The sequence below is a fragment of the Juglans microcarpa x Juglans regia genome, chromosome 7D (assembly GCF_004785595.1).
Source record: "Juglans microcarpa x Juglans regia isolate MS1-56 chromosome 7D, Jm3101_v1.0, whole genome shotgun sequence".
Lineage (NCBI taxonomy): Eukaryota > Viridiplantae > Streptophyta > Magnoliopsida > Fagales > Juglandaceae > Juglans > Juglans microcarpa x Juglans regia.
Window position 1 is genome coordinate 8,964,699 of NC_054606.1, and position 54,919 is coordinate 9,019,617.

At 36.2% G+C, this 54,919-nt stretch overlaps 3 protein-coding genes, 1 long non-coding RNA gene and 1 pseudogene across 4 annotated transcripts; 2 read left to right on the forward strand and 3 right to left on the reverse strand.

Annotated features, from left to right (window-relative positions):
• Nucleotides 1-4,786: 4,786 nt before the first annotated feature.
• Nucleotides 4,787-7,812, reverse strand: LOC121239268 (annotated as a pseudogene).
• Nucleotides 7,813-18,542: 10,730 nt separating this feature from the next.
• LOC121239184 lies at nucleotides 18,543-42,274 on the reverse strand. The gene is made up of 3 exons (XR_005935255.1): nucleotides 42,263-42,274; nucleotides 41,963-41,970; nucleotides 18,543-18,749 (listed from the first exon to the last, which is right to left on the reverse strand). It is a non-coding gene; the product is annotated as an uncharacterized LOC121239184 (long non-coding RNA).
• LOC121239183 (54S ribosomal protein L19, mitochondrial) lies at nucleotides 31,841-32,747 on the forward strand. Its single transcript, XM_041136340.1, has one exon. It carries the CDS (start codon nucleotides 32,029-32,031, stop codon nucleotides 32,494-32,496), a length of 468 nt encoding a protein of 155 aa, XP_040992274.1. The 5' UTR covers nucleotides 31,841-32,028; the 3' UTR covers nucleotides 32,497-32,747.
• LOC121239182 (inner membrane protein PPF-1, chloroplastic-like) lies at nucleotides 39,385-46,401 on the forward strand. Its single transcript, XM_041136339.1, has 11 exons — nucleotides 39,385-39,818; nucleotides 39,959-40,069; nucleotides 40,181-40,255; nucleotides 40,397-40,457; nucleotides 40,691-40,764; nucleotides 40,877-40,981; nucleotides 41,637-41,744; nucleotides 41,840-41,943; nucleotides 44,942-45,091; nucleotides 45,172-45,298; nucleotides 46,202-46,401. The coding sequence occupies exons 1-11, from the start codon at nucleotides 39,492-39,494 to the stop codon at nucleotides 46,307-46,309; spliced, it is 1,350 nt and encodes a 449-aa protein (XP_040992273.1). The 5' UTR covers nucleotides 39,385-39,491; the 3' UTR covers nucleotides 46,310-46,401.
• A 689-nt stretch (nucleotides 46,402-47,090) lies between these two features.
• Nucleotides 47,091-47,951, reverse strand: LOC121239774. Its single transcript, XM_041137096.1, has 3 exons — nucleotides 47,733-47,951; nucleotides 47,488-47,555; nucleotides 47,091-47,393 (listed from the first exon to the last, which is right to left on the reverse strand). The coding sequence occupies exons 1-3, from the start codon at nucleotides 47,908-47,910 to the stop codon at nucleotides 47,295-47,297; spliced, it is 345 nt and encodes a 114-aa protein (XP_040993030.1). The 5' UTR covers nucleotides 47,911-47,951; the 3' UTR covers nucleotides 47,091-47,294.
• Nucleotides 47,952-54,919: the final 6,968 nt, after the last annotated feature.

Genomic DNA, 54,919 nt, shown 5'->3' on the forward strand with positions numbered 1-54,919 from the left:
TACTTTGAGTCCTTAGCATATGCGAGAGATGCCATGTTATCGCAGAATATCGTCACTGGATCTGAAGTATCCGTGCCAATGTCTAAATGCTTGAGGAACCTCCGTAACCAAACAACTTCTTGAACAAAAGGGAGAAATTGGATGGGGAGAACTACGACATTTGGCATCGCAAGATCCAATATGTCTTAGATGAGCAAGAGGTCTTGGAGGCCTTATCTCACTCCCTTACTGCGCCCGGGGAAAGGATCTCGGAACAACACAAAATAGATCAACTAGCCTATTCTCAATGGGCTAAGAAAAGTCGGTGTGCGCGCATAATAATGTTAAGCAGCATGCACAATGATCTAATGTGTGAGTTCGAGATCTATGACACTGCCCAAAGCATGTGGGAGGCTTTGAAGTTGAAGTTTGGTGGAACTTCAACCACTAGGTTGCGTGGGTTAACCATGAGGTTTGACTCCTATAAGATGCGCTCTGACCACACGATGAAGCAGCATCTTAGGGCTATGTCAACCATGATCCGCGAACTTAAGTCGGCAGGAAACAACCTGACTGATGAACAGCAAGTCCAGGCAGTGATTAGATCACTGCCGAATTCTTGGGAGAATATGAGCCAGAACCTGACGCATAACGAGAATATCAAAGACTTTGATGATGTCTCGCGTCACTTGGAATTGGAGGCTGAGCGCCTAGAATTCTCGCATTATTTTTATAACTAGCCATGTGATGGTTGTTCACTCCTATCCTGTGTGGACCGTTGATTCAGGAGCAACCGAACACATAGTGCGAGATAGAGTCAGATTTGTGGAGTATCGTCGGATTCCAGCTGGGAGCCGTGATATCAAGGTGGGGAATGGAGCTAGCGTGGAGGTACTGGGACTTGGTACCTACAAGCTGGACTTGCGGGGTGGCCGCACTCTTTTCCTTCACAATGTGCTATACGCTCCCGAGATCCGACGAAACTTACTTTCTGTAGTCACTCTATTAAGACTTGGTTTTCGTATTGTATTTGAAAACAATTATGTTTCCTTTTATTTGGGCCATGTGTTTTATGGTAATGCTTTTCTATAAGACGGTTTTATGATATTGAATTTAGATTATTCAAATATAAATGAGTCTATTGTTTTTCTTTCTACATCTAATAATTTGGATTCATATAAATGGCATGCTAGGCTTGGCCATATAGGGTAAGATAGAATGACTAGGTTAGCTAGAGAATGCCTTATAGGCAATCTCGCTAAGGTTATCTTACCCACATGTGAATATTGTCTAATGGGAAAAGCTAAGAGAAAACCGTTTGGAAAAGCCACTAGGGCATCTTTTCCACTGCAATTAGTCCACTCTGACATCTGTGGTCCAATGAGTGTGAGGGCAGGACACGGAGGTGTCTACTTCATCACATTTATAGATGATTTTTCACGTTACGGTCATGTCTACTTAATCTCCCACAAGTCTGAAGTATTGGAATGCTTTAGGCGATATTTAAGAATGGTTGAGAATCAGTTAGACAAGAGTTTAAAAACTCTAAGAACTGACCGAGGACGAGAATATCTCTCTGAGCAATTTAAAAGGCTCTGTGATGAAAAAGGAATCAAAAGACAGTTGGCAATGCCAAGTATGCTGCAGCAAAATGGCGTGGCGGAAAGGAGAAATCGAACACTGCTTGAGATGGTCAGGTCAATGATAGCGCAAGCAAACCTACCAATTTCTTTTTGGGGGGATGCACTTTTGACTGCTGCCTACATTCTTAACCGAGTTCCTTCCAAATCAGTAACTTCTACCCCATATGAACTATAGACCGGCGAGAAACTCAATTTGAGTAACTTGCGGCCATGGGGTTCAAAAGGTTTTGTTCACGATCTTTCTCATAAGTATGAGAAGTTAGGCCCTAGAGGGAAGAAATGTATCTTTACAAGGCACTCAGAACACTCTAAAGGGTATGTGTTAATAGGTGAACAATCTGATGGGTGTGTGACTGAGATTGAGTCATGAGATGTGGATTTCATTGAAGATGAATTTCTAAGTAGAGGTGAGGTTGATAGGAGTTTAGAACTTTATGAGATTGTGGAACAAGCGGAAAGTGCTCCAAGGAATTTAGTTGAGAATGAGGAAGAAATTTTTCAAGCTCCTACAAATTATAAAAAGGATTTGAATCTTAGTGGGAGCACATCACTTGTCAATCAATCACAACAACCTCAGCCGCGTAGAAGTACACGTGAAAGGATTCCCCGTCGTCGTTTTGAGATTGAAGGGGAAGCTTTTATGGTAGTTCCGCATGATGATGATGAGCCTAGGACGATTCATGAAGCTCTCTCATATTCTACTAAAGATGAGTGGATGAAAGCTCTTAATGATGAGATTGAGTCTATGAAGACAAACTAGGTCTAGGATCTGGTTGATCTACCGACAGGGCGTAAGACTATTGGGAACAAATGGGTTCTTAAGGTCAAATGTAAGTCGGATGGATCAATAGATAAATACAAAGCTCGTTTAGTGGCGAAAGGATATACCCAACATGAGGGTATAGACTATGAGAAAACTTTTTCACCAGTGGTGAGGTTTGCCTCAATTCGCCTGATTCCAGCTATAGTAGCAAATATGGATTTGGAACTCTACCAAATAGACATTAAGACAACATTTCTCAATGGAAAACTAGATGAGGAGATCTATATGGATCAACCAAGGGGTTTTGTGGTCAAAGGTCAAGAGTGCAAAGTGTGCAAGCTCAAACGATCTATATATGGCCTAAAGCAATCATCTAGACAATGGTACCTCAGATTTCATCGAGTCATTCTCTCGAATGGGTTTACAATGATCACAGAGGACCATTGTGTCTATGTCAAAAGGTCCAAGAAGAGTTTTATTATGTTGTCATTGTATGTTGATGTCATACTACTAGCTGGAAATGATAAAGGGATGATAGTCGCCACAAAAGAGTGGTTATCTTTCAATTTTGAGATGAAGGATATAGGTGAGGCAGAATACATTCTGGGAGTTAAAATCTATAGAGATTGCTCAAAGAGACTTTTGTGTTTGTCACAACAGACTTACATAAAGAAAGTCCTCGAGCGCTTCCTAATGAATGAATGTAAACCCATTGACACCCTTGTTGCAAGAAGCGAGAACTTGTCTAAAGTGTTGTGTCCTAAGACACAAAAAAAAAGGAAAAGATGACTCGTGTCCCTTATGCTAATGCTGTGGGTAGTCTGATGTACGCAATGATGTGTACTCGGCCTGACATATGCTATGTAGTTGGCTTAGTGAGTAGATTTCAATCGAACCCCGGACTGGCTCACTGGAAAGCGGTCAAAATGATTATGTGATATCTCAAGGGAACTGCAGACTATGTGTTGTGCTATCAGGGTTCAGATTTGCATCTAAGAGGTTACAGTGATGCCGATTGGGGCAGTGACCTAGATGAGCGCAAATCAACCACTGGATATGTCTTTCTGCTCAATAAAGGCGCCATTACATGGAGCAGTAAGAAACAACCCTGTATAGCTTTATCCACTATGGAGGCAGAATATATAGCTTGTTCTGCAGCAGTTCAAAAAGCTGTTTGGTTACGGAGGTTCCTCAGCACCAATGCAATGGTGCTGGCACTGCAGCAGTGCGCGCAGCACCACTGCTTTGGTGAGCGCAGCACCTTGCGGTGGTGCGCGCAGCACCACTGCTACGCTGCACCTCCTAGTGCGCGTTGTTCCAGGTGCGCACAGCACCTTGCGGTGGTGCTGGCACTGCAGCGCTGCCCCTTTTTTTTTTTTTTTTTGAATCCCAAAGGATAAAAAAAAAGGACAAATCTCAAGCATACGCGAGAAAAAAAAAACTATAAACTGGAAGCAATTTAAAAAATGCTCTGATACCAATGTTAGAAAGCACAGCGGAAAAAATACCTCAAGCTCAGCTTATAAAATTGCTCCACAAGTTTTTCCAGATTGACAAATCACAAGCTTTTCCTCTTAGTGGCGAAGTGTACTACGTAGTATAAAACTAGAGTAACACTTAACAAATCTACAGCCTAAATATCTTATCAAGAGAGAACCAAAAAGGGAGTTTTTTGTGTATTTCCAATTATTACAAAAAAAAAAATTGAATAGTCCTCCTCCACACGACTGACCTTAAAGGCCAGCCTTCAATTGCCGTAACGCATGGCTTTAAGCCATGCGTTATAAGCCATGTAAAGCTATGCATTACACTATGTTTTAAGGAGGGGGTCAGCCCCACATGGGCGCCCCTCCATCTTACAGTATATATGACTACTTCACTGAAGGAAGATTGGGAAAAAAGAAAAAAAAAAAAAAAAAGGAAAACAGGGAGACGATGAGAATCCAAGGCTGCTGAAACTTGAAAGTATATAAATTAAAAAAATAATAATAATTTTTTTAACCATTTTAAAAAATCTTATGATTCTAAAAAAACAATTACGGTCCTTTTGCTTTATAGTCAGAGTGTTTGAAAGTGAAACTAATTTTGGTAAGTTTTTTTTTTTTTTTTTTTTGGAGCAATTTTTAGAGGAATTGGCTATATATTTCTAATTGAAATCTGATTTCTATCATTTTTCCAACATCACAGCACAACATATAGTTTAAACATCCCAAGAACACCCAATATACAACTGAGTTACAATGCTAATATATAAGTGCAAATATAAGTGCAAATATAAGTGCAAGAAAAGTAACTAAAGCCTCAACCTTCAAGCTTCTACAGCTTTCAATTACTCACAAACAAAGATCAGATTACAGTACAAAGAAATCTATATATATATATATATATATATATATATATATTTATCACCACCAGCTTCTTAGTTCATTTTGGCAATGAACGGGTGACAGATGCCCTCCAGCTCCTTCATCTTATTCTCAAACTCCCCTGCCTCGGCATTCTGGTTCTTATCAAGCCAAAGGATAGTCTGCTCAATTGCATCTTCGGTAATTGTCAAAGCATTCTTGACAACTCTGATTTTGTACCTCATGTAGTAAGCACAACTTTCCAAAGCATTTTTTGCCTCAACCTCAAGCACCTTATCTTCGGCCATGCTCTTCTTCTCAACCTTCTTCTTCCTCTTCTCTGTCTCCTTCATCTTATGCTCCTTTTCCTGATCCATATCCTTCTCAGCCTCCTGCATTTTGGTTTTGGTCTCATTATTGGGTTCCTTATGCTTTTGCGAGGCTTCACCAATGTCACCATTAGCAACCTGATAAGTCCTGGCAATGATTGGGTCGCAGATGTTCTTCATTTCCTTCATCCTGACCTTATATTCATCTGCCTCGGCATTGTGGTTCCCTTCGAGCCAATGGATAGTCTGCTCAATTACATCTTTGATCCTCTTTTTGTCAACTGCAGGGTCCTTAGCTGAAATCTTTTCATCTTTTAAAGTGTTCATCATATTGTAAGCGTAGTTCACCAGTGCATTCTTTGTCTCGACCTTGATATTACACTCCTTTTGCTGATTAATGCACTTCTCAGACTCCTCTTGCGTGGTTCCACTCATGTCACCTTCAGCACCTTGATCAATGTTGGCAATGAAAGGGTCGCAGATGCTCATCAGCTCGCCCTTCTTGAACTCAAATTCTTCTGCCTCAGCAAGTTGGTTTCGGTCAAGCCAATGGATAGCCTGCTCAATTGCTTCTTCAATCTTCTTCTTGTCTGCAGCAGGGACCTTAGCTGCAATCTTTTCGTCTTTGAATGCGTTCATCATGTTGTAAGCATAGTTCTCGAGTTCATTCTTTGTATCTACTTTCATTTTATGTTCCTCGTCCTCAGCCCTATACTTCTTAGCCTCCTGCACTAACTTCTCAATCTCTTTCTTGGAGAGCCTGCCCTTGTCGGTGATTGTGATGTCAGTCTTCTGTCCAGTGGATTTGTCCTTGGCAGAGGCGCTCAAGATACCATCAGCATCGACATCAAAGGAAACAGTGACTTTTGAAACTCCACCAGGAGCAGCAGGAATACCAGAGAGTTCGAACTTGCCCAGCAAGTTGTTGTCATGAGTGCTGCTACATTCACCCTCATACACCTGAATCAGCACCCCAGTTTGGTTATCTTCCTTGGTTGAGAACTCCTCCTCCTTCTTGACGGGAATGGTGGTGTTTCTTGGTATCAGCACACTCATGACCTCTCCAGCAGTCTCCAATCCAAGGGATAGAGGAGTGACATCTAGGCACAAGATATCCTTCACTTTCCTACCACCCTCACGGTTAAGAATTGCGGCCTGAACAGCAGCACCATAAGCAACAGCCTCATCAGGGTTAATCCTTTTGCAGAGCTCCTTCCCATCAAAGAATTCCTGCAACAATTCCCGGATCTTGGGGATCCTAGTAGACCCTCCAACTAAAACCACGTCATGGACACTGTTCTTATCGATCTTAGCATCCTTCAAACACTTCTTAAGGGGCTCCCTACACTTTCTGAACAAATCCATGTTAAGCTCCTCAAACCTTGCTCGGGTAATGCTTGTGTTGAAGTCAATACCATCAAACAGAGAATCAATCTCAATTGTAGTTCGAGTATTAGACGAGAGGATCCTCTTGGCCTTTTCACAAGCAGTCCACAACTTCCTAAGAGCCCTTCCACCAGCAATCTCCCGCTTATGCCTTTTTCTGAACTCTTGAAGGAAATGGTTCACCATTCTACGGTCAAAATCCTCACCTCCCAAGTGGGTATCACCATCCGTAGCTTTCACTTCAAAAACACCCCCTTCAAAGGCGAGAAGTGAGACATCCAAAGTACCACCACCAAGATCAAAGATGAGCACATTCTTCTCACCAGCATTATTGTCCTTGTCAAGCCCATATGCAATAGCAGCAGCAGTTGGCTCGTTGATTATTCGCATCACATTCAGGCCTGCAATGACACCAGCATCCATTGTTGCTTGACGCTGTGAATGATTGAAACGAGCAGGGACAGAGATAACAGCATTTTTTATCTTCGAACCACAGTAAGCCTCAGCAATCTCCTTCATCTTTATGAGAATCATTGAAGAGATTTCCTCAGGCAAAAACCGCTTTTCCTCGTACTTGTATTCAACCACAATAAGTGGCCTCCCATCAGGGCCAGGAACCACCTTGAATGGCCACAATTTCATGTCATGTTGCACTGAGGCATCGTCGAATTTCCTTCCAATCAAACGTTTAGCGTCTTCATACCACATGCAAGAACATCAACATACAAACAAATCATTACATTAAACATCCTTAGCTTCAGAAATCGAAACCATCAGAAAGCAAAAGAAAAAAACAGGTCAACTTTTTTTATGCAAAGATAGAGATTTCTCTAAAGCCAAACAAAGATCTATCCACAACTCGGACATTTTTCTTTAACATCATCTTAAAGAAAGAAAAAAAATATATTTAAATGAACATAAAAGAACCCAACTTCAACAGAACGCATCTATATATGCGAACGAGAAATAATTAACCACTATTTTGAAAGCAAGACTCTAAAATCTGAACTCGTAAAAGTATCAAAGAACAAGAACATACCAAAAACAGTGTTGGTGGGTCTCATTGAAAGCCACATAAGATGGAGTCTTTCGGTTCCCAAGCTCATTGGGTATGATCTCCACCCGGTTTTGCTTCCAAACTGCCGCACACGAATAGCACGTTCCCAAGTCGATCCCAATTGCCGCACCATTGCCTTTGCCAGCCATAGTTAACTAAACTTAACCGGAAAGGTTATAAAAAAACAAGGAAGAAATATTTAGGACTTTCTGATTCTAAAGAGAAGGATCTGCACTACGTTTTGATGAGTCGAAGAGCGCAGTGTTTAAACACGCAGTACCGGTTTTATAGGAAGATAACAGAAGGCAGACTTATCGAATTGGTTGAATTGAATTAATAAAATATTATTATTATTATTTTAAAATTTAAAAAGGTTATAATAATAAATTAAAATAAATTATAAATCCCAACGAAATCTTAACCTGCAAGTTTCGGGTGGTTTTGCAATTATTTGCTTGCAGAGCTTTTAAGTCTTCGTAGTCGGTCTCGTACGTTGTCCATCATCATCTTTGTCCTTTTCTTTCTTTACCACGGTATTATATTGTCGATGGGATTCAGAAAAAGCATAAAGTATGAATAGCACGAAGAAAGAACCAAAATTAAATATATGAACAAAGCATAAATAATGCTATAAATCTGAAAGTAATATTTTTTTTCTATAGATCTAGGAATTGATTCCGTAGCTATATTTCGATCATGATAAAAGGAAAAATTACAAGTTTTATATTCTTTTGAAATGCCTTTTTAATGACAAAGAGGAAAAGAAAAATAGCTTTTTAAATGCACCTGAAACGATTCGAGTCTGAGTTGAATTTGAATGCTCGATTAACATGTTTGTTGGGTCGAACTCGGTTTAAACTTAAATAAAATTCGGATATTCTTATTTGAACTGGTTCGTTAACTATTAAGATTGTTCGAATTTTACTCTATTATAATTGTTCGAATTTAACTTAAGCTCGGCCAAAAATAAAGAAACGACTCGAGCTCTAGTAACTGGAGCTCAAACTCGATTTTTTATTTTAAAATTTCTTAATCTTATCTTTTGATTACTATTTTTTTTTTAATTTTTATAAAAAAAAAACTCAAATTATTTAACTATTCAACTAAATAATTTTAATTCAGAATTCTTATGGTATAACTTTTTTATAAAAAAAACTTATAGTTATAAATTAAAAAAATAATACACAAGATAAATGTAATAAACTAAACTATTTAATACATATAGATAATATAATAAATTAATAGTTATACTTGTATGATATATTATTATACAAATTATCCTATACACACTTTGGGAACATAACATATATATATATATATATATATATATATATTAAATATGGTAAATTATAAATAAATTAATAATATATAATTAAGTATATAAAATATAACTAACATATATATATAACACACATATATATATAACATATTGCGAGCTTTAAAATGAGTCCAAACGAGTCAAGTCGAGTTTATACGAGTTTTGTTCATGAGTCTAAATCGAGTCGAGTCTAGTTTATAAGAATTTCGCTCGTTTAATATTCAAACATATATAAGTCTTTACGAACATCTCATTTATTAAATGAACAAAATTCAAATTGAGTATATACAATTCGAGCTCGAGTTGTTCACGAGCTATTATGTTCATTTGCAACCCTACACCAGACTCTTTAGTTTTATTTTTATTTTTTTTTACAAAAATTAAAAATTGACCAAATGTTACATGTACTCTATCTAAAACATATATAAAAATGATTTTCAAATGGTTAAAAGAAAGTATATATATAAACATAGGTTACATATTTATACAAATTCATTGGGCATGAGCTACTTTGGCGTGTAAAATTTCCTATATAAAATTTGTGTATAGATCAAATATTTATATTTCACTAAATGGATATAAAATAGAATTATACTACGTGAATTATGTGTGGTGTAAAAATCTTCGAGTAGAACTATTTTATAAAGTATGGAATCAAACTCAACATATAATCTGATTTGGTAACATGGTAAATCAAGACTTATCTAAAAAGTTAAAATAAAATGATTTAACTAACTTTAAATAACCCTACCAAATTGTTTTTTTTTTTTTAATGTAGGTTTCATCTAAATCTTGATGTAATTTTATACTTTTATCTTAGAATTGAATTTTTTTTATTCATTCAGTTTTTAAACTTGCATTTTTCAACCTCCATTTAGATCAAGGTTTTATTGAGTTCTTGAGGATTCTAGATTAAAAAAAGAAATAGATATATAAAATAGATATCATAATTATTATTTAAGAAAGGGATAAAGCTACTCATATTTTAAAACTTTCATACAATTTGATATTAAAATATTAATTTTTTTCATTTTTATTTTATTGCTGTGAATATTTGAACAATATTAAAGACTTATTAAATATTGTGAAATCTATTTTAGATGTATAATAAAGTTGGAACAAAAGACACAATTCCAAAATTATCGTATGGATATAGAAATCATCTCACTCCATCCTATCTCATTTTATTTTATCATTATAACTTTCTCAAATTCTCACATAAAATATAATAAATAATTTAACATTTTCAAATTTCAAAATAATAATAATATTAAAAAATAATATTATAACAATATTTTATTCAACTCATCTAAAATCATTCCATCTCATCTAACTATCCAAACGAACTCAATTTAGAAAATTCAGAAACAATAAAATTAACTTTTCTACTTGCGTTACTTTTATGTATTTAACGAATATTTACATGATAATCGATTAAAAATAAATAAAATATACTATTTTTTTTTCTTCTTCTTCTTTTATCAATCTTGACACACATTACTTTTTTCGAACAATAACGATACACATAACACATTTTTATAATATATTTTATAATAATATTATAAGATGAAAATAATTTTATAAAAAGTTATTACTTTTATAAAATATCTCATTTAACATTTACGAAAAATGTTACGCGTAGATCAATTTCCTTTTCAGAGTGCGAAAGACTTTGACTAAAGTTTTGGACCTTCGTCGTGGTCGGTTAGGTGAGTGTCATCGATCCACCTGCCAACTAGCCTCATCAATCATATGGACTTTTTAGATTATAAATAATTAAAATTGTTCAATAATATATCCATCAGAAATGCTTTGATTTTTCAGATTTAAATCTGAAAAAATTTTCAGATTTAAAAATAAGCGTGATGGTAGTACAATGGCCCAGGACAAAGATAAGGTAGGGACAACGGAATATTGAACGCTTCCGAGGTTACAACTTTCAGAAGACATATCCATGCGGAAAGATTCTATTTATCTCTCTTGTTCCAGCCATCAACATGTTATTTATTATTTTTATTTTTTATCTAAATGAAAAATGAAAAATGAAAAATAAAAAATTATATATTAATGTGTAATATAGAAATAATAAATTCAATTTTCACCTATATGTTTATGATTTTTTTTTAAATATTAGTGGGTGATGTAAGAATGATAAATAATTTTTTTTTAAAAGAAAAGTTTAAGAATATTTTTAAGTTATTTTCTTATGAAATAACGTACATGCAGTGGAATCTGTAAAAGTATGTTTGGATTGATAGTCTTTTTCTAAAAATGCTTGTATTTTAAAATTACGAAAATTGATCTAATGATTAGATGGAATTTATTTTAAAGGGTTAAAAATTGTTAGGGTATGTAAAGATTTTTGAATTTAACTTTGTTTGCATTCAAAACTCATCTCAACTCATCTCATCTAATCATTACAACTTTTTTAAATTTTAACACAAAATATAATAAACAATTCAATTTTTTTAAATCCTAAAATAACTTTATCAAATTCTCACACAAAATATAATAAATAATTTAACTTTTTTTTTACTATTCACAAATCATCTCAACACATCTCAACCTATTTCAACTCATCTATGAATCCAAACCACTCATAAGGTAAGGATTTTTCCAAATAAGCGAGGTTTTTGGAAAATACTATAAAAATATTTGGAAATATTTGAAAACTTTGAAAATTTGTTTGAGATTAGATTTTGGAAAATGAGATAAAGAACTTTGAATAAAAATCTTTTTAAAATAATTATTGTATTGGAGTTTGTAATCGTGGATATATAAAGTTAAAAAATTATTTGATTATAATTTTTTTAAGATGAAAAGGGATATATGATATCTATACTTACAATTTTACTTACATGACCATCCGTGTTGAAGTATCAGCTATTGAAATGGTGAAGATTTTGACACATGAAATTCAAATTAAAAAAGAAAACACTGATAAAATTAGGTGGATACTCAATACATTATTACATATACAGTAATGCTAGACACAGTCTCAAAGTGTGCAAACTCCATGCATTCTATTTAAAAAATAGGGTACACAATTAAAAAAATATTTTTTTTCTTTTGTGTCCCAAATTTATCCACGATTTTAAAAGGGAGTGGCTACCTTACGCATCTTAAAACTGTAAATACAATTTCTCAAACATATAATATTGTGCGTAAGACTATAAGTACATGTAGCACTACTATCTTTTAAAATTATTTTTTGTTTTGAAATTTGTAAAAGTATTTTTTTTTTATTTAATTAATGATTAGATGAAAAGTTGAAATTTTAGGTTAAGATATATTGTTGAAGAATTTTGAGAATTCTAAGATAGCCAAACATGGCCTAAAGTGGTTGGGCATACATTAGACGAGGGCAATTATTCATTCATTTTCTTATGGTGACTTTGATTATGATAGAGCTCAACCTCAAAATTTTAACTTATATAAAATGAAAGTCACAGGGATTTAATGGTGATAGTCTTAAATTTTAAATATGATTAAATTATTGTGTCACGTTTAGATTTATTGCCAAAACTATTTCAGGTGGAATTTCCTTAAATAAATTTCACACACTTGTAAACATGACATCTTAATTAAATATTTAACACACAAATCTTGTCAGGTTTAGTTTTAATATAGATGTAATTAATTAAGGTCAGGTACAATAATGAATCAGTGTTCGAAAACGTTTCAAAATCATATTGATTTCATTTTGGTTTTATTTTCGAGATAAATGTTAGTGATTTAGACACAAGGATGTTGAGGAATCTAAGGATGTAATCGACTAGAGATCTTAGGAGTTTAGCCTCATATATTATGGACGAGATTTCCATAAACAACAGAGAAACAACGGTAGTTATTAAACTGATAAACGCAGGGCCTATATGGGAAGCTAGCGATTGATTATGATATTTCGATCTTTTTTTTTTTTTTTTTTTTTTTTTTGCAATATTAGAATAGAACAAGGAGTACATGTAGTTACACTTTTTTTTTTTTTCCCTCCCAACGATTAATAACTTCATTGATATAAGTTCCTTAGTACATAAGGCTGAAATTGAAAATACATATAGTTAGCTACTGCAATTAGCTGATGGTGGGTCTTTTGCACTATGAAATTCCAAAAGGCATTGCGGGATTTTGAGCAGGGGTATATTTCAATACATAATGTTGGAAGATGTCCATTGAGCAATAGAATGCGTGCATTAGTTCTGCGATTGATGTATCTTTACTGCTTTCCAGCTTTCAAAGCCTTGTAGCAGTATTCTTATATATCTTATAGTGCCTTCAGTGATCCAATTTGAGTTGTGGTATGGTTAGGTCAAAGTTGTTATCACCACTTGGGAGTCTCCCTCTATAATTATCTTCTTGAGGTCCTTTGAGACTGCTTCGGCTTTTTAACAAGGATCAAGTGGGAAGAATGTTGTTAAACACTTTTCCATATGAAAAGTTTGAGATGATCCTGTATATGCAAGGACCACAGTTTCTTCCAGAGTAAGGGAGGATGAGGATTGTCCTGACTATTGAGTTGTGCTATTAGAGCATCATATGCAGATTTGACAGAGAATTTGCTGCTAGAATGTTGAAGCCATTTCAGGTTGTCCCTCGAATTATGAAGATTGTATTGGGCTAGAGGAATTTCTTCGATCTCCTTTACTGTTCTGTGAAAAAAGAGTATGGAGAATAAGAGTATTCCATCTTCTTGGTTCTTCAAGGATTAATTCTGAGACTCTTAATTGAGGATCAATGTTAGTGTCTTGAGATGAGGAAATTGGGAATGGAGGGGACAATATAGGAATCCAATGATCTTTCCAGACACTAGTGCTCGTTCCATTATTATTATGCATACAAAAGCTAGTGGCTAGAAAGCACTTTTATTGGAACATCCAACCACAAAGCACTTTTTAAGTATCTATTATAAATGATTTTTTTCCATAGACAAGTGTTATTATTGAGGAGGGACCATCCTAGTTTACACAAAAGAGCTTTGTTAAAATTAGAGATGAGTCTTAGTCTTAGACCTCCCATTGACTTTGGTTTACAGATTGAGTTCCAAGATTTAAAAGTAAAGTAATGAGATTTTTTTGGGTCGAACCCTTGCCAGAATCTCATAAAAGATTTGTCAATGCTCATCGCAATGGTTTTTTGGAATGAGGATACTAGATATCGTGTATGTCATAATGGAATTGGCTACATATTTGATTAAAGTAGTTCTACCAGTTTGAGAAAGAAGCTTGGCTTTCCATCCTGCCAATTTTTTCTAGATTTTGTCCTTAAACTTCTTCAAAAAAACTACTACTATATCTATCAAAGTTCAAATGGAATCCAAGGTAATCCTAGATGAGGAGAGTTTGAAGTTCATTACTGCTCTAACATCTCTGATAGCTGAAGGGGAGAGTTTTGGCTGAATTGGATAGAGGACTTGCCCTTGTTAATCCTTTAACCAGACCAAGAAGAATAATTTTCAAGGCATTTGAGGAAGGAGTATGCATTCCTAACAGAAGCTGACCCAAAGAGAATAAGGTCGTTAGCAAAGAGGAGGTGGGTGAGAAAAGGACCATTTCGAGTAATTTTAATGGATTTGAGGTTTCCCATATTTTCTTCTCTAATGATCAGTCTAGAGAGAACCTCACTGCCAATGATGAACAGGAAAGGAAAGAGGGGTTCTCCTTGTCTTAGTCTCCTAGAAGGATGAAAATGTCCACAAGGTTCACCATTAATAATCACAGAGAATGAGACTGTTGAGATGCAAGCTTTAATCCAGTTAATACAAGTGGGGTGAAAACCAAGACAGCACAAAACTTTCAACAAAAAGTTTCATTCCATGTAATCAAATGCTTTTTTCATATATATCTTAATTAGGGGTGTAAAAAAAATAGTAAACTGGACCGGACTAGTTTTATTTTCCTTAAAATCGGTCAAAATCAGTCCGGTTCCATTTTTTTTCTAAAACCGAATCGAACTGAACCAAACCGGTTCATATATATTATAATTTTTTATATTGTATATAATATATAATTATATATAAAATAGTTTTGTATTATATGATAAATTACTAATTAATATAATATTAAATTTTAAAATCTTATATCACTATAGTCTATTGTATTAATAGTTCTACTAAAACTATATCACTATATATTATAATATACTATAATATATCACTATATTATATATTATAATATATCACTATAGTCTATATTAATACAATTATAATATATATTATAATATATTACAATATATTATCACTATAGTATTATATACTATAATATACTATTATATATATTATCTAATATATAATATAGTATATTAAAACCGGACCGGAACGGGTAAAACCTGAAGTGTTGGTTTAGGGAGGTAACGGGTACAGAATTGGTTTTTGAAAATGTAAAACCAGTACCGGTTTGGTCCCAAATTTTGTTCAAAATTAGACCAAACCGGACCGGTTACACCCCTAATCTTAATGGCCATGAAACCTTTCCTTCTTCTAGTTTTTTTCATAAAATGGAATATTTCATGGGCAACAGTAGTATTTTCTTGAATTACTTTGCCAATGATGAAAACAGATTAGTGAGGAGATATAAAATTGTTGAAAACAGTCTTAAGTCTGTTGGCCAGAATTTTGGCAATGATTTTATAGCACACATTAGAAAGACTAATTGGTCTGAATTGGTGGACTGCATTGGATGAATCTGTCATGGGGATTAAGACTGTGTATGATTAAACTCTTGCAGAATGTAGCCATTGGTGAAAAATAAATAAAATTTATTGCCATTGTGAGATCCACCTTGATTACCTCCCAATAATGCTTGTAAAAGAAATCAGTAATTCCATCAAGTCTAGGGGATTTAGAGGAAGGAATTTGTCTAATGATTGACATGATTTCTTCATCCGAGGGAATTTTATAGAGACTATCATTTTCTAGATTTGAGATATTCCTGGGAAACAAGTTATCTAGATCCACAGGGAGCTCGAGGGTTAAGGTTTGGTAGATCTTTTTGAAGTGGTCCATAAACATGTTCTTAATGGCTGATGGATCATTGACCCACTTATTAGAGGGGTTTTTCAATAGGAGATATCATTTCTTCTTCTTCTCATCGTAGAATTCATATGAAAGAATTTGGTGTTTAGATCAGTGGTGGTGAGCCACTGCAATCTGAATTTCTGTCTCCACAAAATTTTCTCTCTTTTTAGTTGTTCAGTGAGACAAACTTTAGGTTTTCCTCAATGAAGATAGAAGAATCAGAGGGATCATTAGATTGGATTTGAGTCAGTTGGTAATTCAGATCCTTGATTAACGTTTGAATATGACCAAAACTCTCTCTATTCCAAAATTTGAAGGCTATTTTTACAGCTTTCAATTTTTGGGAAAGAATATGTGTTGGTGACCCTACAAATATTCTTTCCCAAGCATTTTTTACTATAGTAAGATTGACAGGGTCTCTTACCCAAAATTCTTCAAATTTGAAAGAATCAGGAGCCTTTTTTAAACCAGTTATGGTCAGGAGGAGTGGAGCATGGTCGAAGAGTGAATTGACAAGTGCAAGATTTTTTTGTCAGGAAAGAGAAAGGTCCAAGAGGGATTAGCAATCCCTCTCTCCAGTCTTTCACAAATATGATTTTTCCCAAATATGTTGTTGGACCATGTGTATTTTGAACCCTCATAACCTAAATCGCCTAGACCATGTTGGTTCATGAAGAGATTAAGGCCAGTGGGTTGAGAGGAAGAGGATAAAGGTCTGCCTCTTATTTTTTTCAGATTGACAAAGGACATAGTTGAAATCCCACAACCTAATAAAGGTCCTGAAAACTCTAATGCGATAGAGTTAAGCTGAGTCCAAAAAACTTGCTTTTGACTAGCTTGTGCAGGACAGTAAGCTAGGAGAAGTAACCAAGGCATATGTACATGATCAGAATACACCAAAAGAGCCATTACATTGCTAGAAATATAAACAAGTTCGATGTCCATACCTTGACGCCACATACACAAAAAGCCTCCCCATTTCCTCGGGGGAGGAACATGCAAATACAAAGAAAACCCAAGTCTATTCACTACACTAGCAATATTAACATCAGATAAAAGAGTTTCCAAATGAAAAATTAAATCAAGATGGTGAGTCCTGATTTGTGCTCTTAGACTACACATTGCAAGAGGTCGGGCTATACCACTGCAATTCCAACATAGTAGTCTCATTTCTCGATCGGTGGCAGGTTAGGGCCCGCCACCTCAACCACTTCATTGACACGGGATTGATTCTGAAGAGGGTTCTGAGAATGATTATCATCAATGAGATCAGGTGATGAAGCTTCGGCTTCTTCTTTTGCTTTTCCTCCTTGACTAACCTTCAGACACTGCGGGACCTGATGATTGCCACCAAGGTTTGGTCCGCATCCTCAACGTCACCAATTTCTATGGTTTGAGGGTTGGAACATGTTACTAGGGCATGTAGATTTGCTGCTCTCTTGTTTGGTAAGACTGCCTCCTCGGGATGATCTAGACCTCTCTTTTTTATGCTTGTAGAAATTTCCAATGATTTTTTGGGAGGGTTTGGTTCAAGGCTAGATCGATGGCTTGGCTTGGGGAGGGGGGGGGGGAGAGAGAGAGAGAGAGTGCTCTGGGCGATTCTGTCCTAGAGGAAGAAGGGGGCAAGTATGAGATTTTCTCTTGAGGGGGGTTTACTTTTTTTGGGCTGGGTATTTCCTTCGGAATCAGCCCTTTGCTATTTGCTGATAATTCACCACTGCTTTGAGTGTGGTCTACTGAGCTTTGGGTCCTGGGCTTTTGGGTTGCAGTGGGTGGAGAACTATATGTTGGGCCCAAAAGAATTTCAAAATGCTTAAGGATTTGCTTATACACTGATGGGCCTGACGTGTACATAGTGAAATCCTTCTAATTTGATTTTAGTAGACTGAGGGGAACAATATGTGGGCCCTCGACCCCCATGTGTTATTTTTGTGGAGTTCGTGACACCGGGATGATGACCACACGGATCACGCACCCCAACGACCAGTGCTCAAAGTGTGTACAACATGCAAAAAATGTACAAAATAATATTCACAGCGGAGAAAATAAAAGGTCTTTCTTTATTAAGTACTAGAATTGTTCAAAAAGCAGTAAAATAACTTTACAAGAATTTTACAGTCTTCTAACAGATAATGTGACGAAAACAAATAACATAAGGGAAACAAATCTCAAAACGCTGAACAACATATCAGCAACTTAAGCTTCTGGCGAAGCCGGTCCTTCGAGTTCATACTCGGGCTCTGCGTCAAACTCTACGGCATCATAAAACGGAACCGTAGGGTAAAACACCACAATGAGATTTTGACATCTTAGCAAGTAATTAACCAAAACAACATCCAAGAGATTTAAAACACATTTATATATTCACGCGTCCCCATACGGACAAATATTACAGAAAACGAAACCACATTCTTTTTCCCAAAAATACCATTTTTATACTCACACCAAAAATTTCATTTTTGACCCCGATCATAATTATTACAAAATTACGCATGCACCACGGTCTCCCCTATGGACCGTCCGCACACCATGGCTCTCTTCGTCACATCACGAGTAACGTTCGTGCATGAGACTTCGTAATGAGTGATGACCAGTTCCGCGCCCATCGTGTACATGGCCAAGCATCCTCTAACCTCGCCAGCCAAAAGGTCACGGAATCGGTACGAGAGCGTTACCGTCTCGTCCGTTCTCGTTGTCGCCCTGTGACAACTCAGGGGACGTCATGTCAGTCTGTTACGCTCCCAAGTGACCAGAGGAGCTCCACCGTGATAATGTCTCATCTAGGCTTGGAGTCGTGATACACACGCACCCACATATTCAATCACAGTTGCAAACAGATCACGTGACATCACAACACAGTTTTAATAAAACGATAAATATACATTTCAACAATTAATTAGAAAACACATTTAAATAACTCTAAAATGGTCCTCCATTTTACAAGTACACAATTTCACAATTACAAGCAAAAATCCCGCCTCCAATCCGGCCCAAAGCCCAACACCAAATCCATCCATAAACACAAATCAAATATTTTAACGACCCAAGGCCCATTTTCCAACATACCAACAGTTACAATTTACAACAATATAATTAAAACTGAAAAATTACATACACACAAAGTTAGGAAATTCTGAAAGATCACTCGAAATGACGTTACTCAAGGTAGCGGCACAACGGTGGCAACAGTGCCAAAAGGCCTCTCAACTCACGGGTTGAGCCAAAAATACAAGTTGAACACACGGCAAGTCAAAATTTCCCCAAGAAACCAATAGAACTTTTACAAATTTAGAACCAAACAGAGCTCGGCAAAAATTCCCAAGCTCTCGGATTTACCAACAAAAAGAATCAAAACTCAAAACTCCAAAAGATGCAAGCAACTTAAATGAAAGAGAGTGGAAGAGGAACTAAGAGAAATTCATAGTGGAACCCGTGGCCTTTTTATAGGCCAAGCATGGCGGTTGGAGGGGCTGCGTGTCGCACGGGTGGAAGAAGAAAAAACGACAGTGAGCTGTGCGTGGCAGTGAAGGTCGTGAGGTGGAGTGATGGCTTGACAGCAGATGCGGGAAGGCGTTGCCGAAGGACATGGAGGCAAGCTAGGAAGCTCGAGGTGGAAAGGGAGCCGCGTGGAGCGATGGCTGGACAGCAGCTCTTCGAAAATACCCAGTCGAACAACACCGAGTAGAACAATGGAAGGAGGAGGTGGCAATGGCAACAGCTGGTTCATGAAGAAGCTGGAAACTGGTAGAAGAATGAAGAAGAAAAGAAGAAGGAGGAAGAAGAGAGGGTCGGCACAGGGGAAAAGAGATGAAACCCTAAGGGGTTCTATCCCAAAACGGCGCCGTTCGACTAAGGGGAGGGGCTGGGCTAAACCGCACGGGTTGGGCCCTGCTGGGCTGGGCTTACACGGGCTGGGCTAAGCTTCAATCAGGCTGGGTCTAACACAACACACACACCCACGGCCCATAACCAAAAATCACACAACACAAATAAACACACACACCCAGCCCACCAAAAAAAATAAAAACAAAAGCCCAAACTGAAAATACACATATTTAAAATAACATAAATAAAATATCACAAATAAAATAAAATAACAAATAACATAAATAAACAAATAAAATAACACAATTAAATAATCAGAAATAAATAAATACTAGGAAAAATAAAACACATAAAAACTAGGGATCTCACATAATGTTTGATGAGTTTTGGTTGAGATTAAATGAGCAGAGATCCTGTTGTGCACTATGGGTTTTTAGAGGGCTAAATGCATTTAGATTAATTGCAAGTAAAGGGCTCAAGGTTGAATATCCGTTAGAGGAAAGGAGATTGGGGCTGTTGATATTAAATGAGGCGGTAGGTTGTGTCTTGGCCCACTGTTCATCTTTACACGCCCTTGTGTTTTAAGTTGGAGTTTCGACCGCCATTGGTGTTTTGCTTCCAACAATGGTTCTCCATGATTCTGCATAGGGGTGTAAAAAAAATCGTTAAACCGGATCGAATCGGTGGGTTTGGTCCAGTACCGAGTTTGGTTCAGTTCGGTACCGGTTTTATTTTTCTTAAAACGGGTCAAAATCGGTCCAGTTTCGTTTTTCTTTTTCTAAAACCGGATCGGACCGAAATGGACCGGTTCATATATATATTATAATTTTTTATATTGTATATAATTTTATAGATAATATATAATTATATATAAAATAGTTTTGTATTATATGATAAATTACTAATTAATATAATATTAAATTTTAAAATCTTATATCACTATAATCTATAATACAATTATAATATATATTATAATAAACTACAATATATTATCGCTATAGTATTATATATTATAATATACTATTATATATAATATAATTTATAATATAGTATATTAAAACTAGAAAATCAGACCGGAATCGGTAAAACCGGAAGTACCGGTTTAGGGGGGTAACCGATACATAATCGGTACTTGAAAATGCAAAATTGGTACATACAAGTTTGGTCCCAAATTTTGTCTAAAATTAGGCCAAACTGGACCCGTTACACCCCTAATTCTGCACAAGGAATTCCTGTGCAAATGTGGATTGTGTTGCCACTGTTTTTCAGTTTGGAGTAGGAGTTGACTTTATCCGTGAACATCTTCCCTTTTCATTTATTGGGAAAGGATTTTTCTAGTTTTTAGCTGGTGAGCTTCCTTCGCCTGGATCCTTGATGCAAAATGGAGGCAATGTTGCTCTGGGAGCTGGAGGCAGCGTTGCTCTGTGGACTAATATGGTATTAAACACTGCATGTTAATCAGATGGTTGTTGCCTTGGGATGTCTGTGCCTATCCTTCTTAATTTGACTGTGCCTGCATTTCTGTTGGTGCTCAAATGTTGCGCCTATAGTTTAAGTTTTTTGCTCGCATCCATGGCCCATATTGGGATATTTCCTATACAACCGCATAGATTGGACAAGTTTGGGCGATATGCCCTAAGCAACCACAACCATAGAAAAAATCAGAAATCCTCTCATACTTTATCAGGATCTTTTTCGCCGCTCTGCTCGGATGGTTTAAATCAAAACCTTCTGGAATAGGCTTTTCAATGTTAATTTCCACCTTAATTCGAAAAAACCTTCTCAGTGCTACTCCAAAGATTGAAGCTCTGGCCACTTCAATAAGGTTGCCTAGGACTTTCCCTATTCTTTCAACATTTTGGTTGGTGATCATCTCTAGAGGAGCCTGTAAATTTGGACCCAAAAACAGAGGAATTAAGCTTAACTTCGTGAATGCTTATACCTAGAGACCAGTTTTTGAGAACCATGTGAAACCCTCTGAAGTTCCAAGGCTGGTTGGCTAGGACCCTTTCTTTGTCTTGTTGGGATGGAAAGGTAAAGAGAAACATGTTGGTTTCAATGTCTTCTATCATGAGCCCTAACACAAAACTCCACACGGCTTTAATGGTGACATGAAAGGTATTTTTGTTTAGGGGTTTTGATGATACAAGTTTACTTATCAAGGTTCGGTTGGAGAAGTGTTTCGCTAGACCGAGCTCTGGTTCAAGACAAAAATTGTTCCATGATAGGGCCTCTGCTTGGCTAATGAGTTTGTCAATTTCTAATTGGTTGATAGACATTTTAGGTGGAGACGTCTAAGTATGTGCAAGGTGAGAATTAGGGATTGGGAGTAGTAGGAGGTGACGAGATTTTCGGGAAGGGAAGGGAAGGGATGTGAGGGAGTGGAGATGGAAGGAAGATTGTGTTTCTGGAAACTAAAGCAAATGACTACTAAGAGGGGTGTAGCACACTAATGAGATAGGGAGGACTCATCTTACAGAGAGAGTCAAAAAATTCACGTACTTACACTTTTACTTACAAAATTTATTTTATTAGTTTTTATTAAAATTAAAATTTTGAATTTCAGGTTTTATAATTTTCAACGTATCAATAGCCTTCATGTGGAGAATTAAGTTTTTTATAAGTTTTTATTAAGTATATATAGCACTACTCTATATAGGAAACCTGAATTATTTGATACTGATGAGTGCATCTGCTTATATTGTATAAGGAAATGATACTCCAACCTATGATTTCCATCAACATAGTGTACCGAATTTCTCTTTTTTTTTTTAGGATTAGTGTTTGTTTATATTTTAGTATTGTGTTTTTTTTAAAAAAAAGTATAAAAAAATATTTTAAAACAGGAAACAAAAATAAATTTACACACCTCGGTTAGAACTGTTCATCTGAGTTCTGGTTCGGGAACCTGAATACACTTGGACCGAAATTTGGGTTTCAAACTCAGGCTGAAACCCGGAACGGGTGAGCCCGGGTCAGATCAAGTCCAGAACTTAGATGAATCCAGATTTTTAAAAACCCAAATTCCAGATTACAGGTTGAAACTTTTTTTTTCTTAAAACATAAAAGTAGAAAACCTACAATATTCATTTCTATACTTCATATTAATAGTATTATATAATATAATACTGTTATTATTCTATTTGTAGTAATTTATTATTTTGTTTTCTTTTATAGTTCGACCAGTGAAGTTCCTTATTCTAATTATTTATTAAGAGTAATGATATTTACATAATATATTATACAATATATTGTATAATAATATTATAAAATATGATATTTTTATAAAATGATAATAAAAGATGTTCTATAAAAATAATTCATATTTAAAATATAATTATGTAAAATGTTATAAAAAATTTATGTCTAAATCATTTTTCATTTATAAATTCAAAATCAAATAACCCAAAAAATATGGAAGAGAAATTTGTCCTTGTCCACACTGTCGAATGTGACAGTTTTGAAATATTTATTATTATTTATAGGTCGTTTAGAACTATTAGAGATTCCAAAGTTCAACGTTGGTCTGATTTGACTGGATGTTTTGTTTTTTCTTTAATTCCTGTGAAACAAGTTTGGGCTCTGCGCACGATTTCCCTTCTTTTTTGGCTCGATGATTGCGATTATTTTTGTGCGATTTGTATATACAGTTCATTTTAACTTATTTTATTATTATTTATTAATTTTAACTCATAAATTTTATTACTATTTATAACTCATCTCACTACTATTTACAATTTATCTCAACTCATTTCAACCCATCTTCCAACTCAAAAGGATCCAGTATCGGATCGGGTTTCAAACCCGTATCCGATCGGGCAGTACGGGTTTTGACAATTTGAATTTTGGTCCGAATTTGATCTAGATCGAAACTAGGAATCGGAATCCAAAAAATTCGATTTCTCAAATTTCAGATCGAGCTGAAAAAAAATTCAACCCAAATGAATAGACTTAACCTCAGTACCGAATTCGATACCACTATTGGTAGTTCTAACACCACCCTATTATATATACATAATTTGAGCTATAAAAAAAGTTTAAAACAAGTTCTCCAGCAAATCAAAATTTTCAATATCATAGTATGCAAAATATATGACTCACACCGATTTACAGATTGGAGAGGTTGATAGTTTTATTTGCTTTAGGTTGGAAGTTGGAACAGCGTGGCCATTCCCTTTGGGCGGGGAAGAAGTCATGATACACCAGATCAAACAAATTAGAATGAATATATTAATAACATATTGAAATCATGGCGATTATCAGAAGAAATGAAGAGAAAACTATATGATTGTTTATGGCACATCTGCTAACACTCTCCCATACAATGATAGTAATAAAATAAAAATTACAATAAAATTAAAATTCAAACGAAATTAATTTCGACTTGATTTCATCTGAGACACAGATATCTTGCTATCTTTAAGGAGATTTAAGTTCTCTACAAAATATAAAGTTTCAAATAAATCGGTATAACAGGCCTTCTCTTGATTTGTTTCCTTTGAGATACAATAGCCATATAGCTCGAATTAATCTTATACAAGTCGTTGAATCCAAAACTTAAAAAAAAAAAAAAAAAAAACATATCTCTCGTCTGAAGAATTCTCGAAAAATATCTACACACTTTTTCTTTTATTCTCTCTTGTACCTGCAAAATATTAAAATAGGCAACTACGCAACTATTATGTTCAGAAAATTGAGAAGCCTATTAAGAACAGTAAAACATTTACCCAAAAACGTTCAGCCACTAAACATATTGAACAAATGAAACTTTAAAGGCAACCAATTAAGATTGGAACATTAACCAAAAGAAAAGACATAAAAGTCGCAATCCTAATGTCAGTCGTCCAGACCCTAATGGTCAATCATTTTTTTTTATCTACCAAAAGATGTAACACTCGGTAGGAATCAGTAAAGGGTTTTGATTTACGTGATATTTACGGAATGAGTTGAGATGAGATGAGATCTATTGATATAAAAATTATAAATTAAATAAAATATTATTAGAATATTATTTTTTAATATTATTATTATTTTAAAATTTAAAAGAATTAAATTATTTATTATATTTTATGTAAAAATTTAAAAAAATTATAATGATAAGATGAGATGAAACACTTATATCCAAATCCAGCCGAAACCAATAAAATTATTAGGATTTATTTGGAGTTGTGTTAGGAGTCTTAAACAATAATTAAATAGTCTTAAAAGTTCTTTAATTGTAAAATTAGGTTGTTTAGATATTACATATTAAAGTACTTTTTAATCTAAAATAAGTTAAAAAGTATGTTTAAAGAAAAATAGTTCTTCAAAAGACTATGAATGAACGAAAAGACTTATATAATTTTAAAATAATTATAATTTTAAAAATTTAAAGATATGATCATAATTATTAAAAAAAATTAAATAATCACCATTTATATTTTTGTAAATTAACTAGGATACAACGATTGATAAGGAAAATTGCAAAGTGAGGATGGAAGTAATAGTGCGAAATTGGGATGGCAAAATCCTTTCAACTTTGAGGTCAGAGAGAAATTTTTCGAGATGCATGCCTTGGAGAAGCTGTTGCAGGAATTCGTTTAGTTACCTAATTCATATAAAATATATAAAATAAAATAAAATAAGATGAAATGAGATGAGATATTTTATTAAAAATTAAATAAAATATTAATAGAATATAATTTTTATTTTATGATTTGAAAAAAATTAAATTATTTTAAAAAATTTTTAAAATTATAATAATAAAATGATATGATTTATCCAAACCGAAAAAGTCTTCATTACTTTGTACTGAATCGGGTTTAGAGATAATTGTGGGAGGAGATGCTTTGACAATTGTTGATGCAATCAATGGTACTGAAGAATGATGGAGACAGGCAGGATTAAAGATATCAAAAGATATCAAGCAACTCTCGCTCAGGTGGAGCCTTGGTCCTTTTTTTTTTTTTTTCTTTTGAAAATGAGTCTTGGTCCGTTGAACTTTAAGCAATGTATCACATGTGCTTGCCAAGAGTGCTTTGGATCTCTACGAGGAGAGTATTCTTTAAGGGGATTATCCTCCGTTTATTCAATCTTTGCTATAAAGTGAATAAAGAAAGTCTTTTTTATATTATAAATAGATATATATTCTAAATAAATATAATATATTGGAAAATATATTAAACATATAGTTATAAAATAACTTTTTAATAATAAAACTTATTATTTAAGCTATATGGTCTTTTTGGGATTGTGGTATGAGTTTTAAAAAATGTTTAAATACCTGTTGAGGTCGTGTTTCACTGCCTGGGCAACTCCATACCGTTAGGCTCGGTTAGGATCTTGTTGAGATAGAGAATTGGGGGGGCTTGGGACGCCGTGGTACCTCTGTTGCCTAAGTTATTCATAAGGAGAGGGTGACAAAACGAGTGTAGGAGAAAAATGTTTAATCAGAGAGAGCACCCCAGAGGGTGTGTGTGGGTATTTATATACTTGGCCAGTGGATCTTTTGACAAAGAGATTTGAAGAGGTGTCGTCCGTACTTGTCAATTGGATCGTGCGGGTGTCACCCACATCCTCTCCTGCTATGTTCCATGTCAGCCTTTCGTCAGGTGGCAAGGCCCTATGCCTGATCGTGACGACTACTGACACCTCAATCCATGTTATGTTGTGCTTGGCGCCATCTTCCATTTAATACGGCACGGCCATGGTCAGGTGAGTCTATCGTTGGTACTCGAGTGCAAGGGTTGTCTCTAGCATCCTACTCCTGAGTTGTCGGTGCCTTTGTCTGTTGTGATACCCCGTATTTACGTATATTTTGACTAAGTAAATTATTGCATTTACTAAGATTATAGGCTTTTTTGTTTTAAATTTTAGATAATTTACGTGATATTATTTTAAGATTTTTAATTGTTAATTCAATGTGTTTTTTTGTTATTAATTATTATTCATTATTTAAATTGCTATTTATTTTAAATTAGTTTATTATTGAGTTTAATTATTTTATTTTCATTTAATCACTACATTTAAATTATTTTATTTAACTTGATGTTTTGAAATATTTTTCGTTTGATCATTTTTGTGACCTAAGATGTGAGAATTGTATCTCATTTCTTTTCCTCATTTTTTTTTCCTTTTTTCTTTTCCTCTTTTTCTTTTCTTCTTCTTTTCTTTTTCTCCTCATTTCCTTTTTCTCCTCTCTCTCTCTTCTCTCCTGCGCGCGAGTCCTTCTCTCTCTTCCTGTCTGTGCGCTGTCCACCACTGTGCCGCCACTACCACCACGGATTTCAACCACCACCCACACGCCTCCACCCACGGCCAACCACTACCACCATTAGCTTCACGAACATCCCTAAGCTCTTCCCTAGTAATCTCAAGTCTTCGTTTGTTCTCGTTCAAAATCTAGCATTTTGAGACCTACGGCCATAATGCATTTTACACTATTACATTGTTGTGCCGCCACTTCTAGCATCTTTGTGATCCTTCAAAAATTATATTACAACACTGTAAGTATTTTTCTTAAGAGCTTTTGAGATTTAAATGTATTTTTACACTAACTCATTTTTACTGTGAATTAGTTGGTTGTACCGGACTGAGTCCAAGGAGTAAAGCGGTCAATTGGATTGGAGGATGAAATTGTTTGTGTTATTGGACTATGTTGTGATTTGCTGGTTGTTGAATATTTGTGTTGTGTCATATACAATGCATTTACACGGATGTTTATGTTTGTAATTGAAAACTAGGTTTTTGCATAATTGCATACATGTTCATGTGTATACTTAAAATACTGAGTTTTCATGTGAAAAATGATTTTGAATATGTTTGAAATGATTGGATTAACTGGTTTGAAATAAAGGAAAAGAGACTGTAGGGATGGTGGTAAGCATGGATGTTGGTATAGTCCCGCCTGCGATTCTCACCTACGGTGCACGCGGTAAGGATAGTGGTAAGCAGAGATGGTAGTATAGTCCCGCCTGTGATTCCCGCCTACGGTACATGCGGTAGGGATGGGGGTAGAGTCTCGCCTGTGATTCTAGCCTACAGTGCTCTGATAAGTACCTCTTGTGTGAAAATGAACTGTAGGGATAGTGATAAGTAGGCATGGTGGAATAGTCTCGCTTGGGATTCTTGCCTACGGTGCACGCGATATGAATAGTGGTAAGTAGGGATGGTGGTATACTCCCACCTGTGATTCCCGCCTATGGTGCATGCGGTACGGATGGTGGTAGAGTCTTGCATATGATTCCCGCCTACAATGTCCAATAAATGATTATGTTGTCGGTTTATGATTTAATGGTTACGAGCACATTTTCTGATAAAATGACGGATATTATTCATGTCGTGTTTTTGGTCAAATGGGATTTTTGGCGTGCGTTGGAAAATAATCAATTTCAGAGAAAATAAGGTTTTGGGTCACATTTGTGTTTCGTCATGTACTCATGTTTGTTGGCTACATTAATGCATTTTTTATCTCTTGGATTGCTTGGTTGATTACTTGCTGAGATTCATAATCTCACGGTATTCGATACCTTGCGGTACCGTTTTATGGTATCGCAGATTTTGATGTAGATTAGGACGAAGAGCATGAGAATTTGGCTTCGTCGGAGAAGTGATTTGGGATCACTTGCTCGTGTATTGAGATTTGTGTCCCACTTTTTGGCTATGTATTTGGTTTGTATTATATTTATATTAGATAACTGTATAACTTTTTAAAGACAATTTTATTTTGGGATATCTGTATTGAAATTTCTGGTACTTAGTTGACTAACTTTTATTTAACAGTTACGACTTTTGTTGTGCACTTTTTATATGTTGCACACATTTGAGCACTTTTCGTTGAGATGTATGACCCGTGTTGTTACCATCCCAATGTCACAATTCCTGAGTTTCCGTACGTGGGAATTGGGGCGTCACATTTGTGCTGCTTTCATTGCCTGGGTGTCAGGGTCATTCCTGACACCTTGATTTGACCTTGACACTTTAGTTGTGGGTGGTCAGGAGCAAACCATACTTCTGACTAGGCCCCACACAAGGCACATCTACTACCCTTTCCCACTATGGGCCTTATGGGCCAACCTGATCCTTTTCGGCCTAGTCTTGACCCAAGTTACCTAAGCTACTTGGGTTAGACTCGTTTAGTTCAGCCCAGGTCTAGGAGATTACTCCCCTCACAACACCTTTAAAAGCTCTTCAATAGAAGAATTAAGTTGTTTTGACATTACATATTAAGAGTATGTTTGGATGTTGAAGTGAGTTGAGTTGAGATGATAAAATATTGTTAAAATATTATTTTTTAATATTATTATTATTTTGAGATTTGAAAAAGTTGAATTGTTTATTATATTTTGTGTCGGAATTTGAAAAAGTTGTAATGATGAATTGAGATGAGTTGAGAGTAGTTGAAGATCCAAACAAAGCTTAAAACACTTCAATCTCAAATAAGTTAAAAAGTGCATAAACATATTTTTCGGGATAATGCAAATCGTAATTCAAATTTTAAAAAGACCGTCAATGAACGAAAATACCTATATAAATTTAAGATAATTACAACTTTTAAACTTCCAAGAATATGATCATAATATTTAAAAATTCAAATAATCATCATTTCTACCTTAAGATAATTTATTTCTAAACAAACGTAATGTGTTTGAAAGTGTTTTAAATATATGGTTACCAAACAGTAAATAACTTTTTAATAGTAGAACTTATTACTTATTATAAGCTATAAACTTTAAAACTATAAGTTATATTTCCCACCACAATCTCAAATATTCACATAGTTATAAATATTATTTTTGGTTAAGTTACATTTTCCATCACAATTCTAAATATGCACTTAACGATATAAAAATTTAAAAAGTAAAAAAATAAAAACACGTTAATGACTACTCTCAAATTCAAATGCGACCATTATTGCATTTGAAAAAAAAAGGTTAAAAATTATATTATTAAAAAATACCAACACATTATTGTAGGCTGCTAGCTTCTATTAACAAGCTAATCACATATGAAATTACGGCTATTAATTTATGAAAGCCGCTTTGAAGCAGTCCATCTGAAAATAAGGCTTTAACAGCTTTTAATAATATTCTGCCACGTCAGTAATTTCACAAAAATTACAATGGACTCATTACACTGAATAATGAGACATATCTCCCATTTAGAAATCGAAGAACACCATCTTCCCGTCGCCCACCGCCGCACGCCACCATCACCAGTCCGTCGTCACTAGTCCATCGCCCACCAGTAATTTTGAACCCCATTCAAAAATCGAAGAACACCATCTCCTCGTTGCCCATTGCCACATGACACCATCACCAGTCCGTCAACACCATTAACAATAAATAAAGAAAAGAAACATAATTTTGAAAGAGAAAGAAAAAAGCGACTTTCGAATAAGAAACACAGAACATAGAAGGAACCGTGAGTTTCTAGTCGAAGTTCCAGTATCGAAGTTTCACTTCAACCGAACTATTTTCCTCTTCCTCCCTAAATTCGTGATGATCAACCTTGCTGGTCCTGGACATGAAGCTAAGCATCTCATTCCTCTCGCCCACCTCCTTCTCTAGCTCCTCCACCTGTGCCCTATACTTTGCCTCCCTTTTCTCCATCTCTACCACCGTCTCGCTCAGCTCCTCGATCCCCTGAAGAAGCCGCCTTTCCTCCTCTTGCCACGCGTTCTAGTGGCTCGAGACGATCTCCACCACCCAGGCATTGGCCTTGGAGTCCTCCTTTCTCCAGGACTTCATTTGCCTCAGCTGCTCCTCCGCTTGCAGGAGTCATCCATCTCCTCTGTACAAGAATGTTTTGGAGAAGGTGGTCGTAGAGGCCGCGGCGGAGAAGGTAAGCAAATCAGAGTGGAGGGGGTTTTTGACTTGAGGAGATTTCGGTGGAAGAGGGAGACGAGGAAGGGTTTTTTGTTTTGAGATTTTTCACTTATTACCTGTAGATAGGTCCATGGAATGAGAAATGGAGTAGCGACGTGGCAACGTGTCATTGGAGGGTTGTTTTTTGAGCTTGAGCAGACTGACTGCTTTGAAGATTTTTTCTTAATTTATTACATGACTTGCAAACCCGGCACATTAATAAAGTTAGAATTCGTTATAATCGGATTCATGTTAATTCAGATTGGCTCGAATTTGACGAATTTACGGATTAATAATCAGGTCATGTAAGATTGACTCACGATTTACGGATTGACTTGAGACTTGATTAGCCAAAAAAAAAAAAAGTTAGTATGCCGCCCAGTTTTGTCTTTTATTTTGACTGTTCATGTAATTATTTTTTTTTAAAATTATTTTTTATTTAATAATTAATGAAGTGATTTTTAATGTATTGATATATTTTTTATTTTTTAAAAATATTTAAAGATGTTTAAAAAATGTAAAAAGAAAAAAATATAGAATTATACTAACGAATACGCCTAATAATCAAAATTGCACGGTACACTAGATTTACTAAAAAAAAAAAAAAAAAGATTTCTCGAGTCATTGGTCACTTGGATCAAAACATTGACAGTCAGCTTTTCTTTTTTCTTTTTGGTTAGAAATTGAGTTATAGATTGAAAAATATTGCACTTAATCAAATTCTCTTTCTTAAAATTTTATTGTATAGGCTTTGTGACGTTATCTAATAATAGGATGGATAAAATATTTATAAATATTTTTTTCCTCTTTTTTTTTTTCACATTTATACAAGTGAGACACGATCCCCATATCTCGAGATGGATTACAATCTTTTTTAAGTTTCAACGCAAGTCATGGAAAGTGCGATTAGAGAGTGTGATGGGATAAAATAATTTTATATAAAAAATAAAAAATTATTATAATATTATATTATAATATTATTATTATTTTAAAATTAAAAAAAATTAAATTATTTATTATATTTATATGAAAATTTAAAAAAATTATAATGATGAGATAAAATAAAATAAAATAAAATAGATTGAGAATATTTATATATCTAAACGGGCTTAAATTATCAATTTCTCCTTCCAGTTCTTCGTCGTATTCTCATCAGCTCAGCTCGGCTTTTTGGACAATTGAGAACAATTACATTGAAATACCAATAGAGATCTCTAAAGTTCAGCCAGAGCTTAGAGTAGAAGAGAGACGCGTGAGTTGATTCTATAATATTTATGATTGTTGGGTAAATTCATGAGACATTAGGTATTTATAAATTTTTTTTAATCTTTTATTTTAGATCCTAAAATTCTACAATTCAGTCAAAAACTAAAGTCACGAAATCCTTGAAGGACCATCATGGCATCATCACCAATATGAGCTATTAGACTTGGATGCAAGACGCTACCCTCTACCCGAGCGCTAGGTCGTATATATTTCCCCTGGATCCCTCTCTCTTTCACACGCACGCACAAACACGTTGAGGGCATGTCGACACTGAAAGAGATCCTCACCCGGCGGCCCGTGGCCGCGACGATCCGTCTCACGGTGCCCGCCGGAGGGGCTCGCCCAGCACCACCGGTGGGACCTGCTCTGGGACAGTACCGGTTGAACCTGATGGCCTTCTGCAAGGACTTTAATGCCCGCACGCAGAAGTACAAGCCCGACACACCCATGGCCGTTACCATCACCGCTTTCAAGGACAACACCTTCGAGTTCATCGTGAAGTCCCCCTCTGTCACCTGGTACATCAAGAAGGCTGCCGGGGTCGAGTCCGGCAGCAGTCGACCGGGCCACGAGGTCGCCTCCACCATAACTCTCCAGCATGTCTACGAGATTGCCAAGGTGAAACAGTCTGACCCTTATTGCCAGTACATGCCCTTGGAGTCCATTTGCAAGTCCATCATTGGGACCGCCAATACTATGGGGATTAAGGTTGTGAAGGAGTTGGATTAACAACATTCCAAATCCTGTTCTTTTGATTTGGTTGTTAGCCCCTTTTCTCGTTCTTTTCAATTTTTCTAAAAGATGGGCTTAAAATTGTGGTGATGGACTTGTGGGGTGTTGTTATTGTCTTGAATTTGTTTTAGTTTGAATTTTAGTTTGATCGTTAGAGTCTTGCATAATTCCTTGGTGATAAGATATGGAAGTAGTTACTTGGAAATGATACTGGTGAGAAAATGAAAACCTTTGCAATATTTTCTTTATTCCTTAACCTTCATTTACTGACACATATTGATTAGTATTCGACAACGTTGACAGATCATATTGATTTTACTTCATTTTTGTTTTCCTTTGGAACAAATTTCTGTATTTCAGATACATGTTTAGAGATCTTGTTCCATAAAATTTTGTGTTGCTTCTATTGGATAGAGTTGAGGAACTTGGATAGCCTATTCTATTGAACGAGCTGGAGAAATGTAATCAACCAGGTCTTGAGAATTTAGGATCAACTAGCTTCCCAAAATTTAAGAGGAGTCAAGGGGAGAAGTACTGAGCTGATGAATGCATCGCATAGTGTTAGGAATTCACTATTTTATTTCTTGCATTATTGGAACTGCATGTTGGATATATGCAGATATCAGATTGAGTAGCAGTGCGTAGTGATTATTGAACAACCCTGGTCCTGCATTTTCCTGTCTAGTTTACTAAAATTAGTAGATTTTCAATTTTTAAAGACTTGTGAATGCACTGCAATTTGAGCTTTTGGATTATTATAAGAGCTTGGCAGGCCATTTATGGGAGTGAAAGTAGCAAAATTGGGGAGCATGTCCAACAGTAACAGACCTGCTGTGCTTATATTAGCATTTTGTGCTCAGGTTTACTTAGATAAACCAATTTGCATCATGGTTTTTCTGGATGAGGGATTTATAGCCATTTGTCTTTGGAAGCTTGTTTCCAAAAGTGTCTTAGATCTTGGGTTCAGAATCATGGGTTTCGTTGCTTGATTCAGCATTGAAACTCAACCATCCATCTCCTTGATTTACATCTTTATACATATTATAGTATGTTAGAATGGGCACCTTTTTGTCTATATTGTCTTTCAGATGGATTTCTATTCTTCTGTGGCTAGTTCTTAAATTGCTTGTCAAACACTTGGAAACCTTCGCTTCTAATATTCGACAATTATTTTCTTCTTCTCTTTTGTGCCATTATCTAGCAACCATAAATAGGGCTGGGCGGCGGGGCACCCAGACCCAACTTGCCCGCCCAAACCGCCAGCCTGTTGAGTGTTGAGCAACGGGCGGACAACTATTTGTTTTTTTTCAAAGCTGGCGAGCAGGTGGTATACTCACCTGCCTGGTAATCACCCGTCCGCCCACTATACATGTATATTCGAGAAAAGAAACCCAACAGGCTACCAATACTTCCATATTATGGTAAGTGATAGGGTTACTACCCTTGCTACCTATTTACTACTTACATATATTTGATTTTTTTTTTTTTTTATCATTTTATTTTAAGTATTTTTTTAACATCCTTAATCATTAAGAAAAAATTAAAAAAATATATAATTTTATTAATAGTCACTTCCTCAACCATTAAATAAATTAAAAAAAAATTAAATATAAAAAAAGTAGTAAATGAGTAGTAAGAGAATAGTAATCCTATCATTTTCCTTCATATTAAATGGGCCACGTGGTTCATTCATCTTCCAACACCATTGATTAGTCACTTTTGGTTTAGACGTACTCTAATACCATTCATAAACAAAATTAAGAAAGATGAATTATATTTGCAGTTATACTAGGGGTGCTACCCGCCTCCTATGAGGCGGGGCCACCCCTTCTCCGCATGGGCGGGGGTGGGGATTTTTTTCCGTACTCCGCCCCTCCCCCCATGCAATGGGGGTCCGCTGCACGGGGTGTGGGGGTAGACCTCCATCTGTCCGCCCCTCGCCCCCCCCCCCCCAACCCCGCCTTTGCTCCAGTTATGTTTTCTAGGCCCAAAATGACCTAAAAACACATTCAAACCTGTTTTTGGGCCCATAATTTAACTACAATAATAAGTATATTGCAAAATTGAAAAAAAAAATAAATTATATGGATAGAAACTATTAACTAATAATTATATATTAAGTTTCAACTAATACTATTAAGTATTAACTAATAATCATCACTAACTTTAAGGCACTAAGCTATTACAATTATACAAATTAAGAGAACTAGTAAACTATTACAATATTGCAAACTCATATAAAAATAGTAAATATTAGAAATTATACTACTAACTATTGTAGCAATATTACAATTAATTGTAAATAAACAAAATCATAACATTTCAAATTTGATTAATTTGGAGTGGTGGTGAGTTCGATGAATTGTGTCGAGATCATAAAACTTGCAATATTAATAAGTTAAAAATAAAAGAAATTAGAATTATAAACTATAAACTATAAAGTTATAAACATGAAACAAAAATTATGGAAAAGTCTTCTTGCAAGCGATTTCGCGCACCAAATCGCGCACTGATATTAAATGTAAGGCATTCTTTTCTCAATTTTTTTTTATTTTTTCAATAAAAAAAGATATGTGAATGTTGGTAAGCAGTTTGGTGTGTCAAACCACTTGTACCTAGCAAGCCTCATTTAAAATACATGCATATTGTGCAAACCATGTCAAATTGGCAATGGTGAGTCCAATACAAATAAAGTCATACTGTATCGGAGACAGTTGTAGACGCCGTCTTATGTGTCACTATAAAAATTAAATTTGAAATTAATACTGATTAAATGAAAATGAATAAATTAAAATAAGAAAATGAAATTCAAGTCCAACGATTACCAGATCCAGGCTGATCACCACCCTCTTCTTCAAGATCGGTCACCTCATAGTTAAGAACATTCGGAACATGAACTGAAGTTCCCGTGATCCAATTCTGCATGCAAATCAAAGCCTCCACAATGGTATGAGCTAATGAACTCCGGAATGAATCTAATACGTGCCGTCCGGTGCTAAATGCTGACTCTGAGGTTACGGTACTAATAGGGATGATCAAAATACTGCGGACTATCTCTCCAAGGACGAGATATTTCACGGCATTCACCTTCCACCAACTTAATATATCAAAGTCTCGTGAAAATGGTTGAAGCTCTGTTGCCAAGTATCTATCTATCTCTAACTAAGCCTTTGTAGAACTCCAGACAAAGGGGTTATGCTCCAACCTCTCACCCTAGTCAAATCTACGTCTTTTCTCTACCCCGGCTTCTAGAACTAATGGAGAGGTCGATGTTGGTACTGCAATATTACCACCCCGCAAGACGGTAAACTCATCAAATAATCTATCAAGGGTTTTCCTAACCTTTGCTACAATATGCTCTGTCCATGCTTGTCCATACGCAAATCTCAATCCATATATCATGCCATCCACCTTAAATCGAGAGTCAACAACAACAACTACATATAATAAAATATTAGTCCTAGTGAAATCTCCTAAATATTTGTCGTATTTCGTCCTCATAATCAATGCCATCTCTTGTAGCCTAATGTGAACACCCGCGACCGTGTCATATAATTCTTCTTTTACCCTACATAATTGCTAACAAAAATGATGCAATGTATGGTACAAAGTTCTAGATAGTGTCGTGGTGATCTCGTAGAAAAGCCTAAAAAATCTATGAAAATAGATACAACTTTCCAATCATCATCCATAGATTTCCCTAATCCTTCGTGATCATCAAAATATTTTATATATTGGATGTCTTCATTACTCTATAATGCAAATGCCAACTTATATTCTTGGGCCACCTCCAACATAAAAAATGTTGAGTTCCATCATGCAGGTATATCAGTATAAAAACCCTTTTTGGATGTTAGGCCCGCAGACTTTGCAACAACCTTGAATTTCTCCAATCTCAAAGGAGAAGATCTCACAGAGTCCTAACCCGAGCAATCGAGTCATCAAGATCCCTCAAACTATCAATGACAATAAGATTTAAAATATGTGCCGCACATCTTACATGCAAATAGTCACCACTCATGATTGTCTTATTTGCTTATCTAAGATAGGTCTTAAGATGTCTCAATGCGACATTGTTAGACGAAGCATTATCAACTATGACTGTATCAACTCGTGTCAACCTCCAATCCTTTATTACGGCTCCAAGGCCCTCCCAATCGTCTCATCTTTGTGATCGGTGATTTGACAAAATTTTATAATTTTTTTGTGCAATGTCCAATTAAAATCAACAAAATGCATAGTCAAAGACATATAATTAAAATTTTAGACCGATATCTAAGTATTGGTGGTGAGCCAAACAAATTGACCCGCAAATTGACCCATCAACTTCTCTTTTTTAGACCCCAATAATATTTTTTTACATCCTTTGACACTGTGTGACAGGAAAGAAGATTAAACGTTGGTTCCAAGTAGCGAGAATACGCTTAAAACCCTTTCCCATCAACAACTTGAAAATGTAGCTCGTCCATGATGACCATACGAGTTAGGTGTCTCCTACACTCATTGAGATTATACTTAGTATACCCTCTTAACGTTGCAACCCCACTACTCCCATCTGCCATTTTTTTAGGTCCAATCTCTAGACTGGCTCTTCTTTTGTAATGATTTTAGTATTGAATTTTTTTTACATTGTTCTTCTAGGTACACCTTTAACTATGAGGTACCATGTTTCCTATAGTGGTGCATCCATAAATTTTACCACAGTGGTTACACTTTGCTTGGAAGTTATTGGGGTCACCACCCTTTTGTTTGGTGAAGTGAAACCAAACTATGGAAGCAGGTTTCTTGCTGGGCTTGGGGGTGGGGGCAAGGTTCCGTAGGCATAGGGGTAGGTGTTGGGCCAGAAGTAGTAGTAGGGCCATGGGTAGGAGTAAAGATAGGGGAGCTTGCACTAGAATCTATCGGATTTTTCATGAACTCAAGCAAACAACAAATATGAAATTATAGCAAACATGACAACATGTCAAACAATTAATATCTAAGTATTGACATTCAAACATGCCAACATGCAATGTGCCAAACAATTAACATCCAAGTATTAAGTTTTAACATTCAAGTATTAGCAAACATGACACTAGTAATATTGGTATGTTTTCTACTTGACACTAGTAACATCCAAGTATTAGCAAACACTATGCAATAAACATTGAAGTTGTAATTTGCTTATCAAAGTTTAAAAATTAGGCAAATGCTTTTGAAAAATGTGATATCGAGGAATCAAAGTTCCAGCTAGTTTGTTTAACTTGGAGTAATAAAATTCAGTTAGATAGGGGCATTTTCAAGTAAAGTTTAGCTGGTGAAACTTTTACTAATTTCCTAAGGAAGATCCAAGTTTCCACATCTGTTTTGGTTTGAAAAAAATGGATTGACTAGATTCTTAGAATGATAAGTGGAGAAGTAAAAGTAAATCTTGATTTTGACACAAATGGTCATGAATTTGTATTCTGTAATTTGTGCATGTGTGTGTTTGTCTCTATATCATGTATGTGTATATATGTATCAAAACCTGAAATGAACACTAGTAACATCCTCCACAGTACACAATTCACAATCTCATCATCCATTTAAATTTTAATAAAAAAAATGCAAAAGAAAATGGAAAAACCCAATCGGAAAACTTACCTTCGGCGAGAACCACGATGGGCAACGACAACAGGCGACGAAGAGTCGAGACTTCACAGAGCAAGCCCAAGGCTCAAGCTTAGGACCAAAGGGACTGGGAGAGAGATCGGGAGAGAAGAAGGCCGCCTTCGGGAGAGAAAGATCAAGAGAGAAGAAGGAAATCGCAGACGGGAAAAGAGGGGGGGATTCCCCTTAGGTTAAAAACCCTACATCAAACATTTGATGTAGGGTGTTTAAAAATACCTCTATACATAAAAAGACGTTGTTTTGCACAATGACAGAACAACGTTGTTTTGATGTATGAGGGTATGTTTTTTTAATTTCTAATGTATATTTATATATATAATAAAAAGTAAGGGGCAGGTATTTGCAGGGCAGGAGTGCACCCCATCCTGCCCTTGGTGTGGGTACCAGATGTCGGTGGGGCCACCCGCCCCTCGCATCTCGCGGACAGGGGGCGGGGCCCCATTGCCCATCCCTAATTATACAGTGGGTAAGCGTCACATATTACTTTTGAAAAAAGCAAATAAAAATGAGAGTCACGTGAAAAAATTTAATTTTTTAATAATGGACTATACTCTTTTTCAAAATGAGTGCGCGACTCTTGTACAACCCATGCATGTATCTACTATCTAGCATTGAATAATGTTATGTACAGTCATGTGGTGCATAAGTGACTCGTAATCCTTTTGAGAAATAGTGAGATTTACTATTAAAAAAATTAATTTTTTTTCATGTGAATTCCATATTTACTTATTTTTTAAAAAATTTACGCTACGCTTACACATTTTATGATTGCAAATATCATTTCTCTTTTACCTTGCTTTCAACAAATAATAAAAAAAAAGGTCTAGTCTACACAAATGTTACATAAAAATATTTATATGTGATAAGATTGTAATTCTTTTTATTATAAAATTAATATAATGGTTTTTTATCAGTTGAAAAATTTTATCCATCATTCATATATAAGACAGTTATTTTTATTTTTTATTCTTTGGTGTAAAGATAATGACCAGAATAACTCTTATCAATTAAGCAAAATCCTTGCACAAGATTTGCGTGTTAAGCAAATATTTCTCTTTAACAAAATGACTAAAGAATCCCTCATCTCTCACACGTGGAATTCGGACATTGGGTACAGCAGGTCGTGAGCTACACGGGAATTTGACTCATTTTTGTATTTTACCCCTTTTTTAATTTAGTTTTACGAATTTGCCACCTTTACCGAAGAATTTGCTCAAAATATGGATAATTCGATCGAAATTATATTATTCTACGTTCTCCACCATCGATCGGTCTTATACCTTCCACTGCCGATCCCCTCATCTCCCATGAGAAGCTGAGCTCGTTTCATCACCCCTTCTCCCATGGCGAATACCGTTATTTCATCCCCATCCTTCATCGGCCCGTCCCTCCCGTCCCTCTCTCGCCATGGCCTCCACACCCTCCCTCACCGAAGTCGACTCTTCTCCACCACCAGAGTCAAGCTCAGTTTTCATGACATCCCTCCCATCGATTCCGTCCACACTCCGGTTGATTTATCCGCTCTCCTTAACAGGGCTGAAGGCCTACTTTACACCCTCGCGGACGCCGCGGTCGCAGTCGACCCAGCCTCAAGCTCTGCTGAGGCCGCCGTGCAGAAAAATAACGGGTGGTTCGGGTTTATCTCCGATGCCATGGAAGCTGTTCTCAAGGTAAACATATATGAATTATTTTTGGGTAGTTGTGTAATTTTGCAAGAAAAGGTGAGCGAAATTATTAGATTTTTTTCTGTTATAATTTGCAAGAGACATACGAAGTAAGTTTTGAATGAATTGCTTGTTGACTCCTGTAGGTATTGAAGGATGGAATTAGTGCTGTGCACGTTCCATATGCGTATGGATTTGCAATTATATTGCTTACAGTTATTGTTAAAGTTGCCACATTTCCCTTGACAAAGCAACAGGTGAGTCTTTCACTGTAAATGCATCAGATTCCAGTGTGCCTGTACGGTTATTATTTGCTGGCCTCGGCCGTGTTGGTATTATTAGTTCGTGACATTCACTACTCTTTGTAGGTTGAATCAACACTAGCTATGCAAAACCTTCAACCAAAGATTAAAGCCATTCAACAAAGATATGCTGGTAATCAGGTGAGACGCTATCTCGGTTATATGTGATCTCACCAAACATTCAGTTTGAGCAAAAATATTTCGTACTTTTTAGTTTGTTTTGGCCCCAAACTAGTAAATATTGTGCTTTCTGATATCTCGATCCCCTTTTTCTGTGTTTAGGAAAGAATACAACTTGAGACATCAAGGCTATATAAGCAAGCAGGGGTTAATCCTTTGGCAGGTGTTCTTTTTATAAATCTGTTAACGTTCCAATTAATACTCTCAAGTTCAACCTGTTGATTCTTATTCCAATTATATGTTCATTTGGTCGTTGGTCTTTAGGCTGACAAAAGTTCAAAATTCTGATGTTGTCCATGGCAATATATTAATTGTCATGCACAGATGGCCTTAAAATGCTAATCAGCTTATACACACACATGCATATATTAACATCTTATTGATTTTCCTGCAAAGGTTGTTTCCCCACTTTGGCTACCATACCAGTCTGGATAGGGCTATATCAAGCTCTTTCAAATGTGGCAAATGAGGTAATTAAGAGGTTAATATCTTAGTATCATTTTGGTGATGTTATTGGACATAAATCTTATACCTTCACAAAAAGTTGGTCATTGCTAATTTTTGTAAAAATTGTATCTGAAGGGACTGTTGACAGAAGGTTTTTTTTGGATTCCCTCTTTGGGTGGCCCAACTTCAATTGCTGCTCGACAAAGTGGATCTGGCGTTTCTTGGCTTTTTCCGTTTGTGGTAATTACACTTACTTTCACATGGCTCATGGAGCTAAAAATTGTATTGCAGTGTCTTTAACTATATTGCTAACATTCAATCTTTCATAGCAATTCTTAAGTTAAACTCCATTTTTATGGATGTTTTTATCTTAATAACTGATCATGGAAGTGTTAGCTTGAGCTCTCAATTTGGGGCTCATATCTGAAACATGTAGTGAAGCAGAGATTTTTGGTCAGTAGTCAGGCATCAGGATGCTTTTGGTATTGTGGCTTGTTTCCCACACTGTCCTGTCTTCCTTGTCACCCTTAATCTCGTCTATTGTGTGCCTTGACCAAGACTTATCAGCCAAAAGAAGAGAGATAGGTCATTTCTGAAGTTTGGAAGGTTAGGCTTGCATTGGCAGTTTGACGTTTCTTCCTGTTTTGTCTGCTTCCATCTTTAGTTAGGTAGATGCATGTCATGGGTGGTAAGCATGTCCTAGGATATGAATGAGCTGTGTTCCACACGTATCTTTGAGGATCTACAGCATTAGGTCCACAGTTTACAAAGTGGGTTAGGGATACTGCCCTCATTTACCAGTTGTATTTTCTACTTGTATGGCACTCAATGCCCAAGTTTTTTTGCATGTTTATGCATTTGATGTGGCTTTTACAATCCATAATTCTTCGTGCAGGATGGCCATCCACCTTTGGGCTGGAATGATACTGCAGCATACCTTGTTTTGCCTGTCCTCCTTGTTGTTTCTCAGTATGTTTCGATGGAGCTCATGAAGCCTCCCCAGGTAAAGCATTGGCCTCTTCCCCGAATCTTTTCATTTCTCTGTTCTCAAATTTTCCTTCTAAGTATCGTGAAGCCTTAATTGTATTTTTTTGGCAGACTGATGATCCATCTCAAAAGAACACTCTTCTTGTTCTCAAGTTTCTTCCACTCATGATTGGTTACTTCTCCTTGTCTGTCCCATCAGGATTATCCATTTACTGGTTGGTTTCTCATTAGCACTTTCATTTCTTTGTATCAGTCCCATCAGGATTATCTGCCTCCATATGCTTTTGTTGATAATTGCTTTGTTAAATAGGTAATCATAAAAGTAGGCAAAGCCCAAGTACACGGGGAGTATACATGAAAAGTACCTAACTAGGGTTTACCACCGTAAGTAGAAAATCATGGACATTAAGTCCATTAACAACAATGGCCCCCACTCATAAGAACAAAGTTTTAAAAAAGAAACTTTAAGCTCATCCATTGTTCTCTCACGGTCCTCAGAGCTTCCATCATTTCTCTCCCTTCAAAGGCACCAACACATACATATAGGAACCAGGAACCATTTTCCAGATTGCTGCCACTTGTGAATTACGTAGAAGGCCTCTCTAGCTTGCAAGGAAATCGACAAGTCTATGAGGCATGACCCATGATAATCCAATTCCCGCGAAAAAAAAAAAAAAAAAAACCCACAGGTCGTGGCCACCTCGCAATGTAGAAGTAGATGATCTATCAATTCTCCATTCTTCTTAAATATGCAATACCCGTCCTGCACCATTACCCAACGTTTCCTTAAGTTATCTGTGGTAAGAATCTTGTCCAAACAAAAAAAATCTGCTTTTGAAGGAGCTTTTGTCTGCCATATACTCTTGCATGGGAATATGGTCATTTCCAAGCTCGTTAAAACATGATGAAACAATCTGACAGTGAATCTAGCTTTCTTGGAGGGCTCCAGTTCATCTTATCTATGGTACCCTCGGTCATGCTTACGGAATAAAATGCCGCATAGAACTCTATGATAGCCTCCAACTCCCAATCTTAGGCTGCCTAATGAAACCTACTTTCCATTTAGGGGAGCCACTAGAAAAGACCACGAGGCCAGCTATCGTTGCATCCTTCGCTCGTGTGAGCTCAAAAATGGCAGGGAATGTGTCTTTGAGGCTTTGTTCACCACACCATTTGTTGTACCAAAATCTGACACGAGTATTGTCCCACCACAATATGTTCATGTCTCCAGAAGATCTCCCACCCTTTTCAATGTATTTCCACAAGCCCACCCCATATGGGCTGCGTACCTTATTTGAGCACCATCCTCCCTAGGGTTGTAATCAAGCCAAGCCAAGCCGAGTTTTGGCTTCACTAAATATTCTCGAGCTCGAGATTTTTATTTATTTTTTGGTCGAGCTTGACTCAGTAAGCTAAATTCCCAACTCGAGCTCGTGCTCGGCTTGAATTGTTTATTTTTTTTATTTTTTGAATAAGATTTAATAATTAATAAATTAGATAAATAAAAAATAAAAATTTGTATAACTAACAAGTAGAACCTCTATTGAATTATTATACTTTAAAAATTTATAAATAATTAATATCTAACTAGTTGATATTTATTCATGATAACAATATATTATATGCCTACAGAAATTATTAATACATACCCATAATATGATAGCATATATTTATTTCATATATGGTTTCCACGTACTAGTATATGAAATTATTAAATCTTATCGACTAATTATTGTACAAATCATAAAATATAGCTATGAAGTATATTCAATTTATAAAGACGTAAGTAATTAATTAGGTTACATATTATATATTTAGTTATAAAAGTACTATGCTTATATTATTAGCTAATACATATATATATGTATATATACATAAGTGCATGTATATATTTATCAATATATGAATGAACATTAATCGAGTCAAGCTAACGAGTCAACTCGGGCATAAACTAGTGGGCCTTAACGAGTCTTAACCGAGCCGAGTCGAGTCGAGTCGAGTCGAGTATATGTCATTTACTAATCGAGCAGGTATCTATTTTCACTTTCACGAGTCGAGTTCGATTCGAGTTTAACTAAGCAAATACCGAGCAAACTATCGAACAAACTGGTTCATTTACAGCCCTAATCCTCCCCAAGCTTCCCAAACTGTGAATCTATAATGGACTTCCATAGGGCACCCCTTTTGTGTTGTTACTGCTGCAACCATTTACCCAGCAAAACTTGGTTGAATTTCATCAAATTACGAATCTCCAATCCACCCCCAGAAATTGGAAGATAGACAATTGACTAGCTTACCAGATGAAATTTGAACTCTTCCCCAACCCACTTCACAAGAAATCTCGTTGTAACTTTTCAATACAATTGGCAACCTTTGTGGGGAGTGGGAACAAGGACAGAAAATAGGTGGGTAGGTTAGAAAGAGTACTTTTAATCAAAGCGAGCCTACCACCTTTAGACAAATACAACCTCTTCCAAGAAACCAATCTGCATTCCACTTTCTGAACCACTCTTTGTATAAATATCACTCTTTTGACACATGCAGAGTAGTTCGTATGTCCGACAAGAATATGAAATAGTATAAAACTTTGAGTTAGCCCTATGACCCGTTTATGATTTTGTTGCACCTACTGATTCTGCCACATAATTTTGTGATTTGATCTACTATGCTGAGAATTCTCACAACGATAACAAATATGTTTGCTCAGTCCAATAGGGTGTCTCTGAATCTTCTTTCTAGCATTAGTTATTTCATTTTAATTCAAATAAATAATTAATGCCAGAAAGAAGATTCTGACACTTAGATTAGCAAACTATCCAATTGATTATAGGAACACATGCACCCTATTGGACTAATAAAATAATAAAATATATTTATTATCATTGTGATTTTTTTGGGTGTATCTGAATGGTCAAACGGTGGGCTTGGGATGAAAGTTAGACTCAAACATCCTGGGTTCAATTCTGAGTTCATTTTTTATTGTCTGCTACATGGTATTTTGCTCGGCAGGTTCTTTGCGATTGCCCTCGTAACAACTAACATGTCATGAACTGATTGGATTAAATATTTTGTGAAAAAGATAAATCATAGGGTGTTTGACCGATATATTTCCTTTTCTCCCTTTTTAAGCTTTATGCATGGACGTTATAAACTATGTATTCTGAACAAACTTGTTTGTTTGTTAATTCATAAAATTTATTGTGCAATTGTTAGGTTCACAAACAATGTTCTCAGCACTGCTCAACAAGTATGGTTACGCAAATTAGGTGGTGCAAAGCCTGTTGTAGCTGAGAATGCTGGTGGAATCATTACAGCGGGACGTGCAAAACGATCAGCTTCTCAGCCAGTACAGCCTGGCGAGAGGTCAGTTTTACATTTCGGAATGCATATTAGTATCCTAAGCTTTTTCAAAGTTTTCTTACTGGCAAAATGGCAACCAACAGGTTTAAGCAGTTAAAAGAAGGAGAAAATAAGAAAAAGTTGAGCAAGGCCCTGCCAACAGAAGATGTTCAGAATCTGGCTTCGACATCTGATTCTGAGGATGATCCAGATGAAGAGACTAAGGATAAGGTAAAACTCAACTTTTAATTTCTTGCTATCCATTCAGTTGGAGTATTGTTGCTGTTGTCCTCCCGGAGCATTTTATTATGCAACAATATCATGTTTTCTTTTTGTGAGTAACTGTTAATGCAAATAAAGAAGCAAAGACGAAAGAGCTCTGTCTTCTGTTGTTATGATATTCATGCACGAGCAGATAACCCTCCATCTTGATTGCACTTTTGATATCTTATGATGAGTGCTACTTTTTTAAAATTATATTTTTATCCTTTAAAACAAAAAGAGCATACGAGTTGAATGTTTAGGCTCATCTGTAAAATTTATTGGACCAACGAATAGAAGATGCAGAATTCATATGGCAGCATGATCATGAGCTGATAGTGTTGACATCCTGGTGGCAGTTGGTGGTTCCACTACCTCTAGTTTTTCATTTCAGCTATTGTTGTGAAGTTGACATTGATTGGTCTTTGGCTTAACACCAAACAATAAAGAAAACAAGCTGTGTTGTATTTGTGTCTGGTGCCTGCATGCACGTCTATGGATTATCTAAATAGTATTTGATAAAAGGAAGACCACAGATGAGGAGGAAGTTCTGTCTCTCCATCCTACAACCCCAGGGTATACACATTGCAAAGAGACGATGAAGTGAAAATCAGGCTGGGTGCCTTTATTTCAAGATCAAAGTTGATCCATATGTGAACATAGTCCTAAACAAATAAGGGCACGTATACTAAAAAACACTACGCAACTGCTTTATTTTATATTTGGAATGGAGAATCAATATCAACCTTGACAGTTTCCAACTCAATTATGATCTGAAGTTGGGGTGCATAGTTTTATCTTGTAAACAGCATTCTTACCTGGTTTTCTTTTTCTTAACACATGACTTTAGAACTAACTTGGAGATTTTGACAGGGTGAGGAGGCTCTTGAAGAAGCATACGCGCCTAGTAGCGGTAAAGATGTACCAAATTATCCACGTCCAAGGCGGAGCAAGCGATCAAAGCGGAAGCGTGCTGTATAGAGAGACAATGTACTATATTTTGTAGTTTATGTTGAGTCCTGTATATCTCAGCAAATTGTATCTTGGTTAATATATAGTGGCCATTTTTTTTTTTTATGTCGGCTCATTCATCTTAAGTCGATCTCCACGTTCCTTGTTATTTTAAGCAAGGTCTAGCCACCACGATTGTTATGCGTGTTTTGAGTAATTAATTTCCTTTAGAAAATGGGGAGGCCCTAAAATTCTATAAAATGAAGCGACACAGCATTTCAAGCTCTGTATCAGAGCAATTAAAGATCGTGTGAAGCAACATGAGTTTATGTTGATGGAGTTTATGTCGTAGAACATAAATAGCAAAACTTACAAATTAGTGGCGAAAATAACCTTCATGGTGATTCTATGGAGATTGATTTTTCTGCATTTGTCCTCGAGATATTCATACGATCATCTCTCTCTCTCTCTCTAAAGAGGGTCTCTCTTAACTCATATTGGCCTTAGAGCTGGTCAATACCCTTTTGAGATGTGTAGAAATATACCCAAACCCCGGGGGGGGGGGGGGGGGGGGGGGGGGGGGGGGGGGGGGGGGGGGGGGGGGGGGGTGCGGGGGGCTGATCCGCTGATGTGGTAAAACATATGAACCTCCTGGGCCCCTTAATCTCTGCTACAATGCATGAGAACCATAACATTGTTCTGTAAATAAATTTTATGCCTTGGTTTCTTTCCTTTTGAGCCTTCATAGGCTGGATTTTAAATCATATGTTTGAAGATTTTACTGGGGATTCAGCTTATGGTGATTCTATGATAAACATTACCAATTGCTCTGAATAAAGGCTTCTACAATACACACCCCCAACTAATTTCCATTTTTATACAAGCACAACACCCCTAAAGACACAGCTTCTCAAGCTACATGGATATATCTGACCCTTTTTAATCCTCGAAATGTGCTGTAAAACTAAGACTTCTAACTTCTACTAGCTTTTGCGGCACGTACAAGTGCATCCATCTATTTATGTCTAAACGGCGGGCGGTGATTCCCCACAGGGTTGGGGCCTGACGGAATCTTATGAATCTTCTTTCCTTTAACCTGTTTTTGGTCATTGGACTGATCAAAGAGTGCAGGATATTTGCATTAACTTATTATCCATATAAATGAGAAGAATAATTGAACTTGAAAATAGAGTGCTCCTTGTTCTTACCCGACTAGATGAGGCATCCCCATTGTGCGACCCTGAGCTTGGTTGCCCTTGTGTGAGCCTCAAATGAACTGTGTTCAGCATTCAGAAAAACAGAAAGGCAAGGTACATTAATGCCTGTAACAACAAAGGGTCTGCTGGCTTGTTTTCCTCTGTATTTCAGTGTTATCATATAAAGTAAAGAGCTTAATCTATCAGTAAAAGAGATGGATGCATACTGAGCAGGGGAAAATGGGGTACTGTCTTACCTGATTCGACAGGTTGGACACTCATGGTGAAGCAAGGGTATTGAGAAGCTGCAAGCAAGAGCCACGCCAAGATAAGATGGATTGGAGTGAGTCTTCTCATTTTTGCGCATGAGTTTGGTGCATGCTGCCTGTGGAAGCTTTTATTATTGTGTTTGAAGAAGAAGCATGAAGAAATCATAACAAGACTTGAAAAAACAAAATTGTGGGAATGTTTGTTAAAAAGTGCTTGGGAATCCTATGCCATTACAAGCTGATCTGATAAGATGAGGAATGGAGCTAGCTTTTCCTCATTGTGGATTGACTACTCTCAGGTATCATTGCATCCATGATAGATTTCTTAAGTACTTGTTTTCATTTTATTTTGAGTGGCTTCAGCCATGCTGTCGGTATGCTATGTAGGGACCAGCCAATTTATTTTTAAATGATTAAGCTTCCTGATATTGTCATATGTTTTGATTTGTTCTTAATGTAGGGGATTTAAACTCGTTCTTAATTTGTCCATTTATGCATAGACTTAAGTTAAATTTCCATAAGGAAATATCAATGAATAAATTCCAGTAATTTTATGTTGAAGGACCAGAACTTTTTCTTTTATATTATTAAGCATACACAAGTGCATCCAGTGATGAGGTTCTTATTGCTTACCATGTGAAGGAAAAGCCTTGCAACTGCTGTGACTCAAGTCTCAGGGTTTTGTTCCTATGAGGTTCTTATGGCTTGGATTCATAGCTCTCTCTTTCTTGTACTTTCCCTGATCTTGGACTCAGCCTGAGTTGCACATCCTAAACCCATGAACTCATTCTTCACTCTATGTTTTATGAAAGGAGGATTTGATCTATTTTGTTAATTTATCCCGAGTTAAACTCACCCTGTTCCCTGAGTCCATGATGCTTTAGTTTCCTTTGGTCGTTGCAGTTTGGAAGGCTTCAAATGAAAAGGAGAGATTCTATAGCAAAATGATTGGCAATGTTTATTGTACGATTAGCAAAATGTATGAAGTAGGTTGATCCCATCATTGATTGGTTTGAAATGAGTTGAGATGAGATGAGTTGAGTTTGGTACAACAACCAAACATAGCCTTAATAAGCTAAATTTTGATTGTAAAGTCAAATTGTAAATGATACTTGCTTGTTTCTTCCTCTTCTTCTTCTTCTTTTATTTTTCCTTTTTTTGGTAGGTGCTAGTAACTTGTTTGGCTTAGATTGATTCCACCAACATTAATCACCAATCCACTAATGAGTTTAATATAAATTTTAACCCGAAAATTTTGGCTTTGGCAAGGATGAGACATTTAATAAGAAGACTCTACCACAAAGAAATCCCAAAGAGAGAGAGCGAGAAAATGAATGTTTGTTTGATAATCATTAAGATGGGAAGTCACCCAAGTCATGATTAGGATCGTGCAATCCATGGCTTGATGTAGATATGTCAATGCCCAGATGGGGGCATAGGCCAATACGCCGGGTAATGATGAAAAGGAAGAGGACTTGAAAGTTTACTCTCAAATGTGAGCTTGTTCAGAACTTGCTTGAATTAAGCGTTGGATAATGACATGGCCCATGGGTAGTAAATATCAAAGCCTACATGAAAAGAAGCCGATAAGCTGTTACCCAACAGATCCAAGAATTTTGCTTATTGTGGCCTAAAAACATCATTCAAATGGGCCCCCAAGCTCTTGAGCCTCGACAACCCAAAATTATCTAAGATCCCATCAAAACCCTGTGGAAAAGATCAAATGAAAGAAGTAACAGGAGGGATCTTGGGTTATGCCTAAAGAAACTAATAATAATATGGTTTTGTTAACACTGTTTTTTATATATTCAAAGGTCTTTTACAAGCTGCCTATAAATACTGCTATACATTTATAGAAGAGAAAGGAAAGCAACATTCTGCAGAGGATTCGGTGCAACGTTCATAAATCTTGTTTAGGAAACATTGTGCCGTTGGTGAGTTATTTGGTTGGTGCTCTGCTTGTTTTGGAAAGTTGGTTCCGTTGAGTGATTTGCTTGGTCTTGGTTAGGAAACATGGTACTGCCATTGGAGCCTCCTGATTGACCAGATTTTATTTTATTTTATTTTCAATATCTCCCCGCAAACTAAGCCGATCTATGAGGTTGAGTTTGTTATGTAATTGTGCAAAAGCAAATTGAGATAACGGCTTAGTGAAAATGTTAGCTAATTGCATGGATGGAGAAACCATGTTGGGTTCGAAGAAGTCCAAGAGCCACACGTTCTCTAACATCGTGATAATCTATCTCAATATGTTTACTACGAGTATGAAATATGGAACATTGGATTGCAAGTCAAATGAAGAGTACTGAAATTGTCACAAAACAGTGTGGAGTCTTTTGAAGTGGCACCTTGAGATCACGGCGAAGAGGAGCAAGCCACGTTAATTCAACACAAGTGATAGCATGATGTTCTGCTTTAGTACTGGAACGTGATACAATTTTTTATTTTTTTGCGCATCAAGAAATGCAATTAGTACCAAGGAAAGTGCAAAAATCAGTAGTGGAGCATCGAGTCTCGGTACATCCAGCCCAGTTAGCATCAGAGAAAGCAGTCAAATCTAGTGATGAGTTGGAATGAAGTTCAATACCGAAATTGGTTGTTCCTTAGATATAACGAAGAATCCACTTGACCATCTGATAGTGAGCCTCTGTTGGATTGTGCATAAAATGTGAGACAAAGTTCACACTAAGGGCTCGTTTGGTTGTTAGACTGCACTTAGCTCTACTGAGTTCGATTCAGATTTAGACCTCTTTTAACATCCAAACACTCAACTCTTAAATTACTAAACTCATCTCAATTCAAAACCTCTTTATACTTAGAACCCACAACCTTTTTCAACTTTTCATAAATACATCTAAACTCATCTTAGGTGGGTCCCACAGAATTCACTTCATCATCTCAACTCACTACTATTTATAAAAAACTCAATTCAGTTCAACATCCAAATGCAGCCTAAAGGTTAAGTCGGGCCTGATAAGCTTGAGATACTAGAGAGCGCCAACAATACTTCGATAGTGTGTAGGATTTGAGTATGAGGTGGCATTGGTAGAATCTTTTAATTTCTTAGTCATAGGAGTTGGCATAAGTTGACAATTCGTCATCTGGGCACGATTAAGAATATCTAGGCATATTTTGTATAAGACAACATTAAGGGCTGGTTTGGTTACACAAAATTAAACTATCTCATCTCATCTTATATAATCATTACAACTTTTTCAAACTCTAATGTAAAATATAATAAATAATTTAATTTTTTCAAATTCTAAAACAAAACATCTGATCCTATCTCATCTTAATTGCGTAATCAAACGAACCTTAGTAGTAAGAGTCATTTGAATGCCAGGAAAATAATGTAAGGGCCCTAAATCTTTCATGTCAAATTCATGATGAAGAGTAGTAACAAAATCATTTAGCAACATGGGGTTAGAGCCAATGAAAATAATTTCATCCACATATAGTAATAAAAAAATAGATCCATGAGATAAATGACAAGTAAATAAAGGGGTAAGAAAGACTACACAAGAATCCAAATTCTAAAAGAAAAGTACTAAATCGATCAAACCATTCTTAAGGAGCTGCTTGAGACCATAAAGTGCTCGATTGAGTTTGCACACATGATCTGGAAGCTCTTAATTAATAAATACAGAAGGTTGGTCTATAAAAACTGACTCAGTCAAGAAACCATGTAAGAAAGGATTTTTGACATCTAATTGACGAATATCCCAATTTTTAACTAATGCCACAGTAAGAACAGTGCGGATTGTACCAGATTTAATGATAAGAGAAAAAGTTTCAGAGTAGTCAATGCCATCAACCTGATAGTAGCCTTTAGCTACTAATCGTGCTTTAAGACCGTCCAAAGAGCCATTGGCTTTAAGCTTGGTTTTAAAGACCCATTTACTATCAATGATATGCAGCTTATATGTACGGGAAACAAGGGTCCAAGTAATTTTTTTGTGGAGAGCTTCTAATTCATACATGGCATGAGTCCAGTCTTCATGTTTTAATGCGGAACGAATACTTTTAGGCTCTTGGGGAATAGGTATAACATCATGAACTTAGGCGTACTTTGGATTATGTTTGTGAATACCGACCTTGGAAAGGGTGAGCATGTTATGATAGGGGTTTAGATGATGAAGTTGACCATTAGAAGGTGAAGAGTGGTGCATTGGTTCATTGATGAGGGTAGGACGATCAGAGGGTGAGGAGCCCATGGGTTCAATAGATGACAAGGGTTCAATGGATGATATGCATTCAAGTGGTGCAATGGGGTTAGGATATGTGTTATTGGGTGAGATCGCCGCAGGAGCATGAGGAGGAGAAGTGGGAGAATGAATGGTAACACTTGGTGCTTGAAATGCAGGTGTAAATGTGTCTAGGTGCTTGAAATGCAAGTGTAAATGTGTCTATGATGGCCACGGGTAAAGTAGGATTTAATGGTGAGGGATTGTCAGTGGAGATAAGGTGTGGATTGTGATTCATACGAGTGTCACTAGATGTAGGTGTCACTACGTTAGAATGATGAGAACTTTGAGAAAATTTGAAGTCCCAAAAAATGGAAATAGTATGCGGTTGTGTATAAGGGGAATGAAGGTTAGCAGGGTCTTTGAAAGGAAAAGACTCCTCGTCAAAAACAACGTGCCAAGAGATACACATGTGTCTAGTGGGATGGTAAAAACATTTATAACCTTTATGCTTATCGCTATATCCCATGAAGACACATGGAAGCGATTTAGGGTCAAATTTATTTGTAGTGTTGTTCCATAGGTAGGGAAAACACTTCGAACCAAATACACGCAAAGAGGAGTAATTGGGGTGATGCCCATAAACATATATATATATATATATATATATATATATATTTTTTTTTTTTAAAAAAAAAAGAGATTCATTTCCAAAACTCACGAAAGGAAGACGGTTTATTAAATAGACCGTCATGGAGAAGGCCTTAACCCAAAAACATTTTGCTATGATATAACATAACAAGGCCTAACTCCTGAATAGTGCAATGTCATAATTCAGCGATGCCATTTTGTTCCGGGGTGTTCGGACAAAAAACATAATGAACAATACCATTGTCTTGTAGAAAACTTATGAATACATTGCTTGTGAATTCTCCACTACCATCAGACTGAAAAATTTTAATGTGTTTGGAAAATTGATGGTCAAGAAAGTTAATAAAAATACAAAATGTAGGAAATAAATCAGATTTATTTTTCAAAGGAATGAACCACATGTAACAACTAAAATCGTCAACTAAAACTGCATAATAAGAAAAGTTATTAATAGAATTAGCGGGGCAGGGTCCCAAAGATCACAATGAAAATTTTTCAAAAGTCCAAAATCCTTGGAAGGAGAATCGAGATGAAAGAAACAGTAAGCGACTTGTTTTGCTAAGTTGACAACTATCACAAATCGTAGAGGACTTGGTAGTGCCAATGACTTTTATTAAGCCAATATATTGATGAGTTTGGATGGTCGCAACTTGAGGATGTCCCAACTGTTGATGCCAAAGATTCTAATCTATTGCCTGAAAGTGCATAGAAAAATGAGCTTCCAGAGAGGTGCCAAAGGTATAAAGATTACCCTGTTTGTGGCCTCTCAATAAGATTTTGTTGGTGCTCCTGTCCTTTAGAGTGAATTCAAAATAAAACAAAACTCACAGTTAATAGGGTAATCAGTGGTTAATTGCCCAATAGAAAGTAAATTTTTTTCAATTTTAGGAACTAATAAAAAATTATCTAATTTAATAGAGTCGGGAAAGTTACCAACATGGGTGTCACCAATATGAGTAATTGGAAGCATGGTGTCATTCCCTATCATGACATGATCATGACCATGATAGGGACGCAAGTTTTGCAACATACTTGAGTGGGTTGTGATATGTGCCGAAGCCCTGTATTTACCATCCATTTTTCATCAACGCCATTAGACATGGTCAATGCGGCTAGAGCTTGAGGGATGTTAGTGTCTTGATATGCTTTGTCAAATCGGTGCCAACATCAAAGAGCTTCATGTCCCTTTTTTCCACAAATTTGACAAGTTGAGATACGAGCACCACTTGAGTTTTGAGGAGGAGCACTAGAACCATTGGGGGGTTTTGTTTGTTGAGGATGAAAGCCCTAGCGTTGAGAGTTAAAATGGTGTGTCTGAGTACAAGAGTCGGGGTCTTGTGGTCTAGTGTTTCGTTAGGAATGGCGAGTCTTATTGGAATGGAAGGCAACCTAAGTAGTGGTCTTGATATCATGTAGAGCAAGCCGGGTTTCATAGCTTTGCAGAAGAGGAATAAGTTATGTATATGAGGGCATGGGTGGTTTGAGCATGACTGTAGTAAAAGGTTCGCATTTGGGACCAAGGCTATTAACAAGAGAGAAGTCTTTATTTTTATCGAGGACAAGGGCACCAATGGTTGCTAAACTATCACAAATACTCTTAAATTTTTCTCAAATAATCATTGAGAGAGATGTTGGGAGTCTTACGCATATAGCATAATTGTTGCTGCAGCTGGAATTGATGCTCTTTGGGAGGCTTGGGCATATGCTTCTTTGAGAGCTTGCCAGACTTGTGTCGTGGAGTCTAGCCCAATGACTAGACCCAAAGCTTCCTCTGTCAAAGTACCGATGATCCATTCTATGAGTAGTCTATCTGATTGTCTCCACTCGATATACTCTGGATTGATTGGAGCTGTCCATCATTAGATCCTTCAGAACATGAGAGAAATTGAGCAGAAATTGAAACAGTCCCTATGAGTAGGTCGAGCAGGTCTTGGCTCTCGGCCAAGCCTAGAATTTGTTCTCGTCATAAAGGGTAATTGTCTTATGTGACAAAACTCTCCACATTAATAGTTGGGAAGGTCCTATTAGGAGACTGGTTGAAACAAGGAAAACAGAAGGATAAAAAAAGAGGTAAGACTCTGATGCCATTAAAAAAAATAATAATAATAATATGGTTTTGTTGACTCTGTTTTTATATATGCAAAAGTCTTTTACAAGCTGCCTATATATACTGCTATACATTTATAGAAGACAAAAAAGAAAACAACATTCTGCAGAGAATTCGGTGCAACGTTCATAAATCTTGTTTAGTATAACATTGTGCCGTAGGTGAGCTGTTTGGTTGGTGCTATGCTTATTTTGGAAACTTGGTTCCGTTGTGAATCTTGGTTAGGAAACATG

Bases quoted from the DNA above. Each gene is read 5' to 3' on its own strand.
- LOC121239182 (XM_041136339.1), top strand. From the start codon at position 39,492: ATGGCGAATACCGTTATTTCATCCCCATCCTTCATCGGCCCGTCCCTC. The intron at 39,819-39,958 runs GTAAACATATAT...TGACTCCTGTAG, and splicing joins CCATGGAAGCTGTTCTCAAG to GTATTGAAGGATGGAATTAG. The intron at 40,765-40,876 runs GTAATTAAGAGG...TTGTATCTGAAG, and splicing joins TTTCAAATGTGGCAAATGAG to GGACTGTTGACAGAAGGTTT.
- LOC121239183 (XM_041136340.1), top strand. From the start codon at position 32,029: ATGTCGACACTGAAAGAGATCCTCACCCGGCGGCCCGTGGCCGCGACG.
- LOC121239774 (XM_041137096.1), bottom strand. From the start codon at position 47,910: ATGATTTCTTCATGCTTCTTCTTCAAACACAATAATAAAAGCTTCCAC. The intron at 47,556-47,732 runs GTAAGACAGTAC...TGCTGAACACAG, and splicing joins TGTCCAACCTGTCGAATCAG to TTCATTTGAGGCTCACACAA. The intron at 47,394-47,487 runs GTAAGAACAAGG...CTCTTTGATCAG, and splicing joins GGGATGCCTCATCTAGTCGG to TCCAATGACCAAAAACAGGT.